The sequence below is a fragment of the Lissotriton vulgaris genome, chromosome 5, assembly GCF_964263255.1.
Source record: "Lissotriton vulgaris chromosome 5, aLisVul1.2, whole genome shotgun sequence".
In the NCBI taxonomy this organism is placed as follows: Eukaryota; Metazoa; Chordata; class Amphibia; order Caudata; family Salamandridae; genus Lissotriton; species Lissotriton vulgaris.
In genome coordinates this window covers 1,804,536,041-1,804,608,129 of record NC_141693.1, presented here as the reverse complement: position 1 = coordinate 1,804,608,129, position 72,089 = coordinate 1,804,536,041, and the positions used below count along the sequence as shown (strand labels likewise).

Below are 72,089 nucleotides of genomic sequence, written 5' to 3'. Positions count from 1 at the left end.
GCTGCGGCAATGTGCAAAAGTCTTGGTTTGCCTTTGCTAAGAAAATACTCTAGTGCCCTTATCATCCCAGTGTTTTATTCTGGTATAAAGTGACACTAAGTCCAGAGACATTAAATGGTACCCATCTTTCCATTCAAAATTGTTCATCTTGTCAAGAAGTTGCTGGTGTCTCTAATTTAAGTTGACTGTTTTGTGCAGAAAGGACTGGACGGCCAGGTGGGTTTTCAATTTTGGTGGGGGCTCCTCGTTGCTCCCCTCACTATCATAAACCAACAGTGCAGTGCCTCCCACCTTTCCATAGCCCTTCTCTCAAAGGAATGTATTTGTTTGATGGTTCCTCTCATACATGTGTAGGGTGTCGGGGCACTTTGCTCCACAGGTGGGGGTAGGCACTGCCAAACTGTGCGTCCTGTACAGTCACTTGAGTATTCGGATACCCTGTACCCACTATTCTAAAGTCCACCAGATTGGGCCGCTGTGTCGAGCTATGTCCAGACCTGTTTCCCTGAGCATACATCAGGAGTGAGTTTTGGGCCCTTACAGGAGGAAAGGGTCTGGTATGCACGCTGCAAGAGTATACTAGGTGCAGGTAGTGGGGTATTTTAAGAGTGAAGTGCGCGGTTTCAGTAGTGGCCCAAGCTCAGAGAGAAGGTAACATGCTGCTTAACAGATTGTTGGGGCAGACTTTCATACCATCTGTACTCCCTGGGAGGACCTCCTGAGCCAGGGGAATTATATCCTACATTAAGAGGCTCCTTTCAGGCAATAGCAAGGGCATGTTAATTCGGAAGAAAAGTAACAACGCAGCAGTCTTCCTGACTTACTCTTAGAACATGTAATTTAGTTTCCACCTGCTCCTCTTATTTGTGAATGTGGTGGGATACCTGCTTTAGTCACTGTCATCAGACTTGACCTTGTTGTGTGCGGCATTTAGGGCCTTGTCCCATCTCAGGAACGCATACTTATATGTGGGGGGGATTGGCCATTGGGAGCGTTGTCAGGACTCCATTTATCGTTATCCCAAATAAGATAGTGTTGTGACGGGCAGAACAGTAGGTATGTAAATCTCTACAGTGGGGAATCAGTGTGCAAAAGGTGCTATTTCTTAGTCACTTGGCATGTATTTTACGTATTTTGGTCTGTTCGAACATGGTAGAATAGGCACTGCATGGATTCACACGTCTTCTGTGCTATGGGAGAAGCTCCGAGCCGCGACATGTGGACCTTTATTGGCTGTGAAAAAATGTGTGTTGGCACCTTATTATCACACACATTACAGTTTTGCCGCTGTACTTTCTCCTGTGACGCTCTGTTGGGTAGGGCCCTCACATCTGGGGTTTTATCTGACTGTCATGGCAAGGTTTGGCTACATGGTAGACAGTCGAGGATGTGCAATATTGGGATTATTAGCAGGTTCTAGGCCCAGCCCTAAACTATGAGAATATCCCCTGGTGCATATCATCTCCTGGGCCCTCAAACAAGAGGTATAGCTAGTCCTTTTACCTGTACAACCTGTACACCCCTGGGACCGGCACTGGGTTAATCTACCTAGGAGTAGGGAAGGTCACATGTCAATATTCATTTCACCCCTTCCATTATGGTGCTGTTGTCTGTCTGTTCATCCAAGGCTCGGGTATCCGAAGGCAGCCCACCCGCGGTCGGCAGCCTGCAGTGTAACACCCATTTCAGGTATAGGTAGAGCAATTGTGGCAACCACAGCCTGAGCCTGGACTGCCAATAATCCCTAAGAGGTGGGCCCCTAGATGACTTAGATAGAACAATCTATCTGGTATCTTACCCCCCCCCCCTTGCTCGACTCTCTTTTGGGGTGGTGGTTTTGCACATGGGGCTCCTTTCAGGGTGGACACACGGCCTCTCTATCATGGTTTGCAGGTGGGGGCTCCTTTGGCTTGCGTTGAACAGCCGCCTGAAGGAACCTGAGTATTTAGGCCCCTCCCAAAGTGAGAAGCTGGCCTGACGTTTGATGTCGCCAACCTTGGTCCCCCCCCCCCGGTTCAGTTTTCATATCCCTTAGGGGGAGTCGTAAGTCAACATTAAAGACAAGCTATCCCCGTGGTAGCAGAGACTTGCAGCCTACAGGCTAAACTAGGGGGCATGTGATTCCGGCTGTCACCTGGCATTCCTGTATTTCACATGTAAGTCCACGTCGCAAGTTTTATACCAATATATGCATTTGCGCACTGCAGTAGACTTCTGTATCCTTTGTGGGTTGAGTTGCACAAGCGTATACTTAGCAGTTACTATTGGATTTTGTGAACTGAGCTTGTATGATTGGGGAGGGATATCAGCAGGGCAGGCCCTCCTCCTCACCCATTGTCTCTAGCCTGGGATAGTCTACACTATTGCTGTAGAGGGATTGGACCCGGGTGGTTATACTGATTGGTGTCATAGTGGCGTTGGTTTCTACAGGCGTGTCTCTATGCAGGTCAGGAGCTTAAGGGGCTCTTGGTTTCAGTCTCGGCTATCCCTTGGTGGTGGTCGTAAGTCTTCTTACAGACTAGCTAACTTAATGACAGCATGGCCTAAGCTGCTTCCAGACTAAAACCCAAGAGGGCAGGTGATGCCGGCTGTAATTCCTGTATACCCTGTATTTAGCATACGATAGGACTCGCCCAAGTTATATAGTCTATGTATTGATCCCTCCAATTCCCCTGTCCTCTTTTGAGGTTAGCAGCAGAAGCATTCATGTAAGCACACTTTCTTGAGGATTGTGCAGAAGACAGCGTTGCAGCAGTAGCTGTAACTTCACCTGGGTGTAGTTTTCTGACGCTTAGTGTGAGGGGTAGGTTGGTGTTCCAGCGGCATGTGCTGGACAGCCTAATTTATGATACAAAGGGCATTCAGTAGTAGGGGCCCCTCCTCTCCCTTTGGTTTCTCTGTTTTGGTGAAAGGACCCGGGGGGGATCTGCAGATTAGTGGCAGAGGGGCCTTTCTTTCCTTCAGGCATGTAAGGTTCATGTCAGGAGCTATGGTCTCTTCGAGGTGGATAGGGTCCCCGCACATGTCATTTGGTCTTGTTCCCGGGACTGACGAGAAGCTCTGCCGAGCTAAGGTTGTAGGTTGGGGCTATTGGTGGCAGATGGTGTCATCCCACGCCTATGGGCGTTGTCCTGTTCCTCCTCTATATGAAGGAAGCAATTCTGTGTGAAGGTTGCAGGTAAAGAGCAGTAGCAGTGGTGGGGGGCCCGTGCGGCAGCGGGAGCCACCGCACGGGCTGTGGCGGAGTTACTGGGCGATCCGGAAGAAGAGAGGTGCAAACGCTGGACGTCAGTGGGCACATAGGGGTGCCAGAGCATAACCTCAGAGCCTAACCTGTAACCTCATGGGAGGTGCAGGAACTCGTGTCGGCGCCCCAGTAGTCCTTCGGGCGGTTGTGGGCCTGTGCAGCCGGGGGTTTGCCAAGTCACTCCCCGCAAAGGGGCGTGTGTAATATAATTATAATAATTATAATAATTGTGCAGCAGTTGGGTGGTTCGCCACTGTGCTGTTTGGCTCAACAGGCGGGCAGGTGGCGAGAATGCGGCCTGCCCTTGGATCGCCCGTAAGTTAACCCACCATCATTACATATGTTGTATGTAATAAACCTGCAGGAATTTTTCCCAAACTCAACACTTGTGTCTGTGTGTTATTTGCGGGTTTGGGCATCACAGGGGCGGGGGGTGCTGTGGCCCTGATGTGACTATGCGCTTGCCCGAGGCCACGCAGTGGCCATCAGGAGGGCGGGCTCCTAGTCACGGAGGGCTGCCCCCACCCACCTTGTGACCAGCCACTCCTCTCCTGGGCAGGTATCGCCCAGTAGTAGGTAGGCGGGGCACTGACGCACGTCCGGGGCGGCTGGGAGGTGCCTCAGAGGGTTTAATATTCCCTTGCCCCTTCGGGGAGGCCTCGTTGCCGCTCCGGACGTCGCGATACAACTTTGGGACACTCTTTTCCCGCCCTTCCTCGAACCCAGAGTGTCTGCTTGAGGGGGGCTCCGGGGGGAGCTTTAATGTGTTCCTTTTTTCATTGCAGGCGGAGTTACTGGGCGATCCGGAAGAAGAGAGGTGCAAACGCTGGACGTCAGCGGGCACATAGGGGTGCCAGAGCATAACCTCAGAGCCTAACCTGTAACCTCATGGGAGGTGCAGGAACTCGTGTTGGCGCCCCAGTAGTCCTTCGGGCGGTTGTGGGCCTGTGCAGCCGGGGGTTTGCCAAGTCACGCCCCGCAAAGGGGCGTGTGTAATATAATTATAATAATTATAATAATTGTGCAGCAGTTGGGTGGTTCCCCACTGTGCTGTTTGGCTCAACAGGCGGGCAGGTGGCGAGAATGCGGCCTGCCCTTGAATCGCCCGTAAATTAACCCACCATCATTACATATGTTGTATGTAATAAACCTGCAGCAATTTTTCCCAAACTCAACACTTGTGTCTGTGTGTTATTTGCGGGTTTGGGCATCACGGGGGCGGGGGGTGCTGTGGCCCTGATGTGACTAAAGGGCTGCCAATCCTCTGTTCACACTGGAACGAAATTATGCCACATTAGCAAGAGCTAAACCCCGCCTCTTGCTGAAGACTGAAAACCCAATTCGAAGTCAGCTGTACTTAATTACAAAGTCTTCATGTGAGTGCTTGGAAAGTGGCAACGGAAAGTAGACATAAACAAAGGACACCAATTCCTATCACTTTATTCAAATTTGGAACAGGCTTTAGCGACAAACGTCATAACAAGTAGCGCGTGCTATAGTGATATAATACGGGAAATGGCACAAAATATTTGCTTTAAATGTATTCGTTATTTTATGAAGCTGTAAAGAAGTGAGAATGCCAGTCTCCAGATCTCTGCACGGCCATCGACCGCAACGGACCTCAGTAAAAAGCAGAGCGTAAATGAATGTCCATATACACTATGGATGCGGCTGCAGGAATTGGATTAAGTGTATTAATAATATATGCTGCTGTGAAGTGCTTAGAGGATAGCGGTCTGGCTCTGTTTTATGCCTTGTAAGCCTCACAATGAAGCGGAGAATCACAATCTTTGGGTGAGAAGACCCAGGTGGCTTGGGGTGCTGCTGGAAAGCTGTATGTGTAGAAAGGGGATGGGTGGCGTTTTGTTTACTCATATGAGTATATCTTCGTGTACTGCACTGTCTCCATAGCGGCTTACGCAAAACAATCAATGGCTCTCGAAGGAGAGAGAGACAGCCGAATTTTTACACCACTCGGCAGGGACTGTTGACCTCCCCCATGGTGATCACCTATGGGTGATTAAGTACCCCTGAAAGCATACATAGGTGCGAGCGCAGAAAACACGCCAGCACTTACCGAACAATCAGCCCAGATTACTGCAGCCCTGATTTAGGCAAAGACAATTACTGATTAAAACAAGGCAGCGCGGGGCATGGCCAAGATGGCGGCGGAGTAGGACGTGCTTTGAGTCCCCTCCTGCGCCGGGCCCTACAAAGCCTTGAATAGCACCTATCCCCGGGCTTGTCTGCGAGCCTTTGGACGCCCCTGCATCCCCTGGGGGCAGTGCCCGGTGGTTGGCCGCAGTCCGGCAGCGGTGGAGCACGAGATCGGCGCCAGACTGGAGAGGCGTCCGCCTTGAATAGCACCTATCCCCGGGCTTGTCTGCGAGCCTTTGGACGCCCCTGCATCCCCTGGGGGCAGTGCCCGGTGGTTGGCCGCAGTCCGGCAGCGGTGGAGCACGAGATCGGCGCCAGACTGGAGAGGCGTCCCGCGAGGTTGGCCGGCGGAGCAGCGAGGCCGCAGGGCATTGTGGACGACCAGCGGTGGGAGGAGAGCTGAGGCGGCCTAGGGGAGCAACTGGCCCCGGCAGCCGAGGAGGAGGCCCCCGGTGACAGCGGCGGCCCCCGTTGCCGGAGCGGATGCGGGCCAGAGCGGAGCGGTGGCGGTGACTCCCGGCCTGCAGCCTACGCAAATCCGAAGCTTGCGGCCTAGTGGCGGAAGGTGAGCCAGGCGCCGCCGAGAGCCGCACTTGGGCGCCAGCGGGTGCCTGGAACGGTGGAGATCCCGCACGAGGTGCTTCGGCGACTCCTGGAGGAGTGCGGGGGGCACGGCTGACATTAGTGGGGGCCCCAACATCCAGCCTTGCGACCCACGCAAGCGCGGGCCGGTATACTAACTGCCACAAGGGAGGAGGAGCGAGTGCTGTGGCTTCTCGTGGGCCTGGGCCCCTGGCGACTGGAGGTGCTGAAGATGGCGAATTGCACCGGGCCTCTTTGACTCCAAGGTAGAGGAGTGAGGGACGCGAGCGCGCCGCGGAGAGTCCCCGAACCACATGGCGGCAGCCGATGGTCCGGTCGGGGCCTTGGGGTAAGCTTGGTCCCCCCACCCTGTGGAGGACGACTCGAACTTGCAATTGGAGCACCGCTCTGTGGAGGTGGAGGCCGGAGTGGGGCTGTGGTGGTCGGTGGTGCGGCCTCAAGAGGGGCAATGTGTGCGGCCTCTGGAAAGAAACCTCTAGCTGTGAGGTAGTAGGGGCCTGAGCTGGTGTCCTCGGGTGGAGTGGAGGTTCTTTGGACGCTGTGCCTTCTACATACCCCTACTCTCTGCAGCCATATAAGCGCGGACTGCACGACCATTGGGGGGTTGCTGAACTGTCCGGTTGGCGACGCTCGGGTCTGGGAAGTTCCAATCAAACGAAAAAGAGAGCCTTTGCATTGACCTCCAGACGGAATAGGGGGGCCGCGATGTCCTCCGTGCCGCGCAAGGGGAAGCCCGGCAAGGATGGCCAGGCTAAGGGCTCCCAGCAACCGGCGTCCCCTGGCGCTAGCTCTTCGCCCAGGAAGTCGGATGATGAAGCTCCAGCGACCAAGGCTTTCATGTCGGAACTCTTCGCATCCATAAAGGAGGATATTTCGGAACTCCGTGCACAACTGGCATCTGATCTCCGCGAAGTGTGTAGGGACGTGCACGGAATCGGCGAGCGTGTGGCTACCTTAGAGGATCATGACCTGAGCATGGCAAATGATGTCCACCAATTGCAGCAAGACGTGCTTCGGCTCAAGGAGCAGAACCTGGACCTGCAATCCCACGCGGAAGACTTGGAGAACCGCTCTCATAGGAACAACATCCGCTTACGGGCGGTACCGTGGGATGGCGAAGCAGGCGACCTACGTGGCTATGTGCAGGCGCTCTTCCTGCAGGTACTGGGCGAGGAGGATTTGCTTGAGATCCGGATGGACAGAGTCCACAGAGTGGGCCTTCCTCGGCGGGGTGGAGGGCCGCCTCCTGACATCCTAGTCTGCGTGCATGTCTTCCAGTTGAAGGAGCGGATCCTCCAAAAAGCACGGAACATTACATCCTTGCAGTTCCTTGAGCACCGGCCCCAACTTTATCAGGACCTGGTGGCAACAACTCTTCAGAAGCGACGCAAATTTCGACCAGTGACTGCCTTCCTGCGTGAGCATAACATTCCCTACTCGTGGGATCATCCTTTCCGCATTGTCTTCAGGTGGCAGAATAAGCTGGCGCAGATCCGTTCTCTTCAGGTTGCGAAAGAGCTTCTGGGCATCGAGGATACGACTCCTGCATCTGCAGCTGGCAGCCCTTCATCGCGGAGACGGCGTCGATCCTCCTCTTGGCACAGAGTGGAGTCGGAGACAGATCGAGGGCGGCCTGATCGCATGACTAGTCTGCTGGAGAGGGGAGAGGCGGTGGCGTCAGTTGCTTCAGCGACATTGATGTCATCCCAGCAGAGCTCCGGGGCAGTCTGATCTTCGGGCTGATGGCCAGATGGCGCCGGAGGGGCACAGGAACTTAGGCCCGTGGGTATGGATGTACTTTCTGAGAAGACACCCCGGGCCGTGGCCTTGGGAGACCCATCTGTGGTTTCCCGCCCTTCTCCCAGGGACTGTTCTATGGTCTACTCCAATCTGGGACTGATAAGTACTCTTTTCTTGTTTATTTGCTTGTTGGGGGTGTGGGGGGTTTGGGGGTGGACTGGCGGGGGGGGGGAAGTTGGGGCTCGGGGTGGGGGTGGGTAGGGGGGTGGTGGCGACCAATGGATGCTTGTAGTGAATGTTGGACTTTCTGGAGGAGCGTTACATGGGCCTTTGGTTACGGGGTTATGTACAGATGCTATCACTGATCTTTGCTGTGGTTGGGGACCTCTTCCTATTGCCGTACGATTGGCCTTTGGAGGTCTTTGGAGCTTGGGGCCGGAGGTGGGAGAATGGGGATGGGGGGCCGACAGGGGAGCTCAGGGGATGGACTGGTTCCTGGGATGATGCCTGGATGATTGTGAGGGTAAGGGGACGGGGTCAGGGTATCATGTCAAGTACACAGCGTTGGGGCCTGTTGACTCATCATGCCTATTAGTATTGGCACTTGGAATGTGAAAGGTCTCAACTCTCCACAGAAACGCCAGAAACTTTGGAAATACCTGTCTGATCATCACCTTGATGTGGTGGGCCTCCAGGAGACCCATCTTGCTAGGAAAGATGAGCTCAGGCTCCGACACAAACACTTTCCTCTCATCTACAGGTCTTCTGCGCCCACTAAACACAGGGGGGTGGCTCTACTCTTTCGGGCGTCCCTTCATTTCCAGCCTATAGGGGTGTGTAGTGATAAAGATGGCTGTTGGCTGATGGTGAAAGGGTCGTTGTATGGCCGATTATGTACCTTTGTTGTGGTGTATGTTCCCAATGCCAGACAGAATAGCTTTCTTCAGGACTTGTTGGACAAGGTGGGGGATTTTCTGGAAGGGCACTTGTTCTTATAGGGGGATTTTAACATGGTGTGGGACAAGGACCTGGATAGCTCCCGTGCACAGAGGGTGGAGGCTGGGGTCTTCTCCGTTGAAACGCAGTGACAGGTGGGTGACTTGGGGTTGATTGATAGCTGGCGCTTCCTGCACCCCCAGACCAGGGATTACACCTTCTTCTCCCACGTTCACCATTCATGCTCTCGCTTAGATCATATCTTTGTGAGCCAGGCCCTTCGGGGAGATGTCCCTGACTCCAGCGTTTTTCCACTCTCTGTGTCTGATCATAGCCTGGTGGTTCTTGGGTTGCATTGGTTGATGGGGGGGATGGGTGGCGGAAGTGGTATTTTCCAGCAGCACTGGTCCGGGACGATGTCTCTTGCAGGGAGCTGCGGAAGGCCTTTAGGGAGTTCCTGGCTCTCAACCCGCCATCGGACACTTCAGTGTTCAACACGTGGGACGCCTGTAAGGCTTCGTTACGGGGCACTTGCCTAGGCATCAATGCGAACCTCAACAAACTAAGGAGGAAGGAGCGTGAGGACCTGGAGGCGGAACTGGCTATATTGGAACAGGCGCACAAATCGAATCCGTCCAGGGTGACCCTCCGACCTCTAACAGCGGTGCGGGGGAAGCTGAAGGCCCACTACAACAACTGAGCAGAATTCACTCTCTTGCGACTGCGGCGAGTTTCCTACTCACAGGGGAACAAGGTGGGGCGGCACTTGGCCCGACAGCTCCGGGATAAGAGAGAGAGGGAATACATTGGAGGGATTCAGGATTCGGCGGGGTCCCTGCTGCACCGAGATGCGGACAAGGCAAATATTTTTGGCTGTTTCTATGCCGAACTGTATAAGAGCGACACTCTAGATCAGGATACTCAATCTGGGTTTTTGGCTGGCCTCCCTATACCGCAGGTCTCCAAGGAGTGGAATGAGTTGCTGTCTGCCCCTATCACCAGAGCGGAGGTGCTGGATGCTATCAAGGCCCTGAAGCTCCACAAAGCTCCGGGCCCGGATGGCTACACTGCCCTGTTTTATAAAACATTTGCGACGGAGCTGTGTGACTGTCTGGTCTCCCTCTTTAATGAGATGGTGGTCACCGGGACGACCTCTGGGACCATGGCTGAGGCCATGATTACCGTGCTCCCCAAACTGGGGAAAGATCTCGCTAAGTGCTCGTTGTATCGCCCGATAGCTCTTCTCAATGTGGATGCTAAATTGTACTCCTCTATCATCGCGAGCAGGATCCAGGACTTGATGCCGGCCCTCATTCATCCGGACCAGTCCAGGTTCATAAAGGGGCGGCAAACACACGACAACCTGAGGCGGGTACTCCATCTGATAGAGAAGGCCAACAGGTTCCGTATCCCGGGGATGTTGGTGGGGCTCGACGCGGAAAAAGCCTTTGACCGCGTAGATTGGGGTTTCTTGTACCGTACTCTGGGCGCCTTTGGCTTTTCACAACAATTCATAAAAATGATCAGTGCCAATTACAGCAGCCCCACCTCTAAGGTGATGATCAACGGGCATTGATCTGCTTGCTTCCCTCACTCACGAGGGACTGGACAGGGCTGCCCTCTCTCCCCTCTCCTCTTTGCCTTAAGTATCGAGCCTTTGGCACTTGCCATCCGGGAGAAGGAGCAAATCAAGGGTCTTCCCTTTACAGGTGAGCAGCACAAAATTTCCCTTTTTGCTGACGATGTGCTGCTGTCGGTGGGGGACCCGGCCCAATCGCTACCCCATATTCAAATGGTGCTCTCTGACTTTGAAGTGGCGGCGGGGTTTAAGGTCAACTTTGACAAATCATACATACTGAACCTGACTCTTCCCCCCGCGGAGGTGGAGCGGGAGCACTTGCTTACGCCCTTATCGTGAGCGTCTGCCTCTCTGTTGTATCTAGGCATCCGGCTAACACCTACCCTGTGCTCACTGTTCTCGGCTAACTTCTCCCCCAATGCTAACGGCAGTGCGCGCTGAGCTGGAGCGGTGGAAGCCGAAATACATCTCATGGCTTGGTAGGATCCATGCTCTCAAGATGGTCCTACTTCCTAAGTTCTTATATCTTTTCCAGGCTCTGCCCATACCGGTGGAGTTGGTTTTTTTTCGCCGTCTCACGACTTTGATGTTGAAGTTTGTGTGGCCGGGCACGCTTCTCGTTCGCAACGCTGAGGCGGCAGAGGAAGGAGGGGGGAGTGGGGCTCCCAGACATGCACCTGTACTATAAAGCCGCGCAGCTGCGGGTACTGGTGGAATGGTCCCAGCAGCTCTCAGAGAAAACTGGCTGCATATGGATCGGAGTGTGGCCGGGAGGTCCATATGGGATTTGGCCTGGAAGCCTAAGACAGACCGACCCCGGAATGCTTACATCAGCACCCCTACCAGCACGGTCCTGAAGGTGTGGGACACGGTCAGTGGTGATGCCCGTGGACCATGTTTCCGTCCCCATTTACGCCCATTCACTTTAACCCGGCATTTCCTACGGCTCTAAACATTAAGTCCAAACTGCTCAAACATAAATACAATGATTTCAACTCAAAAATCACGTCGTATAACTCTAATTAGAAATTTACATGTGTGCTGGGAAAACGACCCATTCTGGATTCACTGTTGGAAATCTCAGACAACATTCATATGTAAATTAAGAGTGACATTTGGGCACTTGAGAATCAGTATCTGCCCTGAACCAACGCCACGATTCAAAGTGTTGCGATCGTCTTAAATACTCATAGACGTACACTCAAGAAATCTAAAGGGTCATCATTTGTATATATAACCTTTCTGTCCTGATGATGGTCTTGTGAAATCTTCAAAAAGACCGAAACGTCGACTACTTCAGTCCATCTCTGCATATTTTGTGTATTTACCTTCCTTTGATTTTCTTCTGATTTTTTAGTTGAAATCATTGTATTTATGTTTGAGCAGTTTGGACTTAATGTTTAGATATGTTTGAGGATGATACTACCAATACCTTGAATATCTAAATAATATCTATGTATGTACCCTGCCTGATTTGAATAATAATACTCTAATAACACAAAATCCTGGTCTTTCCGTTTTTTTACTTAAAGTTTTTTTACTTAAAATTTTCTACTTAATGTATATATGGTGTTAGTGTGGTAACACTGTGTTGTTCTGATTTTACTGGACTCTTTTTAAGAAATCAACAAATCCAAAAACAGCCATTGATTTAGTCCAGACCCGGGTACTATGATATAATACAGGTCCCTATGGTGCTGTAAATTAGTTAATCAACAAAACCCCTTGCTGGCCAACTCTCTTTGTATTGACTTTACCCGAAGGCGTCAGAGCGTTTCACAATAGGAACAAAACTGATACATGAGGAGAAAATTACAAGTGAACAGATTACAAAAGCAGACGTTAAGTTACATGAGGTAAAAGTAACAATTGTGAGCAAACAAAATACATGAGGTAGAAAACAGTGCACAGGAGGAGAAAGTGACAAGTGTGCAGGTTACAAGTACAATTAGAGGTATAATACTGCAATATATGCTAGACACTCAGGCACAAGAATAACGTTACATAGGCAATGGTGGCACTTGTGCAAGTATCAAAGGCAAACAAAATTTGAGAGGTAGCAAACAGTGTGTTACAAGAGAAAAGTGGTGTGTGCATGTTACAAAAGAGTACCAAACACAGGTACAAGGATAATACTGCAATAATTGGCAAACACTCCAAACACAAGAACACACTGGCCTCGTGAGAGGGAGTTACGCTTCCTTCCCTTTCAAACATGCTCAAAGATGGCAGTGAAAGAAAGACATTTTAAGCACGCTCTTCCTCAGCATTGCACACACAAAACCTAGAAATGACATCCACGCCTCTTAAAGTGGTGCTACACGAAGAGCTCTTAAGCGGAGGCATTTTCACAGTGTACCTGCTGCATTAGTTACATCAGTCTTGTAATTATAAAGCAAATGAAAACTGTTGTTTTATACACCTGAAGTCCACAGCACCTTTGAATATTTTACTGCATGCCAGCACAACAGAGGCCTATGCTTACCGTGAATGGATGAATTTTAAAGAAAGAAATTAACCTCCATAACATTTATAGGAAAGGTAAACTTAGATATGCACCAGCTCCACGGCTGCTAGTTATAATAAGCAATTTAGAACAGGGTGGGAGCATCGCAGCGTTATTAATAAAAAATCATCAAGTGAGAAAAAAAGCACTTTGAGGACGCCATTTTGTTGTTATGGTGAATTGGTGCGGGCCAACTTGGGCAGTGGGGGAAATAGCAGGATGAGGGACAGCAGGAGGAGGCAGCACGACAATGCAACTCACACGGTGCCACAGTGTGATACACGATATCGTCTCCCATCACACATGCACCCGGTTAGCGGGCCGGATTGGAAACCAAAACCGGCCCGGCAAAGTGCTCGGCCGGCCCCCCTGGGGGAGGTTGGGGGTGCGACCGAGCTCTTTGCCGGGCCCGGTATTCGGCCGATTTTGTTACAGGGCCGATTTTGCAGCTATGCTGCATAAACGGCCCTGTAACAAAAATGGCCCCCAGGGGCCCAAAACCGGGCCCCACCCTTACGGTGCACCGGGGGATTGCCCAGTGCCCGCAACGGTCAGTCCGGGCCTGCTGGTGAGGAGATGATATCACATAGTGGCTGGGGAAAAAAAGCTGAAAACCACTGTAAATAGTTGTTTTTCCAGCTCGTTTTTCGAGGCTTTGAACTGCCGACATCCATTAAGGGGTGTGAAGACACCCCAGGACATCAGCACCAGCCTCATTTTTCTTTTTTTGTAGAAGGGGGTGGGAGGCATGGGGTTCAAAAGTGCCTCGTAGTTACTTCTCAGCACAAGGTCCCGCCCTCTTCAAGGCCCCGCCCCCTCCTCACATAGTGAGATTGTTCTTCAAGTTGATAGGTATGCAATGGTGAGCGGGAGGTGAAAGTGTAAGGAACAGCAAGGAGTATGCGAGACGGAATGCATTATTGGCATTCTTTTAGAGTACTAGAAGTTACATTCTAAGCAAGCATTGGTAATGCATCGGTTAGTTTCACCAGTCACGTCTAGGTCAAAGGAAAGAGCTCCTGTACAAGTCTCATGGAAGTGGAGAGGAGGTGGCACAGCCGCCAGAGATGCTGACTTGAGAGCTGAGATCCCGATGTGAGTCTAAGTGGTGCAATATACTCTGATTCTGGGCAAATCACTTAATCTCTCCAGGTGATAAGTTGCGCTATATGTGTCTGCTGCAAGACGAAAAAGCAGAAAGAGACATAATTTTTTTTTTTTTTTAAGTGTGCCACCAAAGTGGATCTTTAATGGAAATAGAATAAAATTAAGTGGCGAGCACAGGAACCAAATGAAAAGCCAGGTAAGAAAGGAGGCGGGATGGATGCCCCTTTAAAATTTATATTAAAAACGATAGATCTGGAGCAGTGCAAGGAAAGCAGAAGATTGTTCCTTGCGCTCTAAGAAAAGACAATTTATGGATAGGGTCTAGAAGGGAAGGCAGATGGAAGTAACTTCAAATAAAGGCAGCATAACAGCAGCTTCAGGGTTACCAGAAAGGAATGGAGATTTTGCATTTTTGGCCAATGGAGCAAAACAGGTCCCTAGCTGACCTGAAGTAAAGGGGGGCAATAGGTGTGGTTTCCAGATATAGAGGGCCATGTAATTAAGCAGTCGCGGTCAGCATGCCTTGCTGTTGGGGGGGCGGGGTCGTGTTGGGAGGGGGCTGTTAATTTAATAATACATTTTTTTAAAACGTACTTTCCACCGGCCGGGTCCAGTGTCTTCTTGGCTCCTGCTCTCCTGCCTCTGGCAGGAACAGCAAACACGCAGCCTCCCACCCATCCCCTAAACCAATCACAATGCTGCAATGTAAGTGTTGTGATTGGTGTGGATGCCGCCCAGTCAGGGGCTCACGGGGAGGCCATGTTCTCCATGCAGGCTACATTGCGGCCTGCTTGGAGTGATAGAATTCTCTTTTCGATGCCCCATCCATCCCTATCTGCATATGTGAGTTAGCATCATGTGTCTAACTGATGAAGTATACATACACGTTTTTGCATTATTCTTATTCCTTACATGATTATTCATTTATATGTGTGATGATATTAGTTTTCTTAGCTTAGCCCGTGTGCCTCCATTTTGTGTATTCCTCTGTGCCTGCGAGTCGCACTTGCTCATCTACCCCTCCCGTAGGAATAGGAAAATCACTAATGCAGCAGTTTTCGTTTCTCGGCTAACTGTGGCCGAAACTAACAAGTCTCTTATCAGTAATGTTCTCATGCACCAGAGACGCAGAGGCTCAGCTCCGCGGCCTTGGGCAAAGATAGCAAATGTATCCCTTGCAGGTGCAGATGCCTTTTGCATGAGGACATTGTTCCTCTGCCTGGGTTTCAGTAATTTTCCAGAAGGGGCGTACCCTAATGTACTGTACCACATTATAATGTATTGCTGTGATGATATGAGTTAGTCCTCTCGGCGCACTCTTAGGGGTGAGGTCGGACAGGGCCCTCTCATATGGGAGTTTGAGGCCTAATAAAATTATTCTCTTTATTCTTCTCCACTGTCCGGCTGACTTCTTACTGAGTTACTATAGGTGAGTGTGGTAAGTCACTCGGGTGGATTTGAGCCACGCTTATCAGATGGCGCCCGAACAGGGACCCGCGATAAAGATCTTTCTCACCCGTAGGGGGGTAGCAGAAGACCGGGGACCCGCTGGTCGGCACGGTGGGTCCGGGTACCCATTTGATGCCGAGCTTGGTTCTCGCAGCGCTGCCCCACCCTGCTGATCGGGAGAGGTCCCGGTTCGGATCTTATGCCGGGGTCCAGAAGGCGGAACCTGGAGCTGACCGTGTTGGTCCTGGCAGCCGGAGGTGGAGAACGGTAGAGGTCGGTACCGCATACGGAAGGTGAGTGGTCCACCTGTTGTTGTTTGAGGAGCTGGAGTGCTCCGGGAGACTATGGTGTCTCCAATGGTTTGAGGAGCCGGTGCGCTCCTGGGGCTAGTGTGCTCCGGGGAACTCAGAGTGCGAGTGGCGCTCTGACAGACTTAACGGGGGTTGGGAGAATATTTGTGTATATTGTTTGTAGTCATCCGACCGGGTGGTACTGTGGTGAAGGCGTGGCTCATTACGGGTAGACTCCGGAACTTACCCTGAACACCTAGAGTGGTGGTTCAGTGGAGGTGAGTCCTGGGTCTCCTGGAGTAAAGTGTGCAGTGGTCCGTAGTGCCGCTCGGGTGGCGGATGTGTTCTCCATCCTCAGAATAGTCAGTGTACTGTTCGGTCTGCGGTAGGGTCCAGGTTCCCCAGGACTTGGTCGACGGGCCTTGTCCCATTTGGTAACACGTGTTTGGAAAGGATTTATATGTGTAGGATGTGTATGTGTGTGTGTTGTTCCCCAATGTATATTGTATGTGTGTGAATGAGCCACGGGTTAGTGATTAGAGATAACGAATTTTGTGAGGAAGTGTTTTATTTTACACCAAAGTAGAGATGCCGTGTTTCAGTAAGTTACGATGTTTTGGGTGTTGTTGTCGTGTATCAGATTCTAGACTGGCTGAGAGCCAACCTGCACCTCCGGAGGGCACTCCGAACTTTGATATGTACGTCAAACACGGATTGCCCCCGATCCTGTTTGGCACTCTATGGCACTGATACACCGGTGATAATGTGGATTTGCAATGGCCCTTGACAGGTTCCTTCGAGGTAGCTAAATTGGATTATTTGCAAGATAAATTATTTGCTAGGCGCAGTCGTCAAAGTATGTTCGATTCCTTAAGAATGTGGCAGAAGGAAGTTAGGGAACGTAAGTTGAGAGAGGAGAAGGCGGCGCTAAAAAAGGCAGCACAGACAATGGCGCAGAAAGCGAGAGAACACACAAAGAATGAGAATGAGCAACGTTTGGAGCGCGCAGATAGGCTTTGCAGGTTGAAAGAAAATAAAAGTTACGTAGTACGTGAGGATGAACAGGATGAGATGGAAGACATTTTGGATACTCGACCCCCTCCTCCCTATGCCCCGCAGTCACTGTATCCTACCCTACCAGCTCCTGCCTCTCCTGATGGGGTTTCGGGTTCACAAGCGAGTGCCCCACACCAGCCTGGCGCAGCGATTTCTGCCTCCCCATCATCATTGGCACCCCTCGTTTCCTTACTTCTGGCCAGTTCACCCGCTCCCTCCCAATTTTCACTAGCACTCCCTACAGTCTCTGCCAGCACTACCCCTAGTCAGGAGTTATTAACACCGAGTAGAGGCGCAGGCAGGGGATTGCTTTCGCAGGTACGAAAATTGCTCATGCGTTCTACGGTTGGTTTGGACTAGAAAACAGTGGTGGCCAATCAGGCCTGTCAGTGGGCTAGGAATAACATTTATTCGTTTGAAGACATTTGGTCCACAATGAAAGATTTTGAGCCTTTGATGCAGCAACATGCTTTGTGGCACATGTCGAATATATTAATAACGTTATGGGAGCAGGGGTATGGAGGTGTGGCCCCAGCGACTTTACGAGATATAAAAAATGGAGCCTATAGAGCTAACACTGGGGTAAAGGAGGTGATGCGCAGTTTGCGAGCCATATTGCAGTATAGAAATGAATTGCCCTCTACAGGTACACCACATTTTCCTGGTATACATCCAATGCGTGAGGTGCACCCTATCTTTCACCCCGAGATACCCGAGGTGGTAGATCCGGTCACGAATGCTGTCACCAAGGCCCGCGTAGACGCCCACTTTCAGGAGCAGTGGGTATACACACCATGGAAGAGAAGTGAGGTATTAGCCTTGAAGGCTCAGTTACCAGACTCTCGAAAGAACCCGACCGTATATTATAAAGAGCTGACAGAAGCCGCGTCTTCCACAGTAATGACTATGGCCGATATTGAACTGTTTTTCGGACTTCTGGTCCCAGTCGATGTGTGGCGGCATGTGAAGGGTATGGATCATGTGGAGGAGTTGGGTGGCACGTGGTCGGAGTACAGGACTTGGACAAAGAACGTAAGCCAGGGGAGAAGCCAAAAGCTGAGATTCTGGCGTTACCGGGGTGCATTATTAAGTATATGCACACCCTTATTCCCCCGAAAAAGGTGGACTGGGACAAGTTGACTGCATGTAGGCAGAAAAAGGATGAAGCAGTCTCTGATTTCTTTACGAGGTTTGAGGAGATGTTTATGGATTTCAGTGGACAGGATGTGTCACAGGACGGAGGGTTGCGACTCTTTGTTAATAGGTTTGTAATGAACTTATTACCAGAGATTTCGGCAAGGTTACAAGCGTCGGAGAGCACGTGGACGACATCCACTCCCACCGGCATTCTTAGCATGGCTCAGTATTACGAACATAGGGAAAATGAAAGTAAGGACAAGCAGGAGAAGAAAGCCAAAGATTTGAAGACGAGGGTTTTGTTGCAACAAGTGTCTAAGGGTCGAGGAAGAGGTGCTTCGCCTGGGGCTGCGGGACGAGGAGGCGGCGGCTATGGGAGAGGTGACAATAGAGAGAGACTGGGACCGAATCAGTGTGCGAAATGTAAACAAGAGCGGCATTGGTGGAGAGATTGTCCTCTGTTTCAGTCGAACGCTGGTCATGGCCGGGGGCGAGGAAGAGGTGATTCCAGGAGACAGACCGTACAGTCAGATGGGGGCGGGAGACCAGGAGGAAATTATTTTGACAATAGTGCAGACAGACAACACTTACAAAGGGGTGGCGGTCAGTATTACAATGATGACTATTCTATGGATGATTTGACAGGATTTTCTCATAATTAGGACAGCGTAGGACAGAGCGAGGGGCCAGTGTCTGTGGAAGTTGATCAAAGGGGACCCTATGTAAAGGCGGATTTATTGGGGTCTCAACAGAAATTTCTAGTAGATACGGGTGCAATGAAAAGTTCAGTGGCTCGTTCTCGGGTCCCAGGGGCGGCTCTGTCTGGCAAGAACAATATCTCTGTGGGTATTTCAGGTACCACGGTGATTAGCCCCATTTCCAAACCTCTTACCCTTACGATTGGCCCTTTTACTGTTGATTCACCCTTTTTGTTGACTTCGAATTGTGGAGAAAATTTACTGGGTTTAGACTTGTTGAAGAGATTGCATGCTACCATTTATTGTTCTCTGGACGGCGTGTATCTCACGCTAGGCCCTACTGTTGCTCGCCCACTGCAATGTTTCTCTAAAGATGACCCACTGCCACCCGAATTCAGAGGAATACCCGAAAGTTTATGGGCTACCAATGATACAGATGTGGGTAAGATGGACATTGCCCCAGTGACAATAAAGGTTAAGGTGGGAGCGAAACTACCCAGGATACCACAGTATAGGATACCTAGGGAGGGAGAGAAAGCCCTGTTGCAAATAATACAGGATTTGATCCAGTCAGGAGTGGTGGAGGAGACAGACTCTAACATATGTAACAGGCCCATACTACCGATCCTTAAAAGACGGTCACCTGATGCTGCAGATGATACACCTGATGTTTATAGGTTCGTGATTGACTTGCGCCACGTAAATAAAGTAGTGGAGCCCCAATACCCGGTGGTGTCTGACATCACTACAATATTGACAATGATTCCCCCATCTGCTAAATATTTTTCTGTTTTGGATCTGAAGAATGCTTTCTTCAGTATTCCGGTACATGAAGACAGCCGTTATCTCTTCGGATTCTCATTGGCTGGCCGAAGTTTTAGGTTTAAAAGAATTCCCCAAGGTTATACAGAGAGCCCGAGCATATATAGTCAAGCATTGAAGGCACAATTGGATGAATTGGAACTTCCACCCGGCAATGTTATGTTGCAGTACGTGGATGATATCCTGATAGCATCGGACACTGAGGAAGGTTGTCGGGATGCTACGATCAAATTGTTGCATCATTTGGCCGAAAGGGGGCATAAGGTGTCCCTTCCAAAATTTCAATATTGTCGAACGGAGGTCACCTACTTAGGTCACCTCCTTTCGAAAGTGGGGAGTAGATTGACGCCAGAGCGCATAAAAGCGATAACTAATATGAATGTACCTAACACGCAGCGAGAGGTGCGCGCATTCTTGGGCATAACATCATATTGTCGCCAGTGGATACCCAACTATGCATTACTAACAAAACCCCTATTGTATCTGACTACTAAATAGGTGCGCGAACCCCTACCCTGGACCCCCGCATGTCAGGAAGCTTTCGAGTCACTAAAAACTGCGTTATGTTCTGCACCCGTTCTGGGAACACCTGATTACCAGAAGCCTTTTGTGCTTTATGTACACGAGGCGGAAGGTTGCGCGTTGTCTGTCCTAACACAGTGTTTCGGAGGGAAGCAGAGACCTTGTGCCTACTTCTCTGCGATGCTCGACAACGTGGCAAGAGCGCTGCCGAGCTGTCTGAGGGCCACGGCGGCTGCTGCGGTCTCCATAAGACAATCGGCGGGGCTCGTATTGGGTTCAGATCTCACAGTGATGGTACCGCATGCTGTGGACATTTTGTTAAACAGGACACAGACGCAGCATTTAACTAGTGCTCGTCTTACTGGTTATGAGATGACTCTTTTTGCGCCTCATGTTACGATAAAAAGGTGTGCCACTCTGAACCCTGCCACGCTGTTACCTATTTCAACAGACGCAAAAGACGATGACATACATGATTGTTTGTTTCGGACAGAGGAGGAGACGAAAGGGAGAATCGACTTAACGGACAAGCCCTTAGATGATCCGGACGGGGAGTTGTATGTTGACGGGTCTTGTTTTAAGCTTGCCGATGGTACATCGACGGCAGCATATGCAATTACGACATTACAGACAGTAGTGGAGACTTCTAGAATACCTTATCATTCGACCCAGGCTGCAGAAATAATAGCCTTACTGAGAGCATGTGAACTGAGTGAAGGACTGGATGTGAACATTTATACCGACAGCCAATACGCCTTTGGCGTGGCTCATAGTTATGGGCGACTGTGGGCAGAACGGGGATTTTTGACTTCACATGGACAACGTATACAGCATGGTCCATTGATACTACGATTGCTGACAGCATTGACGTTACCCAGACGACTGGCTGTGATAAAGTGCAGTGCACATAAGACAATAGTGGACGATGTGGGACGAGGTAATGCCTTCGCGGACCAAACAGCAAAAGAGACTGCACGGACAAAACTACCACGAATGTTTGTGGCAGGACCAGCTAGATGGGTACCAGATGTTAACATGTTTGCAGATAAGGTACAGAGTGTAAAGAATATACAGGAAAAGGCAACAGAGGAAGAGTTGAGGGCTTGGAAAGATGGTGAGGGAAGGTTGGATTCTGATGAATGTTGGACAGATGTGACTGACAAAAGACGATGGTTACTTCCAAATGCATATGTTCTCCCGGTAGTGACAATGGCACATGGTCCGGCACATATCAGTGCCAAGGGTATATGCAAGTTGCTGGACCCGGTCTGGAGTAATAAGAATATCTCTAAGGTGGCGACACATTTGGTCCATCAGTGCATGGTTTGTTTGAGACACAATCCAGGGAAGGGAACACCTGTACCAGTAGGAAATTTTGCACCTCCTTCTTTTCCTTTTGAGGTGATACAGATGGATTATATAGAAATGGAACGGGTCAACAACTTGAAGTATGTTCTGGTGGTTGTATGCTCTTTTAGTAGGTGGGTGGAAGCATATGCAACTAAGGACTGCACAGCCATTTCTACAGCTAAAATGTTGATTAAGGAGTACTTTTCGCGCTTTGGATTGCCTAGGGTGATCTGGAGTGATAACGGTACATCCTTTAATGCTGAACTCATTAAAAATATATGTAAAGGCTTAAACATCACTCAAAGGTTCCATGCGGCCCTACATCCCCAGGCTGCGGGTTTGGTGGAGCGCTTCAATGGCACGCTCAAATTGAAAATGGCCAAAATACAGGAGAGTACAGGACTCCGTTGGCCAGACGCCCTTCCCTTAGCTTTGCTTTCTACCAGAGTAACTGTGAACTCCAAAATGGGTGTCTCCCCTTATGAAGTGATATTTGGCCGTCCGGCCAACGTGTGGGGGGTACCCAGACCAAAGTGCTCCTCTGTTACAACTGCTGTGTGACAAGCGACGTGGGATCAGGGTATGAACGGTACAAGCCTGCCTGTGAGGCTTTAACGGACACAGGGAGAAGATCCCTTTTTAGGGTTGAAGAACCCCTCTGGCCGGTTTTAGGACTGTCTGGGACAATTTTTCTAGTTGACCTTTTCCGCCTTTTTCCATTTTTTTTATTATCTTTTGCATTTTTGGTCATGTTACAATGTATCCCTTTGGTCGTCCCATTCCCGATGAGGAGCAGCCTTTTGCGGCACCTCGTAGACCTGAGCCCGCTTCCCCCTGGTTGGCCCTCTCCCGAAAAGGGAAAATAGTGCTTTTCATGATAGTGCTTATTGCCTTTCTTGTGACTCTTGGTATACTGTTTTTTCTGGATAAGGCTTATCCTGTACATGTGTTTGCACCCACACCTTCTGCTATTCCTGAACACAATATGATCACTGTGGACTATGGTGAACGGAGTATAAGAAAGGGTTACAAAGAAAATGTTTTTATTAAGACTCTGCATCACGCCCATGCTACTTATAACATGACCGATTGTTGGGTATGTGGATTGTTGCCTTCTGCTGCTTATAAGAAGGATAGATTTTTAGCACTTCCCCTGACACCAGTGAATAGTTGCGTGGGGTGGTATACCCTAATTGGTCTTGTCAAATATTTCCAACAGCCAGATTTCCTGACTCCTCGACTGCAAGACAGAGGATCAACTATGACAATGCGAGTTCGCCCTATGCCCCCCTCTTCTCTTGGACGGTTGTATACTGACGGACGCTTTGATCAAAAGTTTATAGAGACATGTGAAAAGAAAGTGGGACGGTTTTTGACTCCAAATGATACTGACAAAGTTAGAGAAAATTTCTTACAGTTAAATTCCTCCCTGTCCTAAAGACACCCACCAAAAGGGAATGGTAGTGTTAAGTCTTTAGTACCCTTAGCCGTAGTGGGTCCGTCACCATTTTTTTGTATAGAGAGTAGGGGCCTATCAAAGTTGGCAATAGTTCTTGCAATATAACAGCATCGATACGTTTACCCCTTAGTCCCTCTTTGGTTACTCCCCCCAGCATCTATTTTGTGTGCGGGGACAATGGGTACTTATGGTTGCCTGAAGGTTGGGGTGGGATATGCTACCTAGCTTATATGATTCCACCTGTGTATGTGGCACCTTCTGACTATCACAAGACTCATCATAGGTTTCCCAGTTCACCAGAACAGCGTAAAAGGAGGGAACTCCAGGTCGATGACGTAGACCAGACAGATACTTCCCTGCAACAATGGACAGATTTTTCTAAGGGTCTCTTGCCCTTTTGGGGTCCGATATTTAATAGCAGGGCCATTCGACCACTGTCCAGGGTGATGGAGAAGGTAGTAATTACTGAAGCAGACATTGCGACAAATATGTCTGTTGAGATTCAGGCTATGAGATTATTCACGATTCAGAACAGGATGGTGCTTGACATCATCCTTGCAGATAGGGGTGGGGCCTGTCGCGTCATCGAGACGTCTTGTTGTGTGTATATTCCTGACTCAGCTCAGACAGTTAACTTAGCAGTGCAGAAACTCCATAGGTTAGCGGCTGAACTTCATCAGGATAACGGGACATGGTCAGTACAAGGGTGGCTTTGGGGTGTTTTCTCATCTTGGGGTTGGAAAATATTAATGGGTTTAGTTGGTGTGGTGAGTGTACTACTGACTTGTTGCCTATGTGTCTACTGCCTTCCCCCATGTTGCTCAATGTGTGCTACGAACTTGCGACCTTCTAAAAAGGCGTCTGGTCAACATCCTGCCTCCACTGTTATTGAACTCCCTGATGTTCGTTGGATGATGCTCATTGAAGATGATATTTTTGAATAGAATGATGCCCTGCCCCTAGAATGGATGTAAAGGCGCTACCTTTTGGCAAATAAATGCTACGCTCCAGTTAGCCAATGATGCTAAAAGGAGGGTCTGATAGAATTCACTTTTCGATGCCCCATCCATCCCTATCTGCATATGTGAGTTAGCATCATGTGTCTAACTGATGAAGTATACATACACGTTTTTGCATTATTCTTATTCCTTACATGATTATTCATTTATATGTGTGATGATATTAGTTTTCTTAGCTTAGCCCGTGTGCCTCCATTTTGTGTATTCCTCTGTGCCTGCGAGTCGCACTTGCTCATCTACCCCTCCCGTAGGAATAGGAAAATCACTAATGCAGCAGTTTTCGTTTCTCGGCTAACTGTGGCCGAAACTAACAAGTCTCTTATCAGTAATGTTCTCATGCACCAGAGACGCAGAGGCTCAGCTCCGCGGCCTTGGGCAAAGATAGCAAATGTATCCCTTGCAGGTGCAGATGCCTTTTGCATGAGAACATTGTTCCTCTGCCTGGGTTTCAGTAATTTTCCAGAAGGGGCGTACCCTAATGTACTGTACCACATTATAATGTATTGCTGTGATGATATGAGTTAGTCCTCTTGGCGCACTCTTAGGGCTGAGGTCGGACAGGGCCCTCTCATATGGGAGTTTGAGGCCTAATAAAATTGTTCTGTTTATTCTTCTCCACTGTCCGGCTGACTTCTTACTGAGTTACTATAGGTGAGTGTGGTAAGTCACTCGGGTGGATTTGAGCCACGCTTATCAGGAGAAAGGGCAGAGTGCACATGACTGGCTTGGGAGGCCCCAGAGGGCCGATCAAACAGTCATTGCGCCCTCAGGAGTGGGCACATCACACCTCCCCTGCTCGCAGAGCAGCCCCGCCCGCCCGCAACTAAACATAAAATGGTAATAACAGGAAGCTATTACCATTTTATGTTTCTGCTTCTCGCACTGCAAGAAGCAGTGGGGCTACGCTCCTCCGCCCTAGTAGAGGACCCAGTAAATACGCAGGCAAATAAGCAATAGAGCTTGGGAACATGACCACTGTCCCAAATAACAGGGTCTAAGTCCCTCAAGTTCCACATAACAAGATACTAAATGGTGTCAACTTACCTCTTGAGCTGAATTTCGAGCTCAGAAGTGCTTGTAGCCGCAGTAGGTAGAAAGATAATGAAGTTGGAACAGGTATTAGTAATACGTGTAAGTTTCCAAAATCAAATAAATTCTCCAAGTATAGTATAGTGGTGGGGTTTTTAATAGGATTCTAGACATAGAGCGTAATGTCTTCAGCGTACATAGAGACGACAAGCAGTCGGTTGTGAAGTTTAATCCCTTCTCAGAGTGGGGCTGGCGTAGCCTGGCAGCAAGAGGTTCCAGGACGATAGCGAACAATAGCAGAGACAGGGGGTACCCCTATTTAGTTTCTTTCTCTACGGCGAAGGGCAATGTCAATCCCCTGTTAATGCAGAGCCAGGTGGTGGTATGCACATATAGCAGCTTAATCAATTAAATTCATTTGCTGCTAAGGTGGATTCAGCCCAAAAATATGAACAGGTATATCTATTCAGCCATTCAAATGCCTCAGTTGCATCCAGAACAAGCATTGAAAATGCAATAGGTCTCACCTTTGATAAGTCATTTGCTTTGCTAATTGTATTGTATAGCAAAGCAAATGGCTTTAACTTAATGAAAGGCGAGACCTAAAGTTAGCCAGTGACAGTCAGTGTCAGTCAGTCAGTGTCAGTCATGTCAGTCAGTGTCAATCAGTCAGTTTCAGTCAGTGTCAGTTAGTCAGTGTCAGTGTCAGTCAGTGTCAGTCAGTCATTGTCAGTCAGCCAGTGTCAGTCAGTCAGTGCCAGTCAGTCAGTGTAAGTCAGTCATTGTCAGTCAGCCAGTGTCAGTCAGTCAGTGTCAGTCAGTCATTGTCAGTCAGCCAGTGTCAGTCAGCCAGTGTCAGTCAGGCAGTGTCAGTCAGTGTCATTCAGTCAGTGACAGTCAGTTTCAGTCAGTGTCAGTCAGTCAATGTCAGTCAGTGTCAGTCAGTCAAAGTCAGTCAGTCAGTGTCAGTCAGTCAATGTCAGTCAGTGTCAGTCAGTCAAAGTCAGTCAGTCAGTGTCAGTCAATCAGTGTCAGTCAGTTAGTGTCAGTCAGTGATAGTCAGTGTCAGTCAGTGTCAGTCGGCCAGTGTCAGTCAGTCAGTGTCAGTCAGTGTCAGTCAGTCAGTGTCAGTCAGTGTCAGTCAGTTTGAGTCAGTGTCAGTTAGTGTCAATCAGTGTCAGTCAGTCAGTCACTGCCAGGCAGTGTCAGTCAGTCAGTGTCAGTCAGTCAGTATCAATCAAGTCAGTCAGTGTCAGTCAGTTTCAGTCAGTCGGTGTCAGTCAGTCAGTGTCAGTCAGTCAGTGTCAGTCCGTCAGTCAGTGTCAGTCAGTCAGTGTCAGTCAGTGCCAGTCAGTCTCAGTCAGTCAGTCAGTGTCAGTCAGTCAGTGTCAGTGTCAGTCAGTCATTGTCAGTCAGCCAGTGTCAGTCAGCCAGTGTCAGTCAGTCAGTGTCAGTCAGGCAGTGTCAGTCAGTGTCATTCAGTCAGTGACAGTCAGTGACAGTCAGTTTCAGTCAGTGTCAGTCAGTCAATGTCAGTCAGTGTCAGTCAGTCAGTCAAAGTCAGTCAGTCAGTGTCAGTCAGTCAATGTCAGTCAGTGTCAGTTGGCCAGTGTCAGTCAGTCAGTGTCAGTCAGTGTCAGTCAGTCAGTGTCAGTCAGTGTTAGTCAGTTTGAGTCAGTGTCAGTTAGTGTCAATCAGTGTCAGTCAGTCAGTCACTGCCAGGCAGTGTCAGTCAGTCAGTGTCAGTCAGTCAGTATCAATCAAGTCAGTCAGTGTCAGTCTGTTTCAGTCAGTCGGTGTCAGTCAGTCCGTGTCAGTCAGTCAGTGTCAGTCAGTCAGTCAGTGTCAGTCAGTCAGTGTCAGTCAGTGCCAGTCAGTCTCAGTGTCAGTGAGTCAGTGTCAGTCAGTCAGTGTCAGTGTCAGTCAGTCAGTCAGTGTGATTGTTTTAAACAAGGAACCCGCAAGGTAGGAAGGACCCTGGGTATCAACTAGTTATGAAAAATAATTGGTCCTTCAGACAACAATAAATATAGACCAGAATCAGTGCTATATTGAGTTACGATGTCCAGCCGGACATTTGAAATTATTGATTTCAAAAGCTAATGTTTGTGACAAATCTGAACATGATTGAGTGGGATACAGCCCTGTATCCTTCAAGAAAAAAACATAAAGACAATCACAAATATACAAAAAATGTTCAGGCAAAAAAGGAAGCTTTTCGCCAATGCAAATAGTGGGGCAAGCTTTTTTAGAAGTAAACAGTAATGCACTTGCTTTAACACATGAGTTTAACGTGTATGCTGTTTAGAGAGTCGACGACATTTCGATCTATAGATACATAGATCATTATCAGGGCGAGAGTATAGCTAACCTGAAATTACACTGCCTAGTTGGCGAGTGTTGGAGAGAAAGGATCCAGGGGTTATGGATGTACACTGTAGGAACTGTTTAGAGAGGGTTAGAACCCTGTTAGACCTGGCATCTTTGGTGTGGTTTCCCCTATCTTTTTGCCTCTACCTCCTGTATTTTTGATGCTGTGCTGGATTTCGTTTTTGCTGGTTTAGATGCTTTGGACACACAGCCACTGCTGATCAGTGTCAGAGTGTAAGTGATCCCTGTGTAAATTGTTACTATGATTGGATAAACATGATTGGCATATTTGTCTCGCCAAGAAGTCCCTAGTAAAGTGCACTGGGTGTGCCAGGGCTGGTGATGACAAAGGCTACTAGTGGGCCTGCAGCACTGATTGTGCCACCCACATGAGTAGCCCTAAAATGGTGTCTCTGGACTGCCACCGCAGTGCCTGTGTGCAGTCTGTGGTAAATTAAATTACCCGGACTTAATTTCTATACATTAATAAAGAATAAGGATAGCTCATAAAATGAGAGGCAGAGTCCGTGGTGTCCGAGTCAAAAGGGCTTTATTTCAATGGCTCGAGCCAGGGGAGAATCAGGTTCCATCACCACTTAGGTTCAGGAAGGGATATCTAACGTTTTATTAACATCACACATTATATATAGTAAAACCATACAATTGCAATGAATACAGTAGGCGGAACACTCCAGGCGGAGCAAGTGAAAAGAGAAAGATAAAAACACATGGGCGTGAAAGAAGGCGTGTAAAGAGGCGTACACGTGGGTGTTCACTTGATGAGTCATAGGTGTGTCATAGGTGGGTGGATGCATAGAGGAGGTCTGCAGGGTCAGCAGAAACCTTTACCCTACATGTGCGCGCAACTGGTCATGACGTGGAATTGACGTGTAACTGGGGAGAGCTGGGGGGGCTGACTTTAGCACTAGTAGAGGAGTCTGGATTCTGGGATGTCAGAACGACCTGCACCTTTGGCACATCTGATATCTTATGTTTGGAGGATGTATTGTCTGAAGTAAAGGTCTCTCGAGTAAAGGCTGTTCATCACTAAATGCTAGTGTGTGCATATATTTCTTTGTGCATTGCGTGGGGGCCATGGGCCTACTATGGCAACGGGGTCAGTAAATCACTTGCATGGAGACAGGAAGGCTAGGCCCTATGCTCTGCAGGCGGAAAATGTTTACCTCTTTCACTAGACTGGAATGTGTTTTGCGGAGGCTGAACAGATAACTGTAGGCAAAATACCGTCTTGGCAGGCAGGCCAAGCCGGGCACCTCTCGGCTGAGCAGGGAGTAAGGGAGAGGTCAGGGATGCATACCTAAACTGCAGCTTTCAGAGACAGAAGAGGCTCGGAGCCTGAATTCAGGGCCTGGCTCGGCTGGGCCACAAAAACGTGTGCTTCTCGAATTTAAAACGTGTACCATGTAAATGCATTGGCAACGTAGGCCTCAGTGCAGAATTAACGTTTCATTCATGGAGGGTCTAATAACTGACATGCTAACATTAGACGGAAATGCAGGGGCATTATTATTACAGGCACGGGAAGGGAATTACATGATAACATGAACATACATGGGGCATAGGTACATGGATAGGGTGCGAGTGGGGGGACACACTGACCACATACAATTTCTGTTTCCTCATTCCCTCCTTGTCCCCTACTGCGCCCTTTAGGATACATCTATTTTCATGAGACCATCTATTTGTTCATATAGCATCATTTGCTCGTCTTTTTTTTATTCGTGCACGAGAACGAGAACGTGGACGGGGAATACAAGCAGTGGCACACAAGCCGCAAATCGCCGGGCCACATTGCAGACAGAGACAGCAACTGAATACTATGAGCAGTATTATTCCTAGGAATGACAATACTTTCCATCCCCAGGCTGATATCACACTCCAGAGCCAACCGGACCAAGTCCAGGAGCCTGGATTCTGGTGTATCTGATGAGCTATCTTATGGAGCCTTGTTATTGCTGCATACACTGATGGTGCGTTATTAGGAATAAACACACAACAACTGGAGCCGATCACTCTACAAGCTCCGCCCCTATCGGCCAGGATGACGTCAAGAACAAGGCGGTTCTGAAGAACAACAAGTCTCATAGCAGACTGTTCCTCGGTCAGGTTACCTAAGGCAGAAGTAGTCTCATTCACTACTGCTTCCAAAGTTCTTGTTAATTTGCGTATTAATTTACTATTTTGGACGGGGCCTACGAAAAAAAAGAATCCTTTATTGAAATCTGTATATTTCTCCCATGCTGTCTCAGTCTGATCGACAATTGGGGATTCGATCTCCCTCTTGTGTCTTACATGTACGAGTTGGGAATCTCGGTGATAATGGGATGGAGCTAGGAAAACAGGTGGCAGTAGGAACGCAATATAACACGTTCCACCCCAGTCTAAGGGCAGACGTACATATGCTGTCTGACCACAAATGAAGTAGGAATGACGGGAAGCTTTGAAAGTAGACTTTCCTTTATCATTGAATTCGACCACAGTATTACAATCACTGTGTCCTAGGTGCACTGAACCATTCTTTCTAACACATAATTCACCTTTTACTGGTAAGACTGTTATAAACGGTGAACCTGTATTGGTCTCGGACTGGACGTTCAGAACCATAAAGTTAGGGGAAGCATTTCCTTGTTCATACACTTCATTTTCTAGATCGGTCCCTTTCCTTTGGGGAAGACCGTCTTCGTCTGGAAAACATGCTTTATTCATAACTGTATTCAGGTCTCCCCATATCCAATCGCCCTGGGAAACTGTGGACTTACTGTCTAGTGATGACATTAAAGCAAACCATGCTCCGCACGAACCATTGTGCGAAAACGGATAAGGAAAGAGGGGCAGAACTCCCTTCATTTTCTGATAAGGTGGGAGTCTGCCGCATACCCAGCAATTCGTTACATTGCTGGTCTGATGAGTATGGTGTAACATACGAATAAAAGTGTTGTTGCGCAGTGCTAGTCGATATGACAATTCATGGGGTGGCAGGTCACTGAATGTGTGCTCTATAGTGTCATTGAAGGAAGAATGTATATGTGAACCAAGAGGAGGAAAGAAAACATGTAGCGTCAAGCTTATACATATAATCGATATACTTAGAAAAAACATAATGATCAGGGTTACTATGCATCTACTGCGTAGGTTCTTGCAGTATTTTTCTTTCATTTTTTTCTGTCTATCTCTCTGGCTATTTGGGTCTACGATCTTATACATGTCAGGAACCTGTCTAACCGCTTCACCCGAGGGGGACTTAAACAATTAAACGCTGTCTGACTTACTAGACCGTAGCTTTTGTCTATATACTTGTTGCGGAGTCTTTTCTAGCAAAGGGAGTTTAGAGTCTATATTCTCGGGACAGTTCTCAGAGTCCTTTACCGAACCAAGTCCATGGAAACGCTTCACATGATTGGCGTGGAGCCATCCTTTGCGCCCCTCGACCTTGACGGCAGTCCTCGTTGTTAATAACACCAATTTGGGAGCACGCCAGCGGGGCTCCAGAGGGCTTGAACGGTCGAAGTTGCGAACACACACCAGGTCTCCCGGAACAATTGCGTGAGTCTTCACCTGGGTGTTGTCCGGGAAGGCAGCTGCTACCTGTGAACGACAAGAAAGTAGTGCAGACAGCAAGGAAGCCAGGTAATCTGTCAGCATAGTACTGTCAACATCTGTGATTTTACGTGGCATAGGCGTACCCCACATATTTGGCGGTCTACCAAAAACCACCTCGTACGGGGATAGTCCGGTTCTGGAATGAGCTACCATACGCATGTAAAAGAGGGCAACCGGCAAGGCTACCATCCAATCCACGCCTTTTTCTGCACAGACCTTCGCTAACTTGGTTTTGAGAGTCTGATTGTGTCTCTCTACGAGACCAGCTGCCTCTGGATGTCGTACGCAATGGAATTTCCACTGGTACCCTAACAGGAGAGATACTTGTTTCATCAATTCAGAAGAGAATGGCTGTCCATTATCTGAGTACACGACACGGGGCAAGCCGTATCGCGGGAAGAATTCACGGACCAACTGCTTGGCAGTGGTCACAGCAGTGTAATCTGGGACTGGGTACGCTTCTGTCCATCTAGATAGGGCACATACAACTACGAGGACATACTTGAAACCTCGACATCTGTCCATCTGAATATAATCCATCTGGAGGACTTCAAAAGGGTGGTCAAGAGGATGAAATCCACCTTGTTCCACGGGAATGCCTTTGCCTGGATTGAACTGACAACAGATCATGCAGGTACGCACTTTCTGTTTCGCTGCTGCACGTAAATGTTTGTTGAACCAGATGTTCTGTATACTGTCTAACATGGCTTTTTCTCCTAAGTGTGCTGGACTATGTGCTGTATTTATGATAGCTTGAACCATGGAATCTGGGAGAAACCATGTGGCTTTGCCCTTTGTCATCCATCCCTGATCTGTCTGGACCCCTCCTTGTTCCGTCCACTTCCTGATTTCGTCTGGAGTGGCATGTGTCTGTATGTCGAGTACATCTTGTGAGGGATCCCTGACTGTCATGCAATTTGTCAGTGATGTTACTTCTGATTTTGTCGTGTCAACTGGAATGTCTGTTTGAGTCTGAGCTGTAAGTTTAGCTGTTCGATCTGCCAGGTCGTTACCCTGGGAAATAGTATCTGTGACTTTAGTATGTGCTTTGCACTTCATGATGGCTATTGCTGTAGGCAAGTGTATTGCATCTAACAGAGCTTGAATGAGGGGACCATGCTGTATTTTGGCTCCATGGGAGGTCAGAAAACCTCTCTCTTGCCAAAGGACTCCAAAGTCGTGAACGACTCCGAAGGCATACTGTGAATCTGTGTATATGTTTACTTTCAGGTTCTTGGCTCGTATGCAGGTTTGGGTCAGAGCGATGAGCTCTGCTGCTTGGGCTGACAGGGTGTCAATTCGTTGTGTCTCTATGACTTCAGTATCAGTGGTCACTGCATATGCGGCCACTAACTCTCCTGTGCTTGTTCTCATGCATGAACCATCCACATAAAGTGTCAGGTCTGGGTCGGGTAATGCAATGTCTGTCAAGTCTTGTCTAGGCTTCGTCACTGTGTTAATTACTTCCACACAGTCATGTGGTGTAGGGTCTGCTGTGCTCGAGGGTAAAAGCGTAGCAGGGTTCAGGATATTGCAACGTCTGATCTCTATGTGTGGCTGGAACAATGTCAGTTCATATCCTGTCAGTCTTGCTATAGTCAGGTGCTGTGTCTGTGTCCTGTTCAAGAGAACTTCCACTGAGTGTGGAACCTGTACTGTCAGGGGATGTCCTAACACTTTGGAGTCGCTTTGTCTGATTGCTAGAGCTGTTGCTGCAACTGATTTGAGGCACGCAGGCAGAGCCTGGGCCACTGGATCCAATGTACTAGAAAAGTAAGCACATGGCTTGTGCTTTCCTGCCTGATCTTGTGTAAGGACAGATAATGCTGTGCCATCGCGTTCAGTGACAAAAAGTGTAAAAGGTTTGCTGTAACATGGTGTTGCTAAAACTGGTGCTTGACATAGAGCTTTCTTCAATTCATCAAATGCAAGTGTATGTTCCTGAGTCCAAGGGAGGACAGTTGATGTCGCTGCATCCTGTGTTGTCAACTGTATGAGTGGTTTGGCTAGATATGCGTACTGAGGAATCCATTGTCTGCAGTAAGAAGTGAGGCCAATAAAGGCCCGTACTTCCTTTTGTGTCTTGGGCTGTGGAAGATGTGCAATTAACTGAATGCGGTCAGGTGTCAACTGTCTACCCCTCTTGGACAGCAAGTGTCCAAGGTATACCACTTGCTGGGCACAGAATTGTAGCTTTGAAGGGGACACTTTGTGCCCCTTTTCTGCCAGGAAGTATAAGACTGTCAGTGATGCACGTTCACAGTCTCGTTCTGTCCGTGCTGTGATCAAAAGATCATCAACGTATTGGAGCAGTGCAGTGTCAGTAGGCATGTGAATACTGTCTAGTTGTCTTTTCAATGCTTGACTGTAAATACTAGGACTTTCTGTGAACCCTTGAGGAGCTCTCGTAAATTTGAAGCTTCGGCCATTTAAACAGAATCCGAAGAGATATTGGCTCTCTGGATGGATCGGGACACTAAAGAAGGCGTTCTTGAGATCAATTACAGTAAAGAACGTCGCTTCGGAATCAATGGCAGTCAATAGTGAAGAAATGTCTGGGACCACTGGGTACTGTGGTATAATGCATTTGCTCAATTCTCGGAGGTCCATCACTAGTCTGTAGACCGGTAGTGCATTTGGGTCAGTTCGTTTAAGAATCGGAATGATAGGAGAATTACATACATTGGAGTCAGTTTCTACAACCACTCCCTGTGCAATGAGTTTGTCAACAATTTTCAGTAATGCAATTACAGCATCAGGTGGTAACTTGTATTGTCGGATTCGTGGCAGTACAATTCCTTGCTTGAGTGTGACACGATATGGTGTAATGTGCATGTAACCTACATCAGTCGGACCTTGCGCCCATAAATGCTGTGGTACATTCTGAAGTCTGGGGTCAAAATCTCTCAACACATAACGTCCTTTAAAATCACGTAAAAACAATCTCACTCCTTCCGGAGAACAACAAATCACTGCTCCTAGTTCTTTCAATGTTTTTATACCAAGCAAGTTTTCTGGACATGATTTCGTAAGCAACAAGTCTGTAGTGCGGGACAATGGACCAACTCCTAGGGAAACTGGCTTTGACACTTCGTTAACAATAGGCTTTCCTGAAAATCCCAGGGAAATATTCTGTGAGCCTGAGAGGGGTGCCCCTGGAACTTCGTCATGACTGATGGTAGTTCTGCTCGCCCCTGTATCAATCAGAAACTTTCTGTCTTTTCCCAATACACGACTATGTACATAGGGACCCTCTTGATCTACAGGAACCTCAATAAGGGGCAAGCCAACCTCCCTCTCTAGGCTGTTTCATGAGTACTGTTGATAATCTGGGTAGTCTGACTGTGCATACTGGTACATTTGTTGTGTGACATGTTGTGTGGCAGCTGCTGGTTGAGGTACAGCTACTGTCTGTTGCGTGTTCTGTGGCGGTTGCGTGTTTTGCAGGATGTTATCCTGTCTAGGAGGACGCGGTCTTTCTTTTGTCTTGCCTGTAGCTATATTGTGTTTCAGGACAGCACATTCATTTATATAGTGACCTGGCTGTTTACAGTAGTTACAGTTCCCTTTGACAGGTGCCGCGCCCTTTTTCTGGCCATCGGCTGGAACTGATTGAGCAACTAATACTTTCATTTTCGTACCTTTCATGCGTCTCTTTTCGTGTTCCTGTTCTTCTCTAATTCAATTCTGGTGAAACTGTAGCATTTGTAACATTTGGGAAGGGCTATTTGCTTGCCAGGTACTCTCAACCTTCAGTACTCTATTTTTGATCTGGGGTAAGGAATTCTCTACCAATTTGGTCACAAAAAGATGTGGGTACGATTCACTACTTGTCTTCAGGCCACTATTATTAAGAAAACATTTTTCGAATCTAGAATAAAAATCACTAGTGTCTTCATCTTGTTTCTGTTTGCAGGCTGAAATAGCATCCCAGTCTTCCTTTTTAGTAGTCAATAATCTCGGCAAAACCTGTATCAATAGCTCGGGTAATTCTTTAGCTTTGTCCCCAAGACCAATACCAGGGGCTCGTGTTTTATCTTCGTCTTCTAATTCTGTCCAATTAATCTTTTTCTCTCCCACCTCCCACTCTTTTTCTTTAAGTTTTTCGTAAATGCCTGCTGGTAACAGTACTTTCAACATTTTATTGATATCAGCGTATGTATATTCCCCCATGCGGAGCATGTCTTTTAATTCACGGTGGAACCCTGCTGGGTCTATATCATGACAGGGCAGTAATTTTTTCATTTCCAATAATTCCATTTTTGTCAAGGGAGTGTAAACGAATACTCGTTGAAGCGCACCTGCTCCAGTCCTAACGGGATGAACCTCTCTTCGGGGGTTCTGTCTGTCTATGTAAAAGGTTTTTCTTTCTCGATGTGGGGCAGGAACCAAGTGCGAGGTCAGAAAAGTCAAGTACTTATGTCGTTGATCTAGAATGACATTAATTAATTCGGTACCTAGGCCTCTCCATCTTTCCAGGAGTAAGTCGTCCAGTATTTTATACAAGGGACCTGGATCAGAATGCTGACTCTCATACAAGGTGATGAGATGTTGAATCATGTAAATACCAGCTAAACGCTGTTCTTCCGGAGGAAGACTCAAAAATGTTTGCTCTACTATGTCATCTTTATATATGTTAGAATTACCAGCCCATTGAACTGCTGACCGGGCTAGTTCCTGTTCATGCATAGTACTAAGTTCACTACTACCTACTCGTTTTTTCAGTGCTTGCTCAGTAGCTTGGAATAGGTGTTCAAGAGAATATCTTTCTGGTATTGGAGAGAGGGAACGTTTATTGTAATCTAGGCGTATGGGTCTATCAAACGGTCTTGCCCTACCTACGTAATGTATTTTACTTATTTCCTCTATTACTGTATCATCGTCCTCTGATACTTCGTCGTCCTCCTTCTCGGCTTCTTTCTCGGCTTGTTCTTTCTTGTGTATCTCAAGAATTTCTTTACGAATTTCCCTGTACATGGTTTCTACTCTATTCTGTGTATCATGTTTACCAGCAGCTATGTTGTCACTCCAGGTTATCATACCTTTAGTTACTTCTTTATCTGGCTGATCTCGTTCCCTGATCAAGCAATTAACCAAAAACTGTAAGAGCATGCGTTGAAGCTCCACTTTTCTATGTGCCATGGCCTCATGGATACTTTCTGGTCCCTCCCCCGTTCTAATGAAGTGGTATATTTTATCTAAGTGGTCCCTCATGTCAGGTAAAGTAATCAAATAGTCTGCAACGCGTCTTAAACGTATTGAGTATATGAGCATTGTGCCCTCACCTGGTACTGGATCATATATACAATCAGTGAGGGACTGTCTAAGGGTTGCTAATGTCACTGGTTTTGGCGTGTGTTGTAGTGCTAAATCTCGTAGTGTTCGTTTCATTTGTGGTGGGGTGGAGGGCCCCCCTCCCGATGCTACTAGACTTGAGTCGCCTTGACTTGAGTCGGCTTTTACTGCCAGCGCTGCCGGTGGTAATGCGGGTCGATCTTGTGCTACAGGTGGTTGCGGGTGAAATGGATTGGTAGGGACGGTGGCAGGAGTATTAGTAGGGCTGGTTGAATTGACAGGGTTGGGAGGAGGTGAATCTTCATTTACATACTCTGGAGCAGCGTCATCTAAATAGGAGGAAAGAAAAATGTCCGCTGCGGTCTGTTTATGACTACGGAGTTTAGTCGGGATCAGTGGTGGCGGCAAGTTACTGGGCACTTCCGGGGTCACTCTAGGTAGGCCCTCAGCGAGGAGGGGATACATGCCTTTAATAAGGGCATTTCTTTGTCTCTCTAATTGTTCTGCCTTAACCGTTCACCTTCTTCTTTCAGCTCTTTTTCTTTGGCTTTTTCTGATGCTTCTCTACTTCTCTCTGCTTTGTGCATTTCTTTCTCTGTTCTTCTATGCGCTTCTTTACGCCACAACTCTATGGCATCTTTCTGGGATTGTCTAGCTTTCTTCTTCCATAGTGCTTCCTCTACTCTCATGATGCAATCAGCATCCCATGTCCCTGAGACAGGCCATCTATATTTCTCTTCCAGATCCATCGTGTAATCTACCCATAAATCTAAGTACAGTATGGCATCCAAGCCATGCTTGTGGTACATAAAGTGTCCAGGAGTGTCCCTAGGCGGGACAGGAACTGCCTCTTCGAGTATCCCTTTCCTGGTTCCTATCTGACGTAATTTCGAAAACAACGGCATGATTGAACTAGTTTGAATGAAAACACAATAAGCACAATAATAGACTGTAAACAATCATTCATACCACGACATTAAAACATTAGAAACAGACACTAACTAGTACATAGAATAACACAATCCTAAGATAAACCTCGTTTACTGGATGCACTGCTAGAACAGTACAGTCATACCGGTCTCATAAAGAGACGCATCTTTACCGCATCCACCTAAATGGACACGTCTGTACCGGATCTGTGTACCCAGACCCGTCTTGACCGAGTTCAAATAAATGAACCCGTCTATATGCGTTCCCAACAACGGTACTCACCGGGAAGCAAAACTGAAGGCCTCGGAAACTCGATACTGGACTGGACTGCTACGGCTTCTTGCTGCGCATGCGCCTCGGAACAGGTGGGCCTCGGGATACCTCGGACCTTGCTCTCTCGGCTTGGGCTCTGGTCGGGATGGTCCGCAATCCTCACCGCCTCGTGTGGATGCCTCGTCGCAGTCTCCGTCTCCTCCGTGGGCCTGAGGGAGTAGCAGGAAATCCCGCGGATGTGCACACAAGTAGTCCGTCACGGCTATAGAAGGGGTCAGGGGGCTGCGCTTACATCGCCGGCACGTGGGGAAGGGGACTAGTCCCTATTCGGGTGCCAGAATTATGTGGTAAATTAAATTACCTGGACTTAATTTCTATACATTAATAAAGAATAAGGATAGCTCATAAAATGAGAGGCAGAGTCCGTGGTGTCCGAGTCAAAAGGGCTTTATTTCAATGGCTCGAGCCAGGGGAGCATCAGGTTCCATCACCACTAAGGTTCAGGAAGGGATATCTAACGTTTTATTAACATCACACATTATATATAGTAAAACCATACAATTGCAATGAATACAGTAGGCGGAACACTCCAGGCGGAGCAAGTGAAAAGAGAGAGATAAGAACACATGGGCGTGAAAGAAGGCGTGTAAAGAGGCGTACACGTGGGTGTTCACTTGATGAGTCATAGGTGTGTCATAGGTGGGTGGATGCATAGAGGAGGTCTGCAGGGTCAGCAGAAACCTTTACCCTACATGTGCGCGCAACTGGTCATGACGTGGAATTGACGTGTAACTGGGGAGAGCTGGGGGGCTGACTTTAGCACTAGTAGAGGAGTCTGGAGTCTGGGATGTCAGAACGACCTGCACCTTTGGCACATCTGATATCTTATGTTTGGAGGATGTATTGTCTGAAGTAAAGGTCTCTCGAGTAAAGGCTGTTCATCACTAAATGCTAGTGTGTGCATATATTTCTTCGTGCATTGCGTGGGGGCCATGGGCCTACTATGGCAACGGGGTCAGTAAATCACTTGCATGGAGACAGGAAGGCTAGGCCCTATGCTCTGCAGGCGGAAAATGTTTACCTCTTTCACTAGACTGGAATATGTTTTTGCGGAGGCTGAACAGATAACTGTAGGCAAAATACCGTCTTGGCAGGCAGGCCAGGCCGGGCACCTCTCGGCTGAGCAGGGAGTAAGAGAGAGGTCAGGGATGCATACCTAAACTGCAGCTTTCAGAGACAGAAGAGGCTCGGAGCCTGAATTCAGGGCCTGGCTCGGCTGGGCCACAAAAACGTGTGCTTCTCGAATTTAAAACGTGTACCATGTAAATGCATTGGCAACGTAGGCCTCAGTGCAGAATTAACGTTTCATTCATGGAGGGTCTAATAACTGACATGCTAACATTAGACGGAAATGCAGGGGCATTATTATTACAGGCACGGGAAGGGAATTACATGATAACATGAACATACATGGGGCATAGGTACATGGATAGGGTGCGAGTGGGGGGACACACTGACCACATAAAATTTCTGTTTCCTCAAGTCTGTGAACTGCCATGTACTCCTGGTCAGTGTCCCCACTGACCAGGCCTAACCCCTTCCTTTCTGTGCACATTGGTCACCCCTATGGAAGTCCCAATGTACCCCCTTGGACAGGGTGCAGTGTATGTGAAAAGTAGAGCATGTACTTGTGCAGGTGACATGCTCTGGTAGTGAATTACAGCCATTTTCGTTTTTCACTGCTGCAAGGCTACCTTGCTCCATGGGCTATCCTGGGGGATGCTGGCTACAGTGGCTATCAGCATATTTTCCCATAAGAACAAGATAGGACATAAAAGTCTGGTATCCCTGAACTCAGAATTTTATTACACATCTTTTAGGAAAGGTTGTTTTTAAATCCTGTGTTTGAGAACAGCACTTTTAGAAAGTCGCTGTTCTCTTGTCTGACCTTTCTGTGTGCCTTGGCCTGTTTGTGAATTGACTGTCTGGTTTGAGAGTGACAGGGGCTGGGGATTCCCCAGGAGGCTGGCTGAGTCAGCCCTAGGATGAATGACTGCATTTGCAACTTGAGTGGTGGGAGGAGATAGCACCTGGGCCTGAATAGGGCTGTGCCTGCCTTCCACAATGCTGGCTCCACCTCTTGCTGGGCGGCTGACGACCCTGCCCCTCACTCTGAAAGGAAAGGAGAAGCCAGGAAAACAAGGTGATCAAGGAACACCCAGAACTGGTTCAGACTGGGCTCAGGACCCACTTGCACAAAGAGAACAAAGACTTTTAGGGGTATATGTACATGACCCCTGACAACAGAAATTTAGACCATCCTGGAATCAAGAAGGGACCTCTGCCAAGGAGAAAGCTTAAACTTAAGAAGGAAGATTGTCCTGCTGTGTGATGGTGGATTGCCCTGCTGTTGCTTTGCTGTCAAGGAGAGGAGAGGGGAAGGACTTTGCTTTGTGCTGTGCCCCCTTGCTTGAAGGAATCTCCAAGGGCCTTAGAAGAGCTGGCTCCCTGTTTTGAAGTCCCAGGAACAAAAGAACTTCACCCCCAGCTTCCCTGAGCTCTGCTGAGAGAGCTCTGTCCTTCCTGGAGTGCTTGGCCCATGTGTGGGGCCTCCGGAAGTTGTACCTGTGTTAGGAAGCTGGAAATCACACTTTTAAAGACTTTGCTACAGAAAAGTTATCGCATCGCTGGCTGCGCAGCACATCCCCGACAGTGCGAGGAAATTCCCGCCTGTACGGAGGTCGGGATCATCGCAGCGGCTATTGCTGCTGCCTAAGACGTCGCACCCTTTGCTTGCGGGAAGATCGCCCTCGCTGCGAGCATCGTCACAGGGCCTGTCATCACTGGGTGAGATTGCTGCACCGCTTGCTTGCGGGCCGCATCACGTCCCTGCGAACATCGTCGCAGAGCCATCGCATCGAGGAGCTGCGAGAGAGAGATTGCTGCTGTATCGCGCATCGTCACCCCTGAGACCGTTGCAGCCCCTACGAGATCGTTGCATCGTGCCTTTGCGAGAACAAACTTCCTACGGAACCTACGCAGTGGAATCCATACAAGTGGCCCTCCTCCCCATGCAGACCGGATTCGTCGCAACACGCCCGCTGCTGTAGCGGGGCTGTCGTAAACGCCTCCCCAGGGCCCCAGGAGCAACGCATCGCTTGTTTTCCCCCGCACCAGCTTCTGCCTTTGGAACTTTGTCGCATTTAAAGGTACTGTTGGCTAAACGTCCCATTGGATTCTTCAAACAAATGCTATGCACCAGCCCCCAGACATTTTTTTACTTTTTCTTACATTTTTTGAATGGTCCGGCAGCTGTCATCCGCTTTTAGGTGCTCCACTATCCTAAAAGTGCTTTTGTGCATATAAGATTTTTTATTTTTATTTACCCATCTAGGAGGCATCTGCCATCTTACATTACTTAGATGCACGCATGTGCAGTGGCTCGTGCATGGATATGTAATAATGCATGCATGCGCATACAGAATGACACAACAACACAACATAAATGTTCAATAGAGAAGGACTAGTCTAGAATATTGCCTGAACCGATTCCGCATGATCAAGCAGCATCAGGGCTCACCGGCGTCAATTGTCATGAATACTGATATTTACTAAATAGAATATGGGAGAAGCAAAAATGACACATTTTCAAGCCTTCAGTTTGCACAAGCCCGATCTTTATTAAACATAGTAAAAAGAAACATAACTCTTGAGTTAACACAGAAGGGACACATTCAAGTTACAGAATAATTGTAAGAAGCATCCAAAATAGTAAAAACTGATAGTGACTAAGATCCTTGATATTGACTCTGCCTTTCCCTGGGGATTTGCAAGTGTATACTGAATGTAAAGCAATGCAAGCCTGTGCACAACAACACCATATGTTAAGAGAGTTTCTACTTTTTAAAGCCTCTGTATTAAACCAGGAAGACCCTCTGGGGTAGCTGTGCTTCTGTGTCTTGTACTTTGGGCGTGAGTGGTCGCTGTGATGTTCTGCTGAACAATGGAAACCTGTGATAAGTGACAGGTGTATACCATTCGGCGTATGCTCTAGCGTGACTAGAAACAGCACAACCATACGTTACTTCAATTATATAATGAAGTGGCCTTATCTTTATTGCTTTAGAGGAGAATCAGCTGGTGATTATTGGGAATTCGAAGCAGGAGCTACGAAAGAGGGCTCAAACTTAGGATCATTATATATGCAAATGTTCAAGCGTGAAAACTAGTGATCTAAATTTCAGGTTATTATTGCATATAAACTGCACCACTAACCCTTGGAATTCAAAATTACAGTTTCATTGTATTGACCTCTGCCCAAACTAATCAGCTCAATTGCAGGTTTTATCAAAAAAGACAGGCAGTAACATCCTCTTCAGAACTAGCAGTTATTATTGTGTAGTGGAATTTAAATTTCTCACACGAGTATTTGCTAGGGTTTAACACGTCACACTTTCAAAAGGTTTACAACTTTGTAAGCTTAGTAAAACATTGTATTCATAGCAAATGTAACTTTTTTGCGAAGAAAATTCTCTCGTTTTTTCAATTTCATTTCACAGAAACACTTTTGCGGCATTGTTTTCTTGCAGTTTACACTTTGTACATTCACAAACATTGCAAAGATTAAGATGCTCTAAAAAATAACTTTGCAAAGTTTCTTGATTGAGCTTTGCAATTATTCATACCGAGTTAGTTTATGAAGCCTGCCAAATATTGTTAAACAAACACAAATCTAATTGGAGTGGATGCCAAAATGGCTTTGGTCTTTTTAATCTGTAGCTCGCTATGCTTTGCTTCCGTGAGTTAGTGGCTGAGAAATAAACCAAGTATTTTGAGTTCATTGTATTTGTCCATTCGAAGGATAAATTCAAGAGTCTTTTCTTGACTATGTGGTTACGCGTCATGTCTTCGACAGCTCTGTCTCCAGGTCATACTCGAGGGTTGGACGTTGTCGAACGTGCTCAGTAGCGCCTTTCCTGAGAAGAAACCACTTTCCCATCAACTTCCTCGGTGACGATCATGCGGACTTGAGTAGTCGATGTGCTGCTTTTGGTCGTAGAACTTGAAGACGAGCTGGATCCTGAAAAAAAATGAAAAAGATCAAAATTTCTAATAACAAACGGTTAGTTTGCTTCAAACAGAAAAGATCCTTATTAACACATGAATTCCGAGCAATTATTATTGATATACATATAGAGGGATGATTTCTCGTTGTGAACATGTGCAGACGTATGTTCTTAAGCAATCTATTTTGTGCAATCTAAAGAATTGCAATAATATCACAAAAACAATTCTTTTTCCCTGATTTATTTATTTATTTATAAAGTTTTATATAGCGCGAACGAGATCCCGATGGATATCAGAGCGCTTTACAATAGGCAGAATGAAAGAAGGGGGCAGTATAAACATACATTGGGAAACAGCAACCAAAAATGGAGGATAACACAGTAAACAGGTGTACGCGTGTGAAAAAAAAACACAAAAAAACCCATAGGAGATGAGCCATTGCCTGATCATCATTTTTTCCTTTTTGCACGAAGATAAATTAAGTTATTAAGTACTTTGGGAAAACTAATGTATATTATCAACTGTATTACAGAAACAAGATTCAAAGGATAATTTATTTGAAGATTGATGGGATGTCTGATGAATAACCAACGTAAATGTTATTTTAGCTGAAGATTTTCATTTCAGTTTGATTAGAAGATCGTAGTGCTTATGACCTGGCAGAAGAGAGCACAGCAAGTGATGGATGTGTTGCCCGGTGGGTAGCCGCGAGCAAACAGCCCATTCCTGTGACAAACCAAGCGGCTGCTGTAAAGCCACTCCGTGTTTTCACAGTACAGGCAGCATCGGCCTGCACTTTTAAAGGGGATTGGAGATCCCCTTGCACGTGGGTGCAGTCAATGACAGCACCCTCCTGCAAGGGGATGTCTGGGGGGTCCATGAATCTCCCTTTTCCCTCGTCTGAGGGCGGCAATCAGGGAGCTTCTTTGCATTTGCTCCCACATCTATATTAAGGCACGGGCACAGAGGCAAAGGGATTCCCTCTTTTGCAAGAGCCACGCCCCCATGCAAATAAGACAATACCCTCTTGCGGAAGTGCTGGCGCTTTCTGTGTGCCAGCACTTTCAGTATTACAGAAGGGGATGCTCAACTGTTAGCGGCCACTTCTGTGATACCAAAGTGCCCCGAGGGCACACAAAGCAGGCGAAAACGCCCGTTGCACCCCAGGGGCACTTCCACCGGTGACAGGCTCTGGTAAGCGCAGTGGGGCGGGTCAGGGCACCGCATGGGGGAAGCCGACGGAATAGGTATTATTTATTTATTTAATTGTACCTATCCCTTCATCCTATAATAAAGCCTCTAATCTGTTTCAATCACTGACTGCTTAGTCTGTCAAATAAAAAATGCCTGGGCCCTTGGCAGACCCAATCGAATATCGGCAGTACAGAATACCAAGCCTTGATTCCACCTCATGCCTCTTTCATTTACCACCAGGTAGTCTCTGACCTTTTATCGCACCATTGCAGGTTCTTTTTCTCCCTATGTCACTGTTTTTCCATCTTTCTCATCCTCCTTCTTTCCCCATTTTTTGTTCTCTCTCCCGCTTTGGAACAAAGTCTGATGATGAAAAGCAAATCTTGATCCACAAAAATGAGTGCCGTTGGGTCCCACTGAAACTACCGACTTGAATTAGCACTGATCACCTCACATGTCTCTCACCTCTTCTGGAGATGAGTGGATGGTAGTTTTTGCATCCGCACTGATGCCACTGGCTCTACTGTTGGGATGGACATTTAGCCAGTAGCGGCTACTAACAGACCCGGGTGGGTGGGCCGGGGGCAAGAGAGTGGAAGGGATGGAAAAATGGAGAAAAAAAAAACATTTCCCTGTTACGGCCAGCCGCCGCCTCTCCTCCGCCCTCTTCTTCCTCACTACGGTCCCTCAGTAGAAAGTACTCGGCTCCCAGACTCCCGATAGCCAATCCCAACGCTGCAATACAGTGTCGTGATTGGTCTGAGCCCCACGGATCGACGTTCAGCCAGGGAATGGGGCCCTGGGTATGTTCTCCAAGCGGGCTGTAATGCAGCCTACATGGTGAAGATGCGAAGTGCACAACTATGTTTGGCCGGCCAAGAGGGTCTGCCAAACAGTCATGTGCACTTAGGAGTGGGCAAACCACTCCTGCTCTGCTCCTCTTTCGTCTGAGCAGCTCCGGCCCAAACACGAAGCTGCAGCAGAAGGAAACATAAAATAATAATAACCTGAGTTATTATCATTTTATGTTTCCTTTACTTCACTGCTTTGAAGCAGTGGGGCGACGCTCCTCCACCCTAGTGGAGGAACCGCCACTGCATTTGGCAGATCATCTGCCAGCAAATATGGCATCAAAAGACCTTTCCTAATTTGGACAGTTCTTCTCATGCCCTGTTGGCCAGATTTCCCCATTCCAACCATGTAATGTACCTCACTTTAAGTATAGAAAAGATGCAAAGGAAACCATGATACTCAGGGAGACGGCTCCCTGTGCCTCAGGGGCACTGTATATTTATTTACAATAAACAAACCCGTGTTTTGAGGGAGTGTTTTTTTCAGAAAATGAAAAGAAAGGTCTGAAATGCGACCATTTCTTCGCATGCCTAACATCAATTTTTGTTGTTGCCAAAGATGCACCTGCAATGAAGATGGGAGATACTTTGGTGGAAAAATAAAATATCACGACTTGGCCGTAAAATCTAAATATGGAGATGCAAGGTATGGTTGGGCCAGTAGAAGCACCGTATGGCCACAGCCATTTGGGGACAGCCCACCAACCCCTACACAAGGTGGTTTTCTTCATATGAAGGTACAAAGCGTTTGCATGGGGGTGATAAAAATACGTCCTGGCTACTGGGACTATCTTGGTCGTTTTTTGGCACTAGTGTTTGTATAAAGATTCCATCAGTAATAAACCAATTCAGAAGTAAATCCATATTTACTAGTGTTTGTAAAAGGTTCCATGCATCAGGCATAAGAATATAGGGGAAGATTTACTAATATTTCACACAGCACAGCAAGGTAACTTGCTGGGTTGTTTTGTGTAAAATGAAGAGAGCAGAACTGAACCCGATTTACTACGATATGGTGCACGTCTGCTGTCTCCTACCGCTGGTGCCCTTGTGGCATGCTGCAAGGGTGCATGTGTCACAGCATGGACTATTTTTTGTGTAGGAAGGCACACCTTGCTGGAAAAACCTCCATCCTTAGAGGTGTATTCCTCTCTACGTGTGTGTTTTGTCGAAGGCAGCACACATAGAAAGAGAAAGTAATGAAGAGAAATAAAGATAATTCTCCATGTTACGCCGCTTAAGTGTTTGTAAATCTGCGGTTGCATCAAAATACAAGCAAGGGTAGGTGCAGGGGAATGCCCATATTCCACCCATGTAATGCCTACCAAACACAAAGTGCTGCCTTGCGTTTATTTGTATTTACTAAACCATGCAAATTGACTTTATCTATACTACTATTATAAAGAGAGAACAGAAACCTTTTGGCAAGGTAAACTCGGGAACCACAGCGCCAATCCACACACCCAATACATTGTTGTAATCCTCAGGGTGTGTAGATGGACATAGGCTGCATAAAATTTTAAAAAACGTAAATTAAAAAATTAAACTTTAAAAACAAAGTAGTCCCCTAAAAGTAGCACCGGCCGCGACGTATCGCTGGCCGCGACCTAGCGATGTCCGCAACGTGCGTGATGACGACAGGCGGGGAGGAGCGGTGACGAGCAGCGAGGAGTGGCAGTGAAGTTCGGAGTGCGGGGAAGAGCGGCGGCTCAGGTAAGGCAAAGGCAAAGGAGAGGCGGAAGGCGGGAGGCGGGCGGGAGACGGTCTGGGCAATGTCGGGGCAGGCGGGGGCCGGGGCGAGAGTGCACCCAAGCCTGAAATGTTGCCCCCAGCCCCCTTCTGTCCCAGGCAACGCTGCCGCAATCCAGAAATGCTGCCCCCAGTCCCCTTCTGCCCCAGGCAATGCTGGGGCGGCTGCTAGTTAGATTAATAAATGCCAAAATGGATTTTGTGTCATGGCTGAGCCATAAAAGTGATGCAACCCCGAAGCGCAATCCCAGTAAATCTGGGTCATAGGGAACAAACCATTGCTTTTACCGTTTGGTTATAAGAGTGCACATTTTTATTCCAATATACTCAACATTATTGTCTTCACTGTCATTACTTTCCTGGAGAATACTTAACTGAAATCTAAAGCAATAAACAGAGGTTCTATCTGTAAGGTTCACTTTTCCCACTTGCATGTAAATCCTAACCATTAAAGTGTCTGGTAGGAAATTTGGATCGGCTAGTGCTTTAAGAATAGACAGTAAAGCTGCACCAGTATCAGTCACACATCAGCCAACTCTGATATGTCTCTTGCTTGTCATCAGAAATGCCAATCATTCAGAGCCACAGACCATTTAGGAAATTATAGAATTTCTCCACTAGTCACTCTGGCACCAGACTACAAACAAGTGATCAATTCTATGAGAAATAAAGATTCTTACCTCCTTGTACAGATGCAGCTGTCCATGCAGCGGATCTGTGGGAAAAAAAGAAGTAGCCCAGCAGGATAAATAATCTTTTACACATAACAGAAAACTGATTATACATGAACAAAACATACAGGTGATCTATCAAGATGAATGTGTGATGTTACAACGCATGCAATTACAACGCATGCTTTTACAACACAGCCTTTACATTGCAACTACCATTACATCGCATGATTTTACAACGCATTCCATTACTACACATTTTTAAAACTACCATTACAACGCATTCCATTACAACACATACCATTACAATACATAGTACTTTTAGTGCAACAGTAGGGTAAGTGTTGGATAGTGTAGGGTAAAAATGACTATTCCCATTCCAGTGATTGCAACAGTAAGGTAAGTGTTGGATAATGTAGGGGTATAAATTACTATTCCCCCTCCAGGGAGTGCAACAGGAGGCTAAGTGTTGGATAGTGTAGGGGTAAAAACTACCACTCTCACTCCAGTGAGTGCAACAGTAGGGAACGTGTTGAATATTGTAGGGGTAAAAATTACTATCCCCATGTACCCCAAAACCCATACCCACCCTAATACTAAAATAAATCTACATTACTTACCGTATAATGTGTTGTAATAGCATATGTTGTGATGGTATGTGTTGAAATGGCATATGTTGTGATGACATGCGATGTAATGGTATGCATTGTAATGGCATGCGATGTAAAGGCAGTTGCAGTGTACCAGTTGCGTTGTAAAGGTAGGTTGTTGTAATGAGTGTGTTGTAATGGATGAATCCCATCAAGATAAACCTTGATTGCACACAATCAAGCATGCCGTTGGCAGGCTTCCTAGCACAATAAACCCTACTTATATACGAACATGCATGCTGTTGTCAGGTAACATCAAGATATAAAAAATACAAATCAATTTAGATTCTTAAAGTGCAGATTTCTAATTCTGGAATATCTGAATTCTGAAATCAGCTTCTAAATAGACTACCAAAATTGTCAATGTTCACTTGTGATTCAAATAGATCAACAATAGAACATTTTTTATCAATTATATTTGCACTGCAATTCTGTTCAGCAGTCAGTAGGGATTCTGAACCCTCATCCAAAATGTGGAATGCACACTCACTTCCACTGTAGTTTCTAGTAAATTCCTACTGGAGAACCAAATACTGATTGACTAAGATCAATTCCAATTGTGAGTACAACTCTTTGACATTTTTTCAGGGGTCTGAATATATCCAAGTTGGTAAGACAACCTGTCCATCAAATGTTTATGTGTGGAATCCTTTACCCATAATGTAGAATGGAGACACATCATCCTTACCAATTTTAAGTCATAATGGAATATATGTGGATTCATTCACATGATCTAAATCACTTTAACTTTGATCGAAAACTTTCAGAAGCTCTTAAATATGCATCAGTATTTATATTCCACCATGGAGTTTTGTGTGCGCCATTTTGAGGAAAGTGCATTTTGACATTTTGAGTTTTGTTATCCATATAGTCTCCTTAGACCCTCTAAGTGAGTTACTACTACTTCCTACTAACACTAGTAGTAAGTAGTAGTAGCACTATTACTACCACTACTACTACTACTAGTAATAATATCCTCTGGATTGCCCTTGCTCCCTAATGTGCAAGTAGGACAAAGCTGCTACTCCCTTCCTGTGGCCCAAGGAATCCTGGGGACTCTTTCACAATAGGAGGGATTTCTTCAATCCCAGGGATAGGAACATTGGGAGATTTGCAGCATGGGTGATACCCACTGCCGCCTCACCAACTACCTACTGCCTCCCTCCACCAAAGTTAAAATAATGACTTGATTGATCATTCTCAGTGTTGCTACTACTTTACAATGCCAACCCATTATAGCACTGACTGTACACCGGAAACATTACCAACATTACTATGAATCATTACAGCTTGTCAGCTAAGAGAAAGTCCAGTTCAGGATGGGCAGAGAAACTGCATGGAAATTATGCTAAGATCATAAAGGCATCCCCCAGAGGTATGACAAAGCACTATTTAGCAGTCAAATCTTCCTATTCCCAAAAACAATACTAGTGTCCAATGTGATGCTCAATCATGGTCTCATTTCATGCCTGATGATGAATGGGCTTTAGTGATGCTGTCCGTGAAGCTGTAGCTTGATGCTATGGTGCTATCACTTACTTGGCATCCTGACCCTCGAGTAGCTGTCGGTACATGTTTATTTCCATCTCCAGGCGGTTCTTCTCGTCCAACAGGGCCTTGTACTGCATGTTCTGATGCTCCATGTCGCCGCGGAGGTTTAGGAGCTGGGCTTCCAAACCGCTGATGATATTCTGGATTTGGAGGAGCTGAGCTGCGTAGCGACCTTCTGTTTCGGATAAGGAGGCTTCCAGGCCGACTTTCTGATGGTGAGAAAAGAGAGGTCAACCTCACTCCAAGCTGATTCAACAAGACATTATACAGCTTAAAAAGGCCACTCACTGAAAAGTAAAATATCTCCCCCTTATCTAACCTTATATCATCAACAATCAACAGCAAAGGGTCCTGAAATGTCCCATTGTTTGAGTTGTAAAACCCTTTCACTAGATGGACCATTTAGAGGATGCTAAGCCTGTAGCTTCTGCATAGTGGAGGTAGTGTGCCTTATACACCATTATTAGCTCATAAAAATTGATTAATCTCCCTGGTTTAGGTGGCGTTGGGACGCAGGGTAAACAGACAAGCAAATGCATCTATATTGCACCACGATTATTCACCTGATATATAATTAAATAAACCGGAAAATACTGATATAGCAAGAGATCTATGACTTTTCATTGATTCTAGTTTTGTTGAACAGTTTGAAGGTGGGTGCTTTTTGTTTTTACTGTGTGCATTTAATACATGCCAATATGCTCCTCCATTTTTCCACCATCTTTCTGACCTTATTTCACTCTTCTCTTGGATAATACTTTACACTTTCCTGCCAAATAGGGCTAATAAATATGCTGAAAAAACACCAATCAACATCATCATTTGATTTTGTTCAATATTTTTGAAAGGCAACATTTCCTATTCTCCATCTTCACTAAGCAACATTTTCTGACTGATGATTTCATGAACAAATACAATGGGAAATATACCCTTCTAAACTCCAATTTATCCCTCTTTAGAACCATGCTGATGCTTTATCAATGTGGTGTAGTTGTCGGGAGCTGTAATGTTAATACCATTACATCTCCTGGTAATTAACACAATTTAACAACTGGCGTAAACTAACAGCGGCAGTGGCGTGACCCAAAATGATGCTCCCTTACAGAATGTGATGAGGGTCCCATGAGTCTCCCATGTCTCACAGATATTCATGGGCCTTGGGCTGAATGGGATCACCTGAAGGATAGGGTGCCCCCAGAAAGATTGAAGCCCCCCCACTCCCCTTCACCTCAGGGACCTGTGATACCCCCCTGAATAGCAGAAACCGTTTACCACCAGTTTCTCCACAGTGTTAGTAGACATGCATGCAGTAATAATGCCATATTCTCCATCTTCAAGAGCAGGCCGTATATGTTTGTATTAAAACGGTCAATTATAAGAACATGGGATTATTCAGCCTGTAATTGAGCTTGTTTTACTAGTAGCTTATAGCTGGATGTAAATGATGCAGAGACAAACTTGTGAAGGCACAAAACGACCAACATATTCGAAAATACTTTATGCTGGTTTCTAAATGAGAATTTTTGAAGAACTCTGTCAGTAAGCGATTAATGAAAACGCTTGCTCATCATTGATGTGCATATCTGGAAGGATATGCTCTCTCAGCATCTCATTCCATGAAAACAAAATCAGTAAAATGTTTTAAAGGAAATCTATAATTAGATTAAGTCAACCATGTGAGATCTCAATAACCTGGCATTATAGGAAAGGACCATTTTAGGCATCGATAATCCGGCAGTATAGGATGCCGACACTGGAGACACGAATGGCAAGGTAATATATGATGCAGCATTGATGACACCAATGTCAGGGCGTACAGAATGGAGTCGTCGGAGACACCTATGACCTTGCAGTATAGTATGGATCAATTTGCGACACCAATGGCCAAGTAGTATAGGATAGAATCATTGGAGGTGGCAAGAGTGTGGCAGTGATGGAGACACAGTTGCTAGAGTAGAATGGTGCCATTGAAGGTGCCAAAGAGCAGGCTATATACGATGGAGCCATTGGAGATGCCAATGTCCTGGTGGTATAGGATGAAATTATCTCCAGCATAAGACTAAGTCATTGGCCATGGATCCAGGTTTGTCCTAGTGCAATAGATATGGCGGTAGCGTACCATGCTGAACTGTGACTGCAGTTCTATTTCCATGCCCTGCATGCTGCGTCTTATTTCGGTGATCTCGCCCTTCCCGGATTGCACCTGCTCGACGCTGGCCATGACTTCCTTCTGCAGCTGTTGACTCTATAACGAAAGGGGTGGAAGAGGGAGGTATGAAAGACAAATTAGACTGGAGTAAGTCATTTGTTTTGACAGTCCACTGTTGAGATGTTGAGTTGGCCAACGTACGGATGCGATGAAAACAGATTCGGCTTCTCTACGATTCTTGTCGGCCATGAACTCGTACTGCTCTCTCATCTCTGCGAGGACCTTAGTCAGATCGACCCCTGGAGCAGCGTCCATCTCCACGCTGACCTTGCCAGCTGCATGGGTGCTCATCTCACCCACTTCCTGCAAAGAAGAACACACAGTTCCAAGTGAGGCCTAGCCCGTCAAGTAGTTGTAGCATATTTTAATATCAGGTACTGGACGGGAAGACTTAAGTAGGGCAGTTAAGCTGATTAAAATTGGCATCAACAAAACTACTTACTTTGTTTAAGAAGATTCATGAAAAGTTTAGTGGAAATTAATATTTCATGCCAAAAAAAACTAATTCTATTAGGCTCACGAAATAATATGCAGATTCCATTGTCTTTTGAAGACAGCTTGTAATTTGTCTTGGCACATGTGGACAAATCAATGAGTTGAATTATCTGGAAGCATTGTTAGTGACATATTTTGTTAACAAGATGTTTGAAATTATCTTCATTTTTGCATACCAAACGACAATAAACATGTAACATAAACCCCATAATGTGAACTTCAAGGCTAGTGTCTTTCTTTAACTCTGTACACAAAATCTAGGACTGTTTCCCATAAAGTATATAAAGGGCTATATTGGAAAACAAAAACTGCACATTTAAGTCATTGAGTGTGTGAACTACAACAGTGATTTCATGCAAAACAAAAAAGGCACACATGGATGCTTCGCTTTTACCTAAAGGCACAGGAAACACATTTGCAATAATAATCTACCTCTCTTTGTTTAGTCCATCAAGCTGAACCTACCATGGAGGTCAAAAACCCTGACATTGGCTGCCGGTAATTCTCCTGGGAATCCCTGATGATATGGGGTTTGCCATTTCCAAGATAGAAAGTACCATCTCATCCTGAGATTGCTAACAGATCACGGAGTTTTTCTGCAAATGCCATAGGTTACCCTGCTCGGGGATAAAAAAAACTCGGAATCTTGCAGTTTTCCCACGGATGTTTTTATAATCTGGGAGAATTTTGAACAAAACTCCTAATCCTGATTCCGGCATAAAGTCTGTTTGCGCCTCAATTAGGATTTGTGTGTCACTTGTAACAAGGGCTTATGAAATCCGAGAACATCCACCAGTGATTCACAGCACACTGGCCTAACCTAGGAGTGAAAAGTTCCTAAGTGTAGAAACACCACTCAACGAAAGTGCAAACACAATGACTAATTGGATGTCTGTGCCATTTGTGCCTTGCAATAACAGAACACACAAAAAAGGCTGTAACTAAAGGGACATCCAACTAAGACGTCATCTTGTTGGCACTGGGATTATTATTATTATTATGCATTATTATCCCTGCAGGCATAGGACCACACATTGTGTGGCTTTCCATGTGGAACGACTCCATGCATTCAGCCTCTTTCCCCTTATGCCTAATGAGGCAGAACTTTAGCTCGCCCCTGCTGCATGCAAAGAGTTAAAAGCCACTGAGAAGAGGGCTGTGCTGTGATTCCAGCCCAAGATAAAGTAACAAAAGCAATAGGCAGTGGCAAAGCCAGTAGGTCAGACTGGTATTTAGAGTTCTGACTAATAATGTTAGAGACATGCCTGATGCACTAAGAACATAATGCAAAAATCGAGATTAAATAATAATTCGATGTGTGATAATTCAGTGTATTTATTAGATATAATACACTTCGTCATCCATTGCAATGTAAGCTCTCCAAGAGAGGTGGAAAAATACACCAAACAGCCAACAGCATGAGATGAAAAAGAAATAGTGCTGTAGTCTGAGCCAAACCCCTATTCGCTATATACTTTAAAGAATGACGACAATAAGTGATCAGAGAATGGAGCTATGAAACTGGACCTAGAAAGGTAAATACATACACTAGAACACAGATACACAAAATAATCTTCAGTCAGCTGCACCCCACTTGTGAAATGTACTAGCAGCACAAGAATATGGTCTCTGTTAAGTGATAGTTGCTCCCTGGCAGCCAGGTTCGACCTGTAAGAATGAACAGAAAAAATGTGAATAAAGATGGTACCTCGTCGTGGCTCTTCTTGATGTAGGCCAGCTCCTCCTTCATGCTCTCGATCTGCATCTCCAGGTCAGATCTGGACATGGTCAGCTCATCCAGGACCTTGCGCAGCCCATCGATGTCAGCCTTAACATTCAAGTGCATGGCCAGCTCATTCTCGTACCTTTTGGAACAAAGGGGATATTCGTTGCTGGTTTGAGATCTTCAAATTCCCCAGGCATGCCCGTCTGTGTTATTTGCAAGGCATTATTTACCACTGATCATATTATACTCAGTGCTTGAAATGGAAGTTCAGTTCTGACAATCCCAGGACACCTGTTTGCTTCTGAATACTAATTGAGTCTCTGCTGAGAAGTGCTGGTACTCTCCCTTTCTTTCAAATTAAAGAAGTGCAGATACTTGGTACCTGACAGTACCTGCCCATTTATTGCACTGATTACACGTCTGTTCTATGAACAATCAATCGCATTTTTTTGTTTTCATATATTTACTGACTTTTTTCCATTTATTAATACAATTTTTTGTGCTTTATCACATTGCAGTCACTTAGTGTGGTAATCATTTATGGGTCTAGTGAAATGACTTCATGCTGCATAGTCTCATATTGTCAGGAATATTCAGTAGTATGATGAGAAAAGAAAAACAAAGTATGCATCTTAAAAGGCGGGTCATGCAGCACAAGTTTCTAGGGTTTGCACATTGAAAAAGCAAGGAACTAGTGCAAAAGGCCCGTAGAAGGAGCACTCAAGGAGGTGCAAAATAGGATTGTTAGACCTTAGGGTGGTCTTCCCCCAAAACATTTGCCTTCCTTCTTCTATTTTTTACTTTATGATGAGGTCGGAAAATGCCACTTTTTAGAAAGTTGCCTTAGCCATTTTGTGTCTGCAGCATTTCTCTGCACCTGACTGGGTGTAGTTGACAGGTGGGATTTGTGTATTCCTCTTAGACAGTCACACACAATGGGAGCTTAGGTGTGACTGATTGGGCCATCACTGGCACGGTGGGAGGAAGGAGCTGGTCTTTGACTCATTTACACCTGCATAGGCTGTGTCCTGCCCTCACACAAAGGTCTTTACAGTGTAACTTCAGCCAGCTTGTAGCTAGGGCAGGGGAGACAGGGAATTCCTTGTACTCCAAAGCCACTGTCTAGGAGCTTCTCTCACCTAGACAGAAGCAGGACACCAGGATATAAAAGATGAACCTCAGACACCATCAGTTCAGTACACTACTGGACCCATGAATACTCTTCCAGGAAGAAGGACTACTGTGCTGCTGAAGGACGGCACTTAAGCTGGACTGCACTCTGCTGGACTCCTGCTTTGCTGTGTGGACATGCTCTCCATTTGCCTGGGTGACAAGGACTAGACCTCCATCTCATGAACTCTGAGCCCAGAGTGACCCCAAGGGCTAGTTGGCAGACCTCCTGATCTGAATCTTCAGGGTCATAACAGGCTGCTGAAAATCTTGCATCTGTACCTAGACTCTGTCGTCTGTGAGTCTGCCCTTCCAAGTGGTACCAATCAAGTCCTGGATCCTTGAAAGTCAGACTAAGATGTTCTGCCAGCCTGTGAATCCAGCAGAACCGACGCATCTCCTCTGCTGCGCAGTACAACCCTGAGCAGAACCGACACATCTTTTCTGCTGCGTGGATTAGATCAGTCGCGAAAGACTTGCATTTCTGCCACAACCCACATCGCCTTCGGAACCACCACTAATGATGCACCCTATGTGCAGGCCTTTGCATCTCTAGTCAATGGCAGCATTGCGGACACTGTCAGAATCCGCATTGTAGCCTCGCTGCTCCTCGGAACCGAAGCTTGAAACCCTACTGAGCGTCGCATCCCAGACACCGGACTTCACATCGCAAGTCTTGTGGATGGAATCCTCGCCGTTGATGCAGCAGTGCACTGCAGCTTCACCAGTTTCTGGAAGCAACGTATCACTTCCACTGCACAATGTATCTTTGGTGCAGATTTCTGCAATGCTCCACGAACCAGTAACCAGTAACCAGTAACCAGTAACGAAGGCCCTTTTGTTCAGCTGACCTATCTGGCTCCCTGTAGCCAGCCAACGCCATTTATGTCTAGGAACCGTATGCTTTGTCCCAACCTTGGATTCTGCAGTGGAGTGAGTGCTTCAATGCTTAATTTGAGACTGTTTTCGATGCTCGAACCAGCACTTAATTGTCACTATTGGTACCTATGGCAGTCTGCTATGTGATGGTGCTGTTTGTCAAATTTAGAGATGAACACAAGGACAGTTGTTTATTTATTCACTTTAAAAATGACTAATACCTGCCATCAATTGAGCCCTACTTAAGAATTGTGAACTCTTCCACCGCTGGCTTTTGACCAGCTTTCGTTTTAACCTGATCCATTTTTCATTGGGCAATCGTTCAGGGTGGTGTAAACCTGAAGATATAGCTCCATGTAACTGTGACAGCTTTTCAAACCAGGATACCATGCACTTTATAATGTTTTGCGACTTTTACACTGATGTTAGGAAGAAGTGTTTAATTCCGCTCCTGAGAGGAAAGGGATTTTTACAGGTTAGACCAGCCTTAATGAACCTTCAACTGTTAGACAATACCTGGAACATTTTTAATATCGCCAGTTTTCTTGTTGCTGCTGTTCGCCTCAGGAGAAAAAGATTCCCTTTAATGATTGAACCCTGAACTTCTTTGAATTTTAACATCATGTAACTATTCTTATTGGATATATCTTTCCAGTTTTAAATTATTTATACATTTGTGTAGAAATTGCTTACATTTATCTATCGCCCTATGTCTTGTATTGTCTTGTGTTCTTGTGCTTTTATGATTTTAATTAATCAAATAAAGTGGTCTGACTGACTGACTGACTAATCCTGCCGCTCAATCCATTTTTGTTGATTTGGGGCTCTGGAAGAGTCTGAATTGCGACACTTGTAGGAGAACAAGGGTTAGTATATGTGATGGTACATTCATTGGCAGCGCTGGCATGAAAAATGGGTTGTACAAGCTGCATGGTCCCTTGACGAGGGCATTGGCACTTTTAACATTTAAGCACTGAAGTGCTGCCTTGGAAGATGTTGCATTGCTTAACACACAGGATCAAAAACAAAGACAATGCCCTTCCAGCCACACTTGTTGTGTGCTGTCCATGTAGACAAGTGCTTATGTGTCTCTCATAATGGTTAAGGGTTGGCGGAGGTGGCAGAGTGCCACTAAGCTGAGTTCCACAGAGTTGGAAAAAACTCAATGGAACTCCGCTCCACTCCCCTCCACCTACTACATTTAAAAAACTTTTAAAAAATAGGAAAGAAACACTTACCTGCTCTGGCATCTCCGGGCTGCCCTCCTCCATTCCATGGTCTCCTCTTCGCCGTCCTCACCAAGCGCAAACCCCTTTGTTGTACATCTTGCGAGGACTGTATGTGCGTGCACTCACGCGCATGTGCAGTCCTCCAGAGACGTACAACATAGGGGTTTTTGACTGGACGGCGAGGAGGAGACAACGGCGAGGAGGGGGACAGCCCGGAGACGCCAGAGCAAGTAAGTGTTTATTTCCTAATCTTTGGGCATGGGTGCAGGGGCTAACTCCGCTCGGCCGCAGAGTCGACGTTTTTGCCTGAACTCCGCGTTCCTAACGGAGCACGGAGTTGGCAAAACTCTGAAAACTCCACCAGTGGAGCACAGTTTGACATCCAGACTTAATAAGGGTAATAAGCATTTTATAAATTTTGTAATACAGTGCAATATAATTGCATGTTCACTGCTCGCATATCGAAGCCTGAAATCAAACCTGGGCACTTTGATTTACAAAGAGTTCCTTGGGGGCACTGGAAATAACATTAGCCTAAGACAACTTTAACCCCTCCCCTGCTGGTGACGGAACCACTCCGTCATCAGCCGCGGTCACGCTTTGCAGATGACGGAGCGGTTCCGTCACGGCCCGCTCGGCACGCCTGCACGGCGTGGATTCCGCGCCTGCGCTGCACGTTCTATTGAGCGGGCAGGGCCTTGACGGAACCGCTCCGTCATGAGCACAGCGCAACCGCGGCTGGTGACGGAGCGGTTCCGTAACCAGCATCGGCGCATACCCCCCCCCCCTTAGCACTGCTGCGGAATAGCCGCCGCAGTGAAGAGGTTAAAGAGGAACACCTCAAAGAAGAGGACTAATAGAGTGAAAAGGATGAGCTGTCAACCTCCCTGAGAACACATTTCCTCACTCTGAGATTAGACTGTAAAGGGCCCAGCAAGTGAAGAGAAAAGGAAAGTCCTACAACACTATCAACCACCAACAATAGGCTATCTAGAAGGTTCCTTACTTTGATGATGCCTGCGTGGGTTTAGAGTATTCATAGGAGGGGATTGGCCCAGCAAGGTTTGGGGAAGGAAGGCAGGGCCGATTATTGCTAAACAAAGAAGGTGAGCCTTCACAACCACTTAGTTTGAACAATTATTTTGAATGGAACAAACGCAAATTAATCCGTTATTCCTAGCCTTTGACTTAGGCTACTTTAGTATTTAATTATTCAACATTTTTGTAAAGAAAAGGACATGTAATCAACTCAACAGAGAATACATTTTGATGATGACCTGCTAGAAAACACAAAGCAACTAAACAGATAACAAATCAATTATAACATTTAAAGAAAAGATACGCAAAAATCACAATTTTTATCCACAACAATCACAATAGCGTATAGTGATCTAATCAACTACCTGACTAAAACAGTTGAAACATAATGAAACCTTTTCTTGCATGTTTACACAATTTATAACACAAAAAATGCAACTGTTATGAGTACAATTACAAATTGATGCAAAAGATTTCTTGTCATTCAGGATTCAAGCTGTACTTAATATAGTGGCCGACGCGTTTCAAGTCTCGGTTTTTAGAATTACCGGACTCTCATCAGGGCTGGATGAGTCTTTAGGAAGTGAGTCAACTGTTTACAGGAAAAGAACAAAAAAGCTAATTGAAACTAATCTTCCCAAACAGTCTATAACACAAAGCAGTTATTTAGACGTAAAAGAATACTTCATACCTGGTCAGTGACCAGCGAGAGTTATGCGTCTCAAGTTCAGCGTTTATGCAGTGCTCACCTGTAATTAACAAGGTGACAGAGGCTAAGTCAGTTTAAAGACAAACTGGGTGCCCAATGAAGATTTAATAATAGACGGGGTTTACCTCGTGTAGGCTCACGCGTGGTGACCCTTCACCAATTCTCAGTGCTCAAAGGGACTACGTGGCAAGTTTCACATGGACTCTGGTGAAGAATAAAGCCTAACGTTAACACAATTGCATGTGACTGCTGACGGGCGCATGAAGCGCTCAACAAGCCAGTACTTACATGAATGGGTAGTGTACTTTTATCACAGGTTACGCGGGTGCGGGACAGCATCGATTTTAAAGTTCTGAAAAAGGGAAACGAATGCGGGTTGTAGAAAACATCCACTCGAAAAGCGGAATAGTCAGCATGTGCGTTGTTAAATAAAAGCGGCGAAAGGCGCTTACCTTTACACTGCGATTGAATCTCAGAACTGAATGTCTCCTAATCCGTGAAGGTGAGGACCGACCTTCCTGCTACCTTCTTCGTTACCATTTGGAGACTACTGGTTGGGGTCACGTGGCGGGGGCGGAGCTACGCTACTTAGTCATGGAAGTGCATTATGGGAGTTGTGGTCCATAAATGTTAACAGACTGATAGCTTTATTGTTTAATATATCGCTAGTCGCCGGACGGTCGCACCCATACTCAAAATGATCGGAAAAAGGGTTCCAAAAAGTTGATTATACCCTATTCAGTTCGCTCATCGTATTTAACCCTGTGTTTATACTGTCGAACTTCATGATTAAGTACGCCTCTTTGCGTAGTAAGGCACTGTCCACGCACACTGATCCATGTTTTGAGTCAATTGTGGCCAACACAGTCCACTTAAACTGATTTTCATTATGATTTTGGTTCACAAAGTGTTCCACCATCGGTGCCGATTGGACCTTTTTCCTGATTCGCGACCGATGTTGGGTTATTCTTGTGTTGATTTGCTGACTCGTTTTGCCTATGTACACCCTGTCACACGGGCAAAGCACTGCATAAACAACATTTTTAGTTTTGCAATTAGTAAAGTTGGTATGTTTCCAAGAAATTCCTTTATGGTCAAAGACCTCCCCCTCCAGGGTTGTAGGGCAAGCAACACAATTCCCACAACGATGATGGCCCACAATGGGTGGTAGGTTCCATTGTGATGTCAAATTACTTCTGGGTTTAGGGATGTAGCTGTCGGCACGTATCAGTTGCTGCCCAATGCTAAGGTTTTTCTTCATAGCGAAAATGGGCTTGGGCATGGGGCAATGAAGGTTCTCTAATAAATGCCAATTTTTAAGGACAATTTGTCGAAATTTGTTAGTGTGGGGGCCAAAGGTGGTCACACAGACGAGTTTATCAAGGTCTGGCTTAATCTTTTTCTCTAACAGAGACTCTCTCGGTGTACATCTTGCTCTTTTTGACGAGTGTTTAAGCAGTTTTTTGGGGTATCCCCTCCCTTCCATTTCTTTACAGAAAAGTTCAGCATGTTTATCAAAATCCCCCATCTCAGTGCAATTTCTCCTAATTCGTAACAGTTGGCCATAGGGTAAGTTTTGTTTTAAACACTGGGGATGAGAGCTATTGAAATGCAATATGGTATTTCTGTCTGTCTGCTTTTTGTACAGTGAAGTGATGAGTTGTTCCTCTTGGCATCTAATCGAGACATCTAAGAAGGTCATTTCCTGATTACTTGATTGTAATGAAAATTGGATGTCAACATGACGTGAATTGACCCAATTATGAAATAGGTCCAACTCAGTCTGGCTCCCCTGCCACAGGAGCCAGACATCGTCTATGTACCTCAACCACTGTAGTATCTTGTCAGAGAAAGGATTATTGTTAAAAATGAATTTCTCCTCGTACTGGGCCATATAAAGTACAGCCATTTCCGGCGCATAAGGACAGCCCATGGCTGTCCCTTTGACCTGTACAAAAAACTCATTTTCAAATTTGAAATAATTCATGCGGAGGGAAATTTCAACCAAAGAGAGAATGAATGAGGTGGGCACCCTATGGGGTCTTTCTCTGGAGTCAAGATATACCTCAATCACCTCAAGTGCCTCGTCCTGAGGGATTTGGGTATATAATGACGTGACGTCCATCGTCACCATTAGCTGTGTCTCCTTGTTAAAGTGTGTGCCCTCTACTTTCGTGATAAAATCTGTAGTGTCCCTGAGATATGATGGTACTTCACAGAGAAACGGTTTTAGAAAGTAATCAATATATTTAGATATTGGCTCTAGTGCTGAATCACAGCCTGAAACTATCGGCCTGCCTGGGGGATTAGCACTATTTTTATGTATTTTTGGCAAAAAATACAACACCGGTGTCCTCGGATGTTTTTTATTTAGAAATTCAAACTCATTGGGGCCAAGAAAACCTTGTTCGAGAGCTTCTTTAGTCAAATTGTTAATTCTCCCTGAAATCTCATGGACAGGGTCTTCCTTAACTGGTCGATACCATTCCAGATTTTTGACATGTGTATTGCCAACGGACTGGTACATGGTACGGGGCCAAATTACTACAGCCCCGCCCTTGTCAGCTTGTTTGATGATGATTGAATTGTCCGTTTTGAGATTTTGGATAGCAACTGATTGTCCCTTCGAGATGTTATGTTTGACATAACATTTGGCTTTTTCCAGCTTAGTTATAGATGAGAGGATTGCCTGCTCGAAGGCATAGATCTGTTTAGGCAAGTTCATGGTTGGAGTGAATTTGGATTTTACTCTTAGCCCGGTTATTTCAAGATTTTTAGTCACCTCTGCTCCCGCAAAGTAAGACTTCAATCTGATCTTTCTACAGAATTCTAGTGCCTCTAACTTCATTTTAGTAAAGTCAGTGCGTTTGTTAGGGACAAACTTCAGACCCAAAGCAAGAACACTCCTCTCATCCATAGACAATTGTTTATTGGAGAGATTGACTATTGTGGATTGCTCTAATTGTTCTAGTTGTTGTACTGCCTGTTTCTTGTTCGCATCGCCCAAGGTTGTTTGAAGCGCACTCGGTTTGGTTGGCCTCTTTCTAAAAAAGGCTGGTTGGTATTCCCTTGCCTATTTTGTTGCCCAGGTCGTGAGTCAGATGAGGAATCAGAGGAGGACGTGTCAGAAAAACCAATGAATCGATTCCTTGACCGTCCCTGAAAGGAAGTCAAGGCTCGTCTGGAATCTGTTGTTGTATAATAATCTTCCTTGAGGAATGGATATACCTGCTCTAGTTTGAATGCTTTAGAATCTCTCTCAAACTGTGTGGTTTTAACATTGATTGTATGGTCTTTAAAAGTGGTGATTTCCTTCTCAACTTTCTCAATCAATGCCTTTGCATCCGATATTGTAGGATTTTCAGAGATAGCTTTCAATAACTCCTCAATCTCCTTTTCCTCCTCACTACAGAGTCTTTGTGCCGTTTCAATAGTGTGCACCATCAAATCTCGGCTGCATTTCGTGTTGATGCAGCTGAACCCTTTCTTATAATTAGAATCTTCCGTGAAAATTACAGGGATGTTTTTTACCTGTAATCCCCAGGGAATGGTGCCTGCCTGTAAATGCTGGAGGAGAAAGTATCCATGTAGTTCTGTCCTAATATGTTTTTTACGTAACCTTGTAAGTTTGTCTACCTCGTTCTGCTGTTTTGCGGAGGTGCTCAAGGATAAAGACGAAAAGGGGGAAGAGGCAATTAGATTGCGAATGTGATCCTCTGAAAAGGATAATGTGTCCTTATCTGCCATGTTAGCAGTGGACAAGTCCACCGCTGACGAGGTAATCGTGGAAAAAGACACCAAGGTGTCTCGCTCCCACTCGAGTTACAACTCGCTCTATAGAGTATTCATAGGAGGGGATTGGCCCAGCAAGGTTTGGGGAAGGAAGGCAGGGCCGATTATTGCTAAACAAAGAAGGTGAGCCTTCACAACCACTTAGTTTGAACAATTATTTTGAATGGAACAAACGCAAATTAATCCGTTATTCCTAGCCTAGGCTAGGAATAACGGATTAATTTGCGTTTGTTCCATTCAAAATAATTGTTCAAACTAAGTGGTTGTGAAGGCTCACCTTCTTTGCGTGGGTTTAGAGTCATTCACTGGATGTCCCTTTTAGATCCTAAGGCTTATGGAGGCTTAAGGAGACAACATGGGGCACAGAACTCTGACCCTGGAAAAGCTGGTTGCATCTAAGGAGCATGGATGGAGTCTAGTTGACTGGCCCACTTCTTGAGGCGCATCTTTCTCTTATAAAACGCTACTTTACTTTGTTGCTAGGTATATGCTGTATGAATTTACATTCAAACATTCATTCTATTAAAATAATAGTCCTGGATACAGTCAATGGTGCGAGCGGTGTCAAATCTTCTCGATTATCACCCATGTACCAGTTATCCAACCTTTTATTCGTGGTCTCCGTGGCAGTAATAGCTCCTAGTAGCACTATGTACCTAAACATAAGTTCAACAGTGAATGAGAGAATCATACTCACTTCAGCCTGAAGTCATCAGCTGCCAGCCTGGTGTTGTCCACCTCTAGGATAACCCTGGACTTATGAGTGGTGGATTCTGCGATCTAGAAAAGAGCAGAAAGAAGGGTTGATCATTATGTTGTATGAGTGTCCCATGTTGCCTGCACCCTCAGTGACCCCAGCATTTGACTGCTGATGCCAAGAGGGAGTTGCATATTTCCAGTATTGACAGGCCTTAAGACAAGACTCACCTGCTGGTCACTTTTGAGGCCATGTGAGGCAAACAATGACACAGTATTGTCTGCTAGCATACATCTTCCTCTCTAGATATATTGGAGCGATTACCCTATACCATCATCCAGGAGCTTTCAATATGGATGGAAGCTATGGAGAAGAGTCAGTCATGCAGGCTATACCTGGCATGTAGTGGTCTATTTACATGAGCGATAAATGCGAAGGGTCCTATGTTTTCTACCTGTAAAGAAAGCCTTCTGAAATGCAACAGTTCCGAGTTATTTTATGATAATTGTGAAAAAAGCATGTCTGCTTTCTGAGCCAATTAAATATTTAAAAAATTGCTTTAAAAAAAAAAATGATTGTCAAAATGAGACACATTCTTTCTAATGATATCGTGGAGGAGGAAATTCGCCTCAAAAACTAAAGGTGTTGTGTTGATATTTTCAGCCACTCCTTTTTTAGGCCTCACTTTGACTTTTCTGCAATTTTTTTAAACATTTTTTTCGCATGAAAATGTTACCATGGAAGTAATTAGGGCTGGGTGTAGTACGCAAAGTGCACTTCGGACTATGCGAGCTATTCGTAGCACTACGCAAACTGCGTAGTACCCTGTTCGCACTGTGCAAGATGCCGTTTCAATGATTGCACTGTGCGGACAAGCATCCGGCACTGTGCAATCATTGAAAATGGCATCTTGCACAGTGCGAGCTGTAATTTTTTGTCGCTCGAGTAGATTTTTACTCGAGCGGCAGCTTTCTCAACGCGGACTGGTAGTTTCTCATCGCGAGCGGTCGTGAGCACACGCAACCACTCGCAATAAGAAATCTGACCTCTCCACGTTGAGAATCTCGCCGGGAGGTTTATTTTCCACGCTCGCGATTGGCAACTTGATGTTGCTGACGCGAATGAGGAAAAAGTCTTGCCGGGATGTCATTTTGCTTGCTCGCGGTCGCCAACTTGACATTGAGGACCACAAGCAAGCAAAAAATTAGAGCTGCACTACGCTACGCTACACTGCGCATGTTTGCACTGTGCTACGTGCAGTTCACGTAGTGCGAAGTAGCGCAAGCGTCGCGTAGTGCATAGCCCAGGGTTAGAAGTAATGCACCGGCTTTTCAAAAAAATAGTCACTGTGTTTCGCTCCGTGTACATGTACATAAAAGGATTTTAAAAGTATTCAGTTTGCTACATTAACTAGAGCCACCATTTTCTGATTCAAGTACTTCTGAAAGAATGTGACCTCATCCCCGGGTGCTCCCCACAAAGTGTCGGATCAGCCTTCAACTTGAAAGAAAGGAAGGCTGTTGCGGAGTCGGATGAGAGGAATGTCACAGAAACAACAATAATAGTAGCTAAGATTAGTATGTCACTCTGAACCGTTGTACAGCATTATTTTTATTTTATAAATCATAGATTTCAGGCAGGTTAGTTCAATCAACTGAAGTAAACCAGGACAACAACTCCCAGAAGGCATTAGGTTGCTAAACTAAAATCCAGAAGTGGAGTCCTGTGTCTTTGGTGACATGGGTCATCTGGTAACCTTAATAATAGCCAGTGTATGAAATTAAAACATAGGAGGGCAGGCACTCACTATCCTGCAGTACCTGTTTCGCACTGAAAAGAACTCTCCCATTAAAAGCGTGTTATCTATCTCTCCTGAGAAGGGGAGGTACGTTCCCCTTCAAATTAAGTAAGTGCAGCTTCTTACCTCCACCTCCTCACATGAGAGTTAAACGTTTTTCTGGAATCTACAAAATAAAGCAAATGTCCTAGGAAGATGATTGGGGGTGGTGAAGAAACTCTATTAAATAATAATATTTGGGCCTGGAATTCCTTGTTTAAACAGTTTTTTTTATTGTAGCCACATCTTGTTTTTAGAATTAAACGTACAAATCTTTGAGCCAGTCTGTTGCTTACATTTGCTTTGCTTTCTTGTCAGTCTCATGTGTATGCTTCCTATTCAATGGCTCTCCTTCTTGCATGTGACCCTTCAAAGAAGCATTGGCTCTTTACTAGACTTTTGATTGGATGACATGAATTGTTTCCTTCCACTGCTTACTTTCTGGAAACTATTTTTTTTTCTTTTTAGTTCAGCACTCCATCAGAGTACATGTTTTATCTCTCTGGCCCGCATCTGCTCCATTTCTCCCCTGCTCCGCCTCTTACCCTGTGACGTGAACCCAGTGCTCACTCCCTGAAGACTCAAGGTGCACATCAGCCGAGCACTTCTGGAAAGACTAATTTGGGGGCAACACGAAAAGCAGCTAAGTACTCCAGAAACATGCGTGACTCGCTGCTCAGAGTCTGGTGTTTTCTTTGCATTTCGGTGCTTGTAGTCCTAGCTTTATAATGTGATTAACAAGACTACACGTCCCAGAATGCAAAGAAAAGGCCTAGACTCCACGAGGTACTTACAAATGGATGCATGCATGGCGTGGGGAACTTGGAAGTTCTGGGATCAGCTGCGTGTGGCTAAACACCACCGGCAGAACTGGCTCTCAGTTGTTGCTCATGTCCTCCTCAGTGGCACTCGAGGTTTGATCGTTCTTAGAAGGATGAAAGCCCAAGATGACTCTGCATCTGGGTTACAGGTTGCAGATCTTTGCAGCAGCAATTAAATCGATCACTCGCTTTAGTACAAATTGATTTTAAGGAAGACAAAGCGTGAACATATGTACAAGCTTATTTATTGTCAATTAAAAATATATATATATATTCTTAAGATTACCTCAACCTCAGCCCTTCGCACATCCTCCACAAATCAGCATGGGTAAAGCCCCGCAACGGCACTCCTAAAGGGGTGGGGATCTGTGCATTATTGTGGTGTCTTCAGACCAAACAGCCTTAAGCGAAGAAATAACCTGTTTTATCAGCTGTGTACATCTATATAGCAGGGATTAGGGTATATCTTGCTCTACCAAGGGAGAAGCTAAGACAGCATGTCTAAAGTGTTATTACAGCCAACTCAAAAGTGTGGCAGCCTGTCCAGAACACATTTCTGCAATAGGAATCTTGGAAGTTGTACTTTGTAAAGCATTTAGTGCAAAACTTTGAGTGAGAAACCCTGTAGTTGGAAATTATTGTTTAGTTACTTTAAAAGCGTTTAAGTGTGAACAATTCTGGAAACTTATATATCAAATTAAGGTGCTGGACTTCTTTTCTTTTTAGTCTGTGGTACGTGGAAGCACAGTCCGATAGGAATCTTCCATTTTTTCATGCTCTGTTTGCCTTAGGATGAGCAGATTTAAAAAACCGAAAACATAGAAGAAGGGCTACAATTTTTTGTCAACAGAAGAGCAAAATATGACTCGAATGAAGGCCGTGACTAATTGTGTCCCTCTGCTATGTGCAGAGTGCGCCAGCTCAGCAGTGTCTTGGCAAAAACATGGGACGACTCACCCTAGTTTCAATCTACAAAGGGCTTATAATAAGGAAAGGTCTAAATCAGCGGTCTTCAAACTTGTGGGCGGGCCCCCGCAGGAGGACCCTAAAGTGATCCCAGGAAGGGCGCCTGGCTCAAAACAAGCATTATGCTGATAGCAGTGCTTTGTTTAAAGTGGAAAGGAATGAGTGGCAGTTAGCCACTCTCTACTGGGACATCACTAACATCTTTTGTCGTGTGAAGTGTGGCTCAATGGTTAGAGCGGCAGACCCTGATGCAGAGGTCTGGCCTGGGACCAGGGTTCAATTCCCCGCCTCGGCGGGTCTTAGGCTCAAACAATTCCACGGACCTGATAACACTCGCCTCGGTGCCTATTCCATTCATGGGGTCCCACTCTGCAACTCTGGGCAATAGCTTGCTTAATCTCCACAACGCTAAGGATGCCTGGCCTCCACCTTGGAGGTGCCCAGGAGTGGACGCCATTCAGGGAAAGCCAGGATGGGTTCCACAGTGGTATTTGTACAAGCGCCTTGAGACCCTTGCGGGTAAGTAGTGCGCTACCCAAGTATCAATATACAATTACATATAATAGCCGAGAGTGTGTGTCAAAAGGGAAGGGACTCCAAACATCTTTCAAAAACCCCATCCCCATTTCTAACAATCATACTGTGGGATTATACACGTTAATAGGGCCTGCCTGGCCAGAATAGTATGTTGCAATCATATATTTGATTGCGTTTTAGAAAGAGGTAACAGCCTTTAACAGTCATGTTAGACATATTTAAACATTGCCAATTTAATAAAATATTAGTGTCGCATTCTGAACGGGGGGCTCGTGTTTTTTATTTTTCGGGGGGGGGGGGTAAAGCAATAACAAATTTGTAGATCACTTCTCTAAATGGTAGTAATTTCAGAGTGATTTACGGACAGCTGCTGCGAAATGATCTGAGTCAGCGCTGCATGGACTGCTGCGCAATTGCCTGCCTGGAAGTGATTCGCTGGCAAAGATGCCTGTTCTAATTAGTGCCAGTAGCCAGTCGAAAGGACTCAAATACATGGCATTATTTTAATTAGTTAAAAGGTTGGCTACTATTTCAATCAACCATAACATGTCCCTATGTTAGGACCGTTCCAGTTGGCTGCTGGTAGCCAATACACATCTCACGTGCAGTCCAAATCTCCCCAGACCATGTTTTGTCGCTCAGGTAGTGAAGGGCCCACAAAACAAAGGCATTTTCTCTAATTCGTCTGTGGGGCAGATATTGCATTTCAAAGGTCGGTGACCGAATATAAAAGAACTGTGATCCAGTTCACTTTTTGACAATTTCTTTCTGCTGTGTCCTGTTAAAACTGTCTTATGGCCTCAACCTGGCGATGCATTCGACCCTGGCCATTGCCAAGCCCTTTTTTTCGTGTGCATGTTTGATATCGAACCTCCATTTCAAGAGCTAGTCTGGGAGCTGGTGCCACGTCCTGGTAAAGAAAGCTTGTGTTAATGGTCAAAGGTCCAATTTCTTTTCCTGAAGCCATATGATCTGTAAAATTGCATTTCAAACTTAACATTTAAAACCTTATGCTTTATAACTATATGCTCTGATTTTCCCCTTTTGCCATTAATCTTACGCCAAGATCTGTTTCCCCAGGACAGCAAGCCATGCAGCCCAAGTTTTGTGTATATAAACGATTGCGTCTACGTCAATGTTAAGGCATGCTTTAGGTAGAGAGTTCAATATAATATAAGCTGTATCTGTAACAGCGTGTATTTCAAACACAGACCCCACTAGTACATGCATTGGACCACTGGGCCATCAGAACCGACTGTATGGCCCCTTTATCACTACACTGGTAGCTGTCATTTCACCCAGCTCATGTTTCTTTATTAATTTCCCAATTTTTGTGCCTCTCATGCTTAAACTACACCACACAATTCTATTGAGAATAAATGTTCCTCTAGCACCGATGGCATGTTAACGCCAACAGACCCAGGGTCTCTTTCACTATTCCATTGCCCCGATGAGTAGCATAGAACGGTGTCCTAGATTAGAAAACTCTCACTATTAAACATGGCGATGTAACCAGACAAGAGACGCAATCCTGATTCAATCAGCTTTCCAAGCACATAGTCACAGATGGGTCTCCAGATGGAGTTTCTAGCCCCTACGCGACCCATACTTCCTGCATGCCATACCATACCTTGGCTCTCAGCTCTTCGATGGTCTTGTAGAAGTGTCCATAGTCCCGTTGAGAGGCGGTGGACGCAGATGCCCCCTGCTTGTCGTACCACTCTCGGATCTTGCGCTCCAGCTCGGTGTTGGATTGCTCCAGGGAATGCACCTTATCAAGGTAGTTGGACAGGCGGTCGTTCAGGTTTTGCATGGTCTGCTTTTCATTCCCGCCAAGGATGGAGGAGGATTCGCTAGCACTGCTGCCAAAACCACCACCGAAGCCACCACCATGCCCACCACCAAAGCCCCCAAAGGAGCTGGAGCCGCCACCAGCGGAAAAGCCTCCACCAGATCCGAACCCGAAACCAGAGCCGAAGCCGCCACCTGACCCAGATGAAACCAGGCTTGCAGCGGACATCCTGAGGCCACCGGATCCACCGCCCCCCGCGATGCTGAAAGCTTTTTGGGCACCTCCAAAGGAGCCAAAGGAGGTCCAGGAAGAGGCACTCTGTCTGGAAAATGCAGATGTCATGGTGGCAGGTAGGAAAGAGACTGGACAGGCGCACAAAGGGTTACAGGCACAGCTTTCTCAGGAGAACCAGAGTGCAGCTTTCTTCGTCCACCATCACCACATTTATAGTCTGCAAAGTGGGCGTCGCAGTGGAGCAAGTTGTGCCCCCAGGAAGCACCCTGCACCTTCCACAAGGAGGTCAACACTGGCAAGCATTGACAAGCGTCCCATTGGTATTTTAAACATTCCTTCCTGACAGATGCGCACAGCACAGTGCATTTTTTCGACTGTTAGGAGAAGGCAGCTCGCTCAGGGCTACAGTTTTGATGCATTGCTCCGATGTCAGAAACCTGCGCTTCGAAATACTTCAGAATTTCTCCGCACCACCCCTCCCTCAAACCGAGGGGCCAGGAGTTGTGAACAGCCCTACAAGAGATCTAACCGGGCAAAGTACGGCTTCCATCGCTGGCTGGCCCTCTGCCATTTTAAATAGCCTGTATCATTGTCGATGCCGTTTGCCAGATGTCCTTCTTTCCCATGGAAGATGGCAGACAATTCGTTGGTGTATACAAAAAGGCACCCCCTTTGTCATTTCAACATTCGACCTCAGTTCAGTGATAGTCAGGCCCGCCTAAGCCCGAGCTCGTGATCTGCAGGTTATTCATCAAGGGGCAGAAAGAAAGCTGTGTTTTTGAAGGCAGGAGATGTAGACAGAATTGGCCCAAATCACGGTTGTTCTGAAGGGCCAAGGCGTGGCTCCCCATCATCAGCTCTAGGTTCCTTTTCACCATTCCCCACATTACCATGGATACCTGCATTACCCTGGATATCAACATCAGGACCAGAACTATTCAGAATCCATGCAGATTTTCACGATATCCACATAAGAGAAATTGTATACAATCAATATAACAGGAACTAGTTTACAAAATGATCAGATATTCAGAAAATCTCGAGTGCATCCGGCCCCCAGAATCAACACTGGACATCTCAACGCAAGGGGTCAGGTCTGACTTAGACAAATAAAGAAGATACGGCCAGACAGACAGCCAAGGCAATGGTGATGCAGGGGGAGGCGTGTGTAATAAAGGAAGTAACAGAGTCCACTGTAGATATAAGTTCCTTTAATGTAAGTTCCTTCCAAGATAACAGGTACAGAAGTAAGACAGGTAAAACCCCACCAGGAGCTAGCTGTTAGCAGCTCAGCCTGAGATGACCAACTGCCACAGACAGGAAGATAGAGACACTGTGAGCCAGAGAGAGTCACCCAGGCATTCTATTATGTCACAGATGACATAGGACAGTCTATCAGGTGAAGAGCATTAGAGAGGACATTTACTACAGCGTGGACACATGAAGACATGGCACTGAGCCATTAAAACAAGATGCACGGCCACATGGAAGCAATGTGAGACATGAACTCTTGGAGACAGACACACCGGAATACAAAGACACTGGTAGACAGGGTACACACAGATATACAGGAAATGGTGACAGCAGAACGTGGGCAAGTGGTGACGCAATATAGGTACCGGAGAGACAAGCAGACATGGACCAAGGCAGATACATACTTGAGAAGGAACAGACATGACCGGGCATGGGCACAGGGCACATAGACGCTGGGTTGATGCATAACAGAGACAAGGAAACAAGTGCGCATGACTGTAGCGAGATAAAGGGAGCTTTTCTTTCTTTCCCTGACTGTTTGAGAAAGACCCTCATCCAAACCCTAGTGTTGAGTAAATTAGATTCCGTAACACCTTAATGATCGCGGCTAATGAGTCCTCTTTGAACAGCCTTCAGGTGGTACAAAACACTGCAGCTCGTTTAGTCTTAAACGCCCCTCACAGATCAGCGTCCCACCCTCTTCTACAACAACTACATTGGTTGCCAGTGCATAAACAAGTTCAATTTAAGATCTGTTGTCCGATGCACAAGGCAATATGGGAAAATTGACCTACCTATCTAGCAGAGAGACTCCATCAACATATCCCCCATAGGGACCTTCAATCTCGCTCAAAATCTTTGCTCAATTCCTCTGGTCAAAAAAGCACGGACTGGAGGAAAGGCCTTTTCATATCAGGCGCCCTCCTTATGGAACAAACTCCCCATGGCTTTAAGGCAATGCCCAGACCACTTAAAATTCAGGAAGGCATTAAAAACTGCCCTTTTCTAGGTCAGCTCACAGTGACAACTTTCTTCCGCAAGTCCACGAGTGCTGAGATACCCCTCTGGGGGTGATTCAAGCGCTATATAAGCCCGTAAACAAAACTAAACTAAACTATGAACTTTGGGAGGGATGCACACAGGATGGTATGGAAAAGGGAGACATGGACAAGCATTCAATTAGACACACCGAAACTAGTAAATGTGGCAAACTGGGATATGAGGACAAATGGACATAGTGGCGAATGGATCAGAGGGTACACTGGTGTAAAGAGATGCAAGGCGATATGGACATTGTAAGGTACAGAGACGTGGAGTAACAGACAAGTATGGGAATGGGCACCAGGTCCACGATAGGGGTGGGCGGAATTTCCGTAGTCGCGCTATGCAAAGCTCCACGAAATGGTAAAAAATCTCTGCAAGCTTGAAAAGTTGTGCAAACGCACAGAATTGCTTGTTCCTCCCGTTCACCATGTATTTTTCCTGTTCCTGAACGCTATTAGCGTGCTCGGGGAGAAATATCTCGCGAGCATGCATTTTGAAAGTGCGAAGCCGCGGATCGTGGAATTTTTAGCAATTTCGCGTTCTCCGCGGAATGCGAAATTACCCAAATTCCGCGAGCGGAACGGAATTTACCGCCAGGGCCTAGTCCATGGACCACATGGAAACACACATGGACTAATGCATTTGGTGACATGGCGACTAAGAAACAGCCAGAAACATAGACTTTGGGAGATACAGATATGTGTAGGCATGGATAAGCAGCGACCTAGCAAA

At 46.3% G+C, this 72,089-nt stretch overlaps 1 protein-coding gene across 1 annotated transcript; it reads right to left on the bottom strand.

Moving 5' to 3' along the window:
- Positions 1 to 40,850: 40,850 nt before the first annotated feature.
- On the bottom strand, positions 40,851 to 69,253 carry LOC147717229 (keratin, type I cytoskeletal 19-like). The gene is made up of 8 exons (XM_086924179.1): positions 68,664 to 69,253; positions 62,873 to 62,955; positions 53,341 to 53,497; positions 51,279 to 51,440; positions 51,048 to 51,173; positions 48,917 to 49,137; positions 46,737 to 46,771; positions 40,851 to 42,275 (listed from the first exon to the last, which is right to left on the bottom strand). The coding sequence occupies exons 1-8, from the start codon at positions 69,165 to 69,167 to the stop codon at positions 42,157 to 42,159; spliced, it is 1,407 nt and encodes a 468-aa protein (XP_086780305.1). The 5' UTR covers positions 69,168 to 69,253; the 3' UTR covers positions 40,851 to 42,156.
- Between the last annotated feature and the right edge of the window lie 2,836 nt (positions 69,254 to 72,089).

Coding starts and splice junctions, on each gene's coding strand:
- LOC147717229 (XM_086924179.1), bottom strand. CDS start 69,167: ATGACATCTGCATTTTCCAGACAGAGTGCCTCTTCCTGGACCTCCTTT. Junction 51,174..51,278: donor AATCTGTTTTCATCGCATCC/GTACGTTGGCCA, acceptor CTTTCGTTATAG/AGTCAACAGCTGCAGAAGGA. Junction 42,276..46,736: donor AGCTGCATCTGTACAAGGAG/GTAAGAATCTTT, acceptor ATTTTTTTTCAG/GATCCAGCTCGTCTTCAAGT.